The 72,089-nt window shown below is 40.8% G+C and overlaps 1 long non-coding RNA gene across 1 annotated transcript; it reads left to right on the forward strand.

The window, feature by feature from the left end:
* The first annotated feature begins 47,800 nt into the window (after positions 1 to 47,800).
* Positions 47,801 to 52,427, forward strand: LOC125008263. Its single transcript, XR_007112865.1, has 4 exons — positions 47,801 to 48,302; positions 48,380 to 48,553; positions 51,115 to 51,435; positions 52,070 to 52,427. It is a non-coding gene; the product is annotated as an uncharacterized LOC125008263 (long non-coding RNA).
* Positions 52,428 to 72,089: the final 19,662 nt, after the last annotated feature.

The raw sequence follows: 72,089 nt of genomic DNA on the forward strand, positions 1-72,089 counted from the left end.
ATGGAACCAATCAATTTTCAGTTTTTAATGGCTGTTTCAGGATTTGTTTAGTATTTTGTCTGTGACACTTGAAGATCGAATATTGATTCTTAATGAAATATTGCACAAATGCATCAGGTGTCTGAAAACTTTTTTCCACAGCTGTATTTTATTAAACCACCTGTGATTTAAGCTGTGATTTTGTTGTGTGAATAACACAGTTACGGGTCTTACTTTAACGTACTTACTGAAAGTGAGAGCCCTTCTCTTTTCAAGCTTGCCAAGGTAAAAACTGCTTATAGAGAAGAAGACGACAATTTTTAAGAGAAGCTGAAGAGGACATAGATCGATGCTGTATATGTTTGGATAAATGCACTACAATAAAAGGAAGGAATATCCAGTGACAATTCTTACTCATCATAGTCTCAGAAATCTTGTGAACTATGACAGATGTAACACTGTCTACTGTACATGAACTAAGGTGACTATCATGTACTTTCAATTTAGGCCAAATCAGAAGATATAGTTTCGCTCAAGGAGGATATATGTGACAGGGACAACAGTTTGCGAACAGTGACAAAAAAAAAAAAAAAAAAAAAAACACTCTTCAGTTTCACCAACTCAAAATAGTTCAGCTAACGACTGAATTTATATTTCTTTATCAACCCCCAGAAATCAACCTACTTAACAACCTCAGTTGTAACCAACAACCCAACAGTTTCACAGCATGTAAAAAAAAGAAATAATACTGTTCAAAGTGCAAATAAAATCGGAAAAATTGGGCCCAAAATAATAAACCAACAAAGTTCAGTAAAGTCAACAGTCCAAATTAGTCAGTGTCCTCAGTGCGTTCGTATTCAATGTAGGTATGTGTGGCAGTCCTTCAATGAATGGTTGTGTATTAGTTTATGTATCTGTTCATCTACCCGGGTAGTGTGATTTTGTTTCTCATCTGTATGATGTGATAGATGTGCTCCAGATGCGCGATGAAGCTTCCTCCACGTATGTAAGCCGGCGTACTGCTCCACGTCCCTCTGGTCCGAGCTCTGGCTCCCCATCACAATCAACTCATACAAAAAAAACAACCTGCATAGAGCAGCAGTTTTGTTTTTTAAAAATATGTGGTTAATCTCTTTATCTCTCTTTATACATTTATCTCTTTATATCTTTTATCTGCGCAGTATCTATTCTCTCTCTTTTTTATTACCTTAAAGCAACGAACGTGAACCATTCACATTGACAATGTGTCATATGCATCTTTGCATATTGCATTTTTTTTTTTAGCTTTTCCCACCGCATGGTGTACAAATTATGAATTAAATCACATTCAAATCATGTTTGAGAATGATTAATTGAATTACTGTCTCTCAATAACTCAAAAATGCACACGGCTGCGTGTTTTAGCTCATAAGATCAGCTCGTTTAACTATATAGCAGTAACTAAACATATATGAATAGTTTGATTAACACAGACAATTTTCCACAAAAATACCATGAGATACATCCTCAATTCACACACATACATTCATCGATCTCCGGTTGGTTTTAAACAAAGTCTCCAAAGCATAACAATACATAACAAAGATCAAATAAAATAAGTGAGCAATTAGCCATCATCGACAGCTGCTAGCATACTATGCTAAGCGCTAATGGTTACTCACCGGAGTTTTTCTTCTCACAAAACACGATACCACAGTGCTGTCCAGCACCCAAAAACCTCCTCACGGATGCGGATACCTTCCGGAACAATTCACTCAAAAATGAAATAAAGTTTTAATCACTTTTCATCGAGTTATTAACATTAACATGGTCTCTCTAAGCCGTAGTGCATCTGCTCTCGTCGGCATCGGTTTCAAGTGAAAAAAAAAACAACCCAGCAGAACAAACACGCGAGTAGTGCTTATGTGAGTGAAATTGCGCACCCTGCTGGTGAAAACAAGAAACTACAACAACCAAAAACTCATTCAGACTGTATTGCTCAACATAGTTAAACTGGAAATATTGGGGATTACTCTGTGTGTGTAACTAAAGGGTGTTACACAAGTATACGTTGACTATGCCTAGACTTAGAGACTATAATTTAGAACAGGAAGATGTCACATTAATGAGGTGTGTTACAGTAAGTTTACCAACTCCAGAGGATGGTGAACTACGTGATGGCGTTCATGAAGCAGAGAAATGCTCAAGGCTAAAGTCAGTGTGAGGCAGACTGGGGACCCATCCGGCCAAGTGTCCTGTTACCGTGTGGGAGGATAAGTTGAGTGCTGGTTATGAGGTGGTAAAAGTCCAGGGAACAGGATTTGTTGTTGAGAAAGCGGAAGTGGTCTTGTCTTCGATACAGATTCTGCATGGGCTCATAATGTGTGTCATTTGTTTGGATCAGTGGGGAAAAAATCGAGGGTTTAAGAAAACAGATTGTTCTCCAATACAGCATCACACTCAGATAATGAAACTTCTCCATGCTATGATGGAACCTAAAGAAATAGCAATAGCGAAATGTACAGCACATAAGAAGGATGTGTCAAGAGTCACTCAGGGTAATAAAGCAGTTTGTGAAGCTGCAATAATAGTGACAGGAGCAGGGGGGGGGGGGGGGGGGGGGGGGGAGGGTTAGAAGGAAAGAGTATGGATTTTGGGGCACCATATTTGTGAGTGAATCGTTTGTCAACTTAGCAGGAAGGATGCTCAGTCAGTTTTCAAGTTTCTGCAGGTTTCTGTAGGTTTTTGTAAGTTTCTGTGCAGGGAGGTCATAAGCAGATGGGACTTCCTGATATCGAATATCATCAGATAACGGGAAGGAGTTTGTGAATAAAATTGTGAAATTGATTTGACCAAAATTGGGGACTGAAGTTGGTCTCAATGGGGTCTAAATTGGATAGTAGGTTTTGACGTGCTTTTAATGTTTGCAAAGATACTGCTGTGCTGTCTTTTCTCCTCCTAGAAGGATATTGAAGGAAGATCATTGCGAGAAGCTGGATGTTCGGGGATCTGAAGGTTCTGGAGAGAATCAGGCACCAGACTATGGATGACAAGAGGGGACTGAAGGACCCTGAACAAGGACACTGTGATGAAGCCTTGCAGTGCCAGTGGGAAAAGAAGTGGGAAAGAATTACAGTGCAACATATTTTTGTCTTGTCAATATTGAAAGTTTGTTGCAATGTATATCATTGATATGTATTTGTTAAGAAAGTGAATGTATTGGAACCTCAGCTGTTTTTTTCCCTTTCTTTTTCGGGGTGTTTAGGGAGAGTGATGTTAGGTAGGGAGAGATCCAATGGAGGATCCGATGGGTTTCCTGTCTAGATTGAAAGATGGACACTTTAAGAAAGATGACTGCCTGAGGTTTTCGCTCTCACAGTCCATGAATGTGTTGTATTGTCAAGGGTTGTGCTGTAACTGGCACTGTAGGAAGAACATATCTTTATGTTATAACAATGAATATGTTTGTGTTGTTTTTTGATGGTCGAGACTATGAGCCTCGGAGGGGGGAATGTAATATATTATCTTATTGTTTTTCTCTTCTCTGCCCCTTTCCTAGATGTAAGGAGATAAGTTTTCTTTGTTTGTGAATGGGGATGAGAACCATATATAAGGTGACTGTGGGAGCTGAACGAGAGAGGGGATTCGACAATTGGCCAGAAGCTCTCTCAGATTCGGCAAGAGTTTTTGACATTGTTCATTCTTGTAATAAACCTTTTTAAATGCAAGATAAGACTTGTCAGCGGTGATCACTTCTTTCTTCAGCACACTTCAGCACATCAATATACAACAGGTTCTCAAAGTTTTGCAAGCTGGGCCTCCCTAAAGATGGTTCAATGCAGCTGGGCTCCCCGCATGACATGCCTGCATCAGTGATGAAGTCTGCAGGGCTGGGGGACATGTCGCAGTTCCCTCAACTGATGCAGCAATGCCAGAGGTCAAGTTTTTTATGTGAAGGTGTCCACTCTATTTGTGAGGAGCAAAACATGAGTTTCGCGGCCTTGCAATGTTGAGGCAGCAGCAACAGCGATCAAATGTAAACATCGATAATTAAGTGTAATAAACTTCATCACCAGAGTCTCTCTCATTAACACACCTGTCTGACCAAAACAGCCCCTCTCATCCACACAGACACACCTGTGTTCACCAAGCTACAGGTTTCACAGCAGCTCATTACACCACACCACTGTTTAACGGAGATCTGACATGAAATAACGGAGGGAAAAAAATTCTTACCTTCACTCTGGTGTCCAAAACAGTCAGCATTATCAGTCATTCAGCTCCAACAGGTTAATAATCGACTCTGCTGATGAAGTTTATACAGTTAATACTAATGTTTACATCAGATCGCTGCTCTGTGTATGTGTGCGTGCATTTATTCCTTTACTAAAATATGTTAGATTCATGCTAATATGTATTTAAATAAATTTAAATTTGTGGGGGAAAATTAAAATAATATCTATTAAAAAAATTCTAATCAACCAAAGATTTTGCGAACCCCCCTGTAGTACCTCCGCAAATCCCCTAAGGGTTGTATACTCTGTGTTGAAGACCTATGGTGTACAGTATGTAATGTGTATGGCCACTAAATGTAACAACAGGAGGAACTGAAACATGGGTCTATATTATGATTTATTTTAACATTTATTTTTCTTTTGAGGCCGAATGACTCCACACACAATGCTGATAAAGCTTTTAGTCCAACTCTAAATGAAGAATCCTTCGCTCTCTTTCGTCATGTCAGAAGGTTCACATGATGTCTGTAAAAGGAAAGTCAAGTTGTTACCACTGAATTTCCTGCTCTCAGCACACAAAACCATTATGATAGTGCTATTTCTTACAGACCTCTGCGGCTAACACAGCTCACTGCAGAGTAAGGGACACTTGTAGTGTGATAATTAGATAAACTTTCTAAAGCTGCAGACTGACTCAACAGAGGCTGAACTGAGAGGAGACATGAAAGTTGTGTTTGGACTGTTGTTGATGCTACTTGGAGTCTCTCATGGTGAGATGTTTTTTCTATCTCTACTTTTTTGTTCTTTTTTTCCTCTACTGAAAACCAGCAGTGGTTGTTTTTGTCTTTGATAAATTCAGATTCTGTTAAATACATCCAAAGATATATATTTTTTAAGACATATTTTAATATTTTTTTAAAAGAAAATACATGATATGAAATATGAATAAAAGATTGTAGCCATATATTTATCTAATAATTATAGACGTTTTTTGTGTAGTCACAAGATCGATTAATTGTGTTTGTCAGTCAGCTGTGAACAGTGTTCCAAAGATCAAAAGATCAAAAGATCCAGTTTAATGGTCGACTATAACTTTGTTGAATAGATAAAGGTTTTTTAGTATCTGTCTTGTCAACCATGTTGTTAGTGGTGTCAGGTTGATTTAATGTTGAAAATACTGTGAGGTTTCTTTTTTTGGTGAGTTAAGTTATGTTCACTTCCTTGTTGTTGCCTCTCTGTGTTCAGTGTTTGTAAAACCTCTTATTGTGAAGATGATCAGTAAAAGGAGACTGTTCAGTGTAGGATGCATGCTGATGTCTTAGAAATGTACAGTAGCTGTCAGTGTCACAATGAGGGATATTTCCTTCTCTTCCACTCAGTCCATCACACATGAAGGCCCACTTGTTGTACTGAAGACTAAAAGAGGTAGAAAACTCGCATCAGTTCCTCTTCTCATTATCACAAAGATACAACACTGCTCAGTGACACCTTCTTTCACACAATTTTCACACTGTGAGGCCAATCGTTAACAAGACACCTTCTGTTGAGAGAAACAGGACTAAAGACATAAGAAAATGGAAGGTCTTCCTATATTTATTTTTTTTAACAGCTGTAATGTGGTGTTTTTAACGTTCATAACCACATTTATAGAGAACATTAGTGAGACAACAGCAAGGGTTGTTCCAGTGTTTTCTGTTCTTGTCAAAGTCCACTTTACTGTAATGCTCATGTTTTCCACACGATCACATATGAGTTTTATCACTGAGCTCATAGTTAGTGTTGGGTTGGACTGGACTGCATCATGTTCCTCTTTGACTATGAACTCAGTAATTAACACTGTACATGAATTTACACACATCAGATCATGTCACCAAAATGTCAACATCATGATCTTCAGAGATGTTGTGGCAGTGCTGCTGTTGTGTTACTAGATTTATGTTTGACACAGATGAGACAATAGACACATGACTGTAGTTAAAATGAAAAACTGAGCAATAAGTTTGTTTTGATTCTCCACATACAGGATTTAAAAGGTTGATCAGTAATAGGAGACATTTTAAAATGTTTCTAGCTTGATACACCTTCATGATGGTGTCTTAGAAATATCAGCTGTGAGTCTCAGAAGGAGGATGTTTCATTTAGTCCATCACACAGAAAAAAACACTGAGGCTAAAAAAGGAAGAAAGTTGATACTGCTTCCCTTTCTTTTTTCTTCACATAACGAGAAGTTAGAAACAACCTTGTGCACATTTCACACACTCTCCTCTGAGGCTGATCACTACCACAACACACTGCTTTCTGTTGAGAGCAGGGTACATAGGTTTGACTTTGGGAGGAATTAGATAAAGTTTGAAAGCTGCTGAGTGACTGAACAGAGTGTGAAGAGAGAGGAGACATGGAAGCTGTGGTTGGACTGATGCTGATGATACTTGGAGTCTCTCATGGTGAGATATTGACGTGGTACTTTATTCAGGTTTCTAAAGATGGTTTAGTGGATGAGTGAAATGTTAAACTTCTTGTTAACTGGTTCTGAAAGGAGGTTTGAAAGTCTCACACGTTTATCAAACAGTTTGATTGAGGACAATGAAGATGACATGATAGTCTTTTATACACACGGCTTTAGTTTGTAACTTTCCACAAAGTGAAGACAGCTTGTCTCCCAAAATATCTACAGAGAAAAGATTAAGATTGATGCTTTGTGTCTTTGGGGTTGTGACACAGACATGGTCTCAGTGAATTCTTTCTAGTTTGGAGAAAGTCACAACTGAGAGATTTACACTTTGGAGGAAGGACAATAAACAATAGTCATGTATCAGAGACCAACTAAGGATGATAAATTATATTTGTGTAACTCTGCTGTTACATTGTGGTTCATGTGGCCTTGAGCCTCTGTAACTTTGTTGAGTAAACCTGATGAACAAAACCAGTGACAGATATAATGCCTTATATGTCCTTGTTACAACACTTCCTTGTAGCTACATACTGCCTACCCACTCTGAGTGACATATTCACATCTCTTAGTTTTACTGGCTGCACTACTGCTTCAAATGATTCTACATTATTAATCATTTTATTCACATTTATTCATAAAATGAACCAACAGATAATTTGGTGGGTTTAACTCAGTTTGACACACACAGGTCTGTAATTACTGGTTGATTTCAACTAATGTAAAAACTCTGTTTAACAGATTAATGTTGTTAAATGAATCACAGCAGTTTTCCAGCCACTGACCTGTGAAATGCTCAGCAGCAGAAATACATGTTTGATTGATTGTTTAGTCTGAGAGAGAAAAACACACTAAGTCTGTTTTAGGTCAATGCATGTGACTGAAATATTGGAAACAATTATGCTTCATAGTGGTAGAAATGAAATACTCTCAATGTTTTAATTCACAGGTGGAGAAACTTACTGTGATGGCAGACAGAGTGGAGCTCAGTGTTATGGAGCTTTGGGAGGAACTGTGGTCATCAGACTGATGGACAACGCCTTAGAAATATATAGATGTGATGTGAAAAATGGATCATCAGTAATATTAAGATGGATAAACAAAATGATTGTAACTAATGTGATAAAAGACAGATCTGTCTTTAATCCCAGTGATGGAACATTTAGGATCAATGACCTGAGCAGGAATGACAGTGGTCAATATGATCTGATAATCTTTGACTCAAATGGAAAAGAATTACAAGAACAGACTCTACAGTTGTTTATTGAAGGTAAAATATTTTTTTCTACTCCTGAGAAATTAAGTCATATTGACAGATCAAAATCTCAAATTGTATTGATTTGTGTACAAACAAATTTATCTTACATTCACTTACCAGTTTTTAGGTTCACTAGTGAAAACAAATATAACAGTCCTGAACTGAATCCTCCTTCATTACTGTTACAGTCAGAGTCTAAATAATATACTTTATATTCTGCATGTTTCTGTATTTATTTATTAAGAGATAATTACCTTGTTATCAAAAGTCATCTGTGTGTGTTTCTCTCAGCTCCGGTGTCCTCTGTCCATCTGGTCTCTGAGTGTCTGTCCCATGGAGAGAAGAGGGTGTCTTGCTCCTCTGATGGAGGGGACAGTCCTCAGTACACCTGGACTCTGGATGGACACTCAGTGACAGACGCTGAGCTCCTCCCTGGAAATAATGAGACTAACGTCATCACTCTGAGACAAGACGTCTCAGGACATCTGGTCTGTTCAGTCAGGAATCACATCAGTAATGTCTCCAGAGGAGAGAGGATCTCTACCTGTGGTGAGTGACAACATGATGAGAAATAACTTGGTAATCATGTTGGTGTCATAACATCAGTCATAAATGATCTTTGTTTGTTCATAGGCTTCATATTCATCAATTGCACCTTACCTAATGGGATACACATATCAGAGTGGGTGTTTGAGGCCGATAACACACTGTGTATTAACCCAACTACTGCCCCTCCCACTAGTTTGGGTAAGTAGACTACCATAGTGTCAAATAAACCCTCCAATCAAACTTTGATCAATGATGAACTGTGGTACATTAGTAAATTAAACTTAACTAACTAAATGAAATAAAAACTCTCCTGTCACAGCTTCACCCTGACATGTGACTTTTGTGTCTCTGAACAGGTCACATGTCCATCATATGTGCGTTGAAAGCAGCTGTGATTATTGGGATAATTGGGATTCTCGTCTTTTTTGCCTGGAAGAAAAAGAGACAAGGAAAAGCTGAAGGCTCAATTGTCCCACAAACACTGGAATCTCCAGAAAACTCTGTCATGATGGTTGAAATGAGAGGTTCTGCACCTTAAAACAACAACTAGCGACACATTTCATCTGATTTGTGTCTTTATTGGTGTAAAGAAATAGGGTTTAGAGTGAAACTCTGCTCCTGTTTCTATTTTTCATGTGACTCTGATGACAGCTTAGCATCTTTCTATGAATCCTCTTAAATATTTCTCAGTGTTTTCTTCGTGTTTATCACTCAACGCTCTGATGGAATAAAGGTTATGTCATTAATTCAACAGTGATCACAGCTGGAGCTTGTTCCTTGGACTAACAGGGGGTGTTGAGTAGTGGGGAGAGAAGCAGCTCTGGGACCATGAGGCCACAGGTTCAGATCCCCCTATGTCCATGGTACCTCAGCTGTGTCCATGACTGAGGACATGACCAAGTCCACTGCTCCAGGTGTACACACTGCTGTGTGAATGAATGACTGGATTAAATGAGACAAACTATTTCCCCATGAGGGATGAATGAAATAAAACACATTTCTCTGTTGTACAGGTTCTAGATTAAGATATGTATGTTTTTGAAAGGGTAACCTCACATTTTAAGTTTTGTTAAAGCACAATTTGTGTTTTACATCAATATAAATATATGAACTGGCTCTATTTATTTTTCAACTTGGAAATCATAATGTTGCGTAAATAACAGATTAATAACAACAGATTTATGTTCCTATCATCTGATTACTGCCATAAACTGTATAATATTGTTCAAAGTTTTAAAATAAAAAAACAAATAAAAAAATGTGTTGCTGTTGCCTGTGTCTGTGTGAGTTTCCTCCCACCTCCAAAAACATGCTTGTTAGGCTGATTGGTGACTCTAAATTGCTCCCAATGGCACCCCTGCGACCCTAGTGAGGATTAAGCAGTAGCAGATGAGGTGAGATCTTTCTTTGTAGGTGTCTATTTACTGTGACAGAGATCAGAGAGAAATTTAAAAGATGTTTCTTGTTCTGTTGTCATCAGAAACCTACTGAGAATATTAATAGACTACACACATCTCAAGTTATTTTGACAGACTCATTACATCTCACATTTAAATATATAAAGATCAATCAAGTCTCATCAAGTTATTTCTCAACATTTGGTTTGATTCCTCTCGCTGCCAGAAGAGGGAGACAAAAGATCATCACTGTGACTTGAAGGAAGTAAGAGCTTCTCACAAATGATCACCATTAACTGTCTACAGGATGATCACTGATACTCACATTTACACTGACATTAATCAGTAGTTTTGTAGTCGTCGATACCACACATAGTGGTTGTTGCTGTTAGTGTGGAGTAACACACTTGGAGGTTGTTGAAGTAGGTGGTGATCAGGCTCTGGATGAATGGTGGGATGTGGAAAAGTTCAGTGTGTACCAGATGAGCTGGTGGGGAACAGACCCATAGGCTTTAGCCAGATCCAGACAGACTTGTTGGGTTTGGTTGTCTGAATCTGTTCCCAGATCATCAGGCAGTGCTCCAGCAGCACTCATGCATCCCCAAACCAGGTTACTGCCTCCACCATTTTTGACAGTAGGTACTGTACATGCTGGAGACACTGCTTGGCCTGGCCTTCTGTGTACCCTCACATTAGCAGGAGGATGATAAAGCCTAATCAACCACAGAATCTTTTTCTATTTCCCATCTGTCCAGTTCTTGTGTGCTTGGGCCCAACGACGCTGGGTAAACCTCAGTCTCTCATTGATCAGGGGCTTCTTGACAGCCTTACAGGACCTTAAGACATGATCTAAAAGTCAACCATGTACAGTGCAGGTGGAACACAGGGCACCAGTTTGGTTTGACCACTGTTGTTGGAGCTCTTGTGATGTCGTTCAGCGGTTTTTGGGAAATCAGGATGTGGTAATTTCTTGCTGAAGAAACCCTTGGACGCTCCCAGATCAGTTCATCTGTATTTCTGTGAGTGTATCCAACTGCTGAAGGACTGCATTTGCACTTCCTGCTGATCTGGAAGCAGCTGAACCCTTCCTGGCTGAGAATCTGTATCTTCAGGCGTGTTTCCTGCATTAGTTTCCTTATTTTAGCCAATTTTGTCTCTGAAAAACTTTCAAATGTACTGGCTTTATATGAAGCACGGCAGCAGAAAAATGTGTCTTATAATAAAAAGCACGTCCTTCATTAGTGGATCACTGGTACCAAAATGACCCAATATTCAAACCTTCTCTGTATTTTTATGGAACTAATCAATTTTAAGTTTTTAATGGCTGTTTCAGGATTTGTTTAGTATTTTGTCTGTGACTGTACTAAAAAAAAATTACACTTGAAGATCTAAGAGTGATTCTTAATAAAATATTGCACAAATGCATCAGGTGTCTGAAAACTTTTTTCCACAGCTGTATTTTATTAAACCACCTGTGATTTAAGCTGTGATTTTGTTGTGTGAATAACACAGTTACGGGTCTTACTTTAACGTACTTACTGAAAGTGAGAGCCCTTCTCTTTTCAAGCTTGCCAAGATAAAAACTGCTTATAGAGAAGAAGAAGACGACAATTTTTAAGAGAAGCTGAAGAGGACATAGATCGATGCTGTATATGTTTGGATAAATGCACTACAATAAAAGGAAGGAATATCCAGTGACAATTCTTACTCATCATAGTCTCAGAAATCTTGTGAACTATGACAGATGTAACACTGTCTCCTTTACATGAACTAAGGTGACTATCATGTACTTTCAATTTAGGCCAAATCAGAAGATATAGTTTCGCTCAAGGAGGATATATGTGACAGGGACAACAGTTTGCGAACAGTGACAAAAAAAACAAACAAAAAAAAAACACTCTTCAGTTTCACCAACTCAAAAAAGTTCAGCTAACGACTGAATTTATATTTCTTTATCAACCCCCAGAAATCAACCTACTTAACAACCTCAGTTGTAACCAACAACCCAACAGCTTCACAGCATGTAAAAAAAAAAGAAATAATACTGTTCAAAGTGCAAATAAAATAGGAAAAAATGGGCCCAAAATAATAAACCAACAAAGTTCAGTAAAGTCAACAGTCCAAATTAGTCAGTGTCCTCAGTGCGTTCGTATTCAATGTAGGTATGTGTGGCAGTCCTTCAATGAATGGTTGTGTATTAGTTTATGTATCTGTTCATCTACCCGGGTAGTGTGATTTTGTTTCTCATCTGTATGATGTGATAGATGTGCTCCAGATGCGCGATGAAGCTTCCTCCACGTATGTAAGCCGGCGTACTGCTCCACGTCCCTCTGGTCCGAGCTCTGGCTCGCCATCACAATCAACTCATACAAAAAAAACAACCTGCATAGAGCAGCATTTTTTTTTTGTTTTTTGTTTTTTTTAAATATGTGGTTAATCTCTTTAGCTCTCTTTATACATTTATCTCTTTATATCTTTTATCTGCGCAGTATCTATTCTGTCTTTTTTTATCTTAAAGCAACGAACGTGAACCATTCACATTGACAATGTGTCATATGCATCTTTGCATATTGCATTTTTTTTTAGCTTTTCCCACCGCATGGTGTACAAATTATGAATTAAATCACATTCAAATCATGTTTGAGAATGATTAATTGAATTACTGTCTCTCAATAACTCAAAAATGCACACGGCTGCGTGTTTTAGCTCATAAGATCAGCTCTTTAACTATATAGCAGTAACTAGCATATATGAATAGTTTGATTAACACAGACAATTTTCCACAAAAATACCATGAGATACATCCTCAATTCACACACATACATTCATCGGTCTCCGATTGGTTTTAAACAAAGTCTCCAAAGCATAACAATACATAACAAAGATCAAATAAAATAAGTGAGCAATTAGCCATCATCGACAGCTGCTAGCATACTATGCTAAGCGCTAATGGTTACTCACCGGAGTTTTTCTTCTCACAAAACACGATAACACAGTGCTGTCCAGCACCCAAAAACCTCCTCACGGGTGTGGATACCTTCCGGAACAATTTACTCAAAAATGAAATAAAGTTTTAATCACTTTTCATCGAGTTATTAACATTAACATGCTCTCTCTAAGCCGTAGTGCATCTGCTCTCGTCGGCATCGGTTTCAAGTGAAAAAAAAAACAACCCAGTATAACAGGGTCAAATATACAGTACTGTACAGTATACAGTATTATAATTACACAAAATCCGTTTCACTTTAAATTGTTCTTACCTGACATGTTTGTCCTCCTAAGTTGTTATGTGGAACCTTTAAAACTGAGCTACTGTACCCCTACGTTTATTTTCAGGAGTTCCCCCCCCCATAAATGTGTCTCCCGCCTTTACCTCTCCCCTTTTCCTGTTGTGCTCTGGAGAGGTAAAGCGACACAGTAGTCACGGAGATTTATGTGTTTTAGCTATGTGCTAAAGCTATACTGTTAAAGTTCGCTCGCTAGCTTAAAGCTAACATATTTCTGTCCTTTAATGCGTGTAGGAGCTCATGTTGTTCGTGACTGATGGGAGGATTTTGTTTTCATTTATACTTTCGTCAGAAAATAAACGGAGACTGCCTCCTCCAAAGAAATCCTGGTCTGGGCCCATTAATCCTCATCACACAACGCAGAGGTAAAAACTAGCCGGTTACACTTGGTGCCGTGACGACCCGTTGCATCTCCGATCAGCGCTCGTCTGATCCCCGGGGTACACCTGCAGACACCGGTCTCCTCTCTCCCGCTCCTCCCGCTCTGTGGCCGCGGGAACTGCGCTCGCTCCCGAGTGCGCGTACGCGCGAGGTGCGTTGGGCGATTAAAGGGTTAAAGAGACGCTCGTGCACTGGTTTGAAGAGCGTGTGTATATATACGTAATTTTTTTCTTTTCTCTTCTGATTTTATTACTTTTTGGTTTTTGGTTATGCTGGTGATCTGTGGTCAGCCGGTGCATTAAAGTGATACTTTGGTTTTTGAAGAAAAAAAAAAAAGGAAAAACTGAATAAAAAAAAAAATACACAGTACTATTTATGGGAATAAGAGGACATAAGATCCTAATGAAGACAGTTTAATTAATATTCTTTATTTGTAAAGTATTCTATGGGCTTATTTGGTTTACATCGGTGTTGCAATGTTTTCCTGTCATCCCATATAAGTGGTCATGCACATAAGATTTTTGTTGCCTTGTGGGGTTTTTATGCTCCTTGTTTAGAATATACCATGCTATGCTCATACTGTTGAATTGTACATAGCCGTTTATAGTGTGTTTTCAGCTTAAGGTAGTATTATTATCATTATTTTTTTTTACTTTTGAGGCTTATAACATGGCTGGTCGTGGGCGAGATGTCACCTTTGGGGTGGGGAGGGGCCAACAGATTTCTTCAGTGTGTTATGGCAGGGGTAGGCCTATGTCCCCCAGTGTTCTCAACTACACAGTTGATCTGTCAGTTGTTGACCCACCATTAGTCCCCACTGCTACTTCCACGCCAATTACCCAGTCAGACCAGAAGCCTGTACAGGTCATCTCTATTGAGACTTTTGGGAACATGATAACAGATTTGGCTAAACAGATTGGAGATAATATCTCAGCCAGCCTTAGCACTATGCACCAGCCCAGTGTCGTCCAGCCTCAATCCCCTACGAATCAGTCATCCAGTCATGCTGATTTGTCACAGTTGAAGGTCGTTGTGCAGTCTGACGCCAAGGCCCCGCCTTTCTTCAGGGGTGATCATGCTGATGCATTCTCTGTTCATGAATGGGAGGACATGATGAAATGTTACCTGAATAGGGTTAAATGTGACACTCATGCTGAAATGTTTGACCTGATAATGTCGAGACTGACAGGCAAAGCTAGGGACGTGGTGAAGGTGTCGCTCCGCAGCCGCCCTGAACTGAGTACACCTGACCTGCCCACGGCTGTGTTTGACGTATTGAAAGGTAACTTCAGTGAGCTGCAATACTCCAACTTACCCATGAAAGACTTCTATAGCACAATTCCCCATGCTGATGAGAGTGCTATGGACTACTGGATTCGCCTTAACAAGTCCATCGATGCTGCTGATGACTGCCTCCGGAGGCGAGGCAGGTCTGTAGAGGACCCCAGTGCTGAGGTGGTCATGATGTTCATTAATCACTGCCCCGATCCCAGTCTTGCCATGTCATTCCAGTTGAAGGCACCTGAGCGGTGGACCACAGCTGAGGTTCAGGAGCGTCTGGATAGTCACATGAGAACTGTGAGAAAGACAGCAGCCCAGTCCCGACACACGGTGGGTTTTTCAGCTTACAGTCAGAGCCCTGTGACTGATTCCTTTCAACCTTTCAATTCCGGTGTGTCTCAAGCTGCCTCAGTAGCATGCCAGCCAAAGTCCTTTCATGCCTCTCTGCCTGCTCCTTCCCTGGCCCGCAGTCACCCTCGGCCAGATAACGTGTTGGTGGGTTCACACATGCCTGCTTCCTCGTCCCTACTTCCTCCTGCAGTCTCTGATGCAGCTCCTGCTGCCACTGACCCACCAGCTACTGACCCTGGTGTTCAACAGATCGTGGCTATGTTTGACAAAGTTCTGTCCCTGTGCAACGCTTCCCTTGCGACCAGTCAAAGTCCAGGGAACCGTCAGCCATTCAACCGCCAGCCAGTCAACCGCCAGCCAGTCCACCATCAAGCTGGCCGGCCCCGCCACCAGCAGGGTTCTGAGCCCACTACATGCAGAGTTTGTGGTTCCAGGGACCACTCAACTCATGCACACTGTAGACTCTATAGATTGTGCCTCAACTGTTTCAGTCCTGGTCATATAAGACATGAGTGTCCGCAGGCCTCCCGTTCCTCAGCCATGCCACCCCCTTCTCCCTCCAATGCTGATTTAAACTAGCCCGCCCATGTAGTGAGAGGGGTAACATGGGCACTACTGGTGAAACCCTCAGTGAAGAACAGGATTTGCAGTCAACCTATGTGAACTGCTGTGATAATCTTCCTGATGACAAAACAGTGATTGTTGTTGGTTCACAGAGAGTAGCAGGAGCTAATGACCTGTTTTATGTTCCAGTATCCATTGGGGGCCAGTCTACATTGAAAGGGATGCTTGATTCAGGGAGCATGTCATGCACGCTCAGTGTGGAGGCGGAGTCCAAGCTTAAAGCCGCTGGTGTTCTCCCGAGTCCTCAGCCTGTGCCCGAGAGGGTAGTCCTTGTTGGCTGTGGTGGCCTTACGACACAACCCAGATGTATCTTTGACCTCAGCATTGAAATTTATGGATCCAAATTCATTGTACCGACTTTCCTTGTTCCAGGGCAGAGAGATGAGCTTATCATTGGAAGCAATGTTATCAGGCCCATGATACAGAGGATGAAGTCTGATGAGAAATATTGGGAACTCATCTGTTCCAACACTTCTGACCCCGAGTGTGAGCAGTTTCTCCAGCTGCTCAGTTGCATAACCCGTTGGTCTGGTCCTGACCTACCTGACAAGGTTGGCACTGTTAGGCTACGTCAGGCTGTCACCCTTGCACCACAGCAGGAGTATCTGGTGTGGGGGAAGCTCCCAAGTAGTTCTCCTGTGTCACCTGGGAGCGCTATCATCGCAGAGCCTACCTCTTCCCGTTCCGCCCCCAAAAAACATCATTATTGGACGGGTTGTGGCACCCATGTGGGGAGATCGTTGGGTCCCTATGAAGATCCTCAACCCAACTAAGAGACCTGTGACACTGCGCCGCAATGCAATAGTGGCAGATGTCTTTCCTTGTGTTGCTGTGGAGGATCTTCCCATCTCTCAGGGTGTGAGCAGGCCACAAGCTGATCAGGCAGCTGACCCTATCCCCAACTCGGATCCCTCCTCTGCCCCCTCTCAACGGCTTAAGGACTGTGGATTGGCAGATATCAACCTTGAAGGCTGTGAGGTGTCCGATGACTGGAAACAGCGGCTGGCTGATCTTGTGATCACCTATCAGGATGTCTTCTCCAAGGACAAACTGGACTGTGGGGAGGCAAAGGAGTTTGTCCATCGTATTCACCTTACTGATGATCGCCCCTTCCGGTTACCCTATCGACGTGTCCCTCCAGCTCACTACCATAAACTAAGAGAGGTGCTGTCTGAGATGGAGTTGAAAGGTATCATCAGTAAGTCAGTCAGTGAATATGCTTCGCCGCTGGTCCTGGTCTGGAAGAAGTCAGGAGACCTGAGGATCTGCACTGACTTTCGCTGGCTTAATGCCAAGACTGTCAAGGATGCCCACCCGCTGCCCCACCAAGCCGACTGCCTTGCCGCCCTTGGTGGAAACGCCTTTTTCAGCACCATGGATCTCACATCTGGGTTCTATAACATCCCCCTCCATGAGTCTGACAGGCGGTACACGGCCTTTACCATACCCTTAGGCCTGTACGAGTACAACAGGCTTCCCCAAGGCCTGTGCAACAGTCCCGCATCCTTTATGCGGATGATGATGAGTGTTTTCGGCGACTTGAACTTCTCCAGTCTCCTCTGTTATCTGGATGACCTACTTGTCTTTGCTCCATCTGAAGAGGAACACCTGAAACAACTGGAGACAGTCTTCTCACGTCTCAGAACCAACAACCTGTAGTTGGCACAGAAGAAGTGCCACTTTCTTCAAAAGTCTGTGAGGTTTCTTGGCCACATGGTGGACAGCAGCGGTGTCGCAGTTGACCAGGAGAAAGTGAAGGTCATCTCGGCTTTCAGCAAGGGGGACCTCATGAATGATGACGACTGCACTCAACGGAAGGTCAAATCTTTCCTTGGCATGGTGTTGTATTATCAACATTTCATTCCTGGCTGCTCTTCCATCGCAAAGCCGCTCTACACCTTGACAGCAGGACAGAAGAGGAGAGCTAAAGGCTCTTTTGGTCGGCGGAGAGCTGGCACCTTCCGAGAACTGACTCCTCAGGATTGGACTCCTGCCTGTGAGAAGGCGTTTGAAGATCTGAAAAGCGCACTCCTCAATAGTGTGGTGCTGGCACATCCAGACTTTGATAGGCCTTTCATCCTCTCCACCGATGCTTCCCTTGATGGTCTGGGTGCTGTGCTGTCCCAGGTGCCGGCTGGTGATGAGAAAGCAAGACCCATCGCTTTTGCAAGCAAATCTCTCAGTCGCAGTCAAGCCAACTATCCCGCTCACAGGCTAGAGTTCTTGGCTCTTAAGTGGGCAGTTTGTGATAAATTCAGCCACTGGCTCAAGGGCCACAAATTCACTGTCTGGTCAGACAACAATCCTCTCACGTACATCTTGACCAAGCCGAAGCTTGATGCCTGTGAGCAGCGTTGGGTCTCTAAACTGGCTCCATATTCCTTCGAGATCAAACACATTCCCGGCAGATTGAATGTGGTGGCGGATGCTCTCAGTAGGGACCCCTTTGTGAGGCCTTTGAGGGAGCGGTTGCTGTGTGAACCTTACTCTGGGCTGCTGAACCAGGCCTCTAATGTCAATGATGGATCTGTGCAGGACACCTTCCGCCTCACCTGCCAGCCACAGTCACTGGGAGGTCCCTCTACCTCTGCTGCAATTGATTGTTCCCTCTCTGAAGATGATGTCTCCTCTCTTCTCTCCTCTCTGGATGAGTGGGACTCTCCTCCTAGGCAGCGTGCAACCTCTCTTGCTGACCACCTCACCACCTTGGAACCTCCTGGCCAGGACATGTTGCCTTCCCTGTCCCTCACTGACCTTCAGTTACACCAGCAACAGGACCCAGTCATCTCAAGAGTTGCTCACTATGTCGACAGGAAACGCAGGCCCTCCATACGTGAACGCTGCAATGAGAGTCAGCCAACTCTGAGACTCCTTAAGCAGTGGGATAAACTGACACTCCTGAACAACATCCTCTATAGAGTCACAAAGGACTCCTTGACCAAACAGAAGAGGTTTCAGTTTGTTGTACCTGAGACCTTAAAGGCAGATGCATTGTCTGGTGTTCATGATCAGGCTGGTCATCAAGGTCAGCCCCGCACACTTTCTCTGGCTCGCCAGCGTTTCTTCTGGTATGATATGGAGAAGGATGTCCGCAATCATGTAAAGAGCTGCCACAGATGTGTCCTCAGCAAGACTCCTGAGCCTTCTGCAAGAGCCCCACTGGAGAGCATTAAGACCTCCGCTCCTCTGGAACTTGTGTGTGTAGACTTCTGGTCAGCTGAAGACAGTAACAACAAGTCTGTGGATGTTCTTGTGATCACTGATCACTTCACAAAGCTGGCACATGCTTTTCCCTGTCAAGACCAGACCGCCAAGAGGGTAGCCAAGAAGCTGTGGGACAGCTTTTTCTGTATTTATGGCTTCCCTCAGCGCCTCCATTCCGACCAGGGGGCAAATTTTGAAAGTGAGCTGATTGCTGAGCTCTTGAAGCTTTCAGGAGTTGACAAATCCCACCTCGCCATATCATCCTATGGGTAATGGAGGTACAGAGAGATTTAACCGCACCCTAGGCAACATGTTGAGATCTCTGCCCCTTCGATCCAAACAAAAATGGCCACAGATGATCCAGACTATGACCTTCGTATACAACTGCACTGTTCATGAGACCACCGGGTTCGCACCTTTCTATCTGATGTTTGGGAGGGTCCTTAGACTGCCGGTTGACCTCCTCTTCAAGAACGTGCTACATGATGTGACTGTGTGTGACTACGATGCCTACGTGAAATCTCTTATGGAAGACCTGCATTGTGCCATGGAACTGGCTCAGAAGAACTGCACAGCTGAGCAAAGACATCAGCGTGACCAGTACAACAAACGGGTCAAAGGTCAGGCGCTGTCTCTCGGTGACCAGGTGCTGCTGGCAAACAAAGGTGTCAGGGGAAAATGTAAGCTTTCCGACAAGTGGGTGCCTGTTGTTTACACCGTGGTGGCCTCGAAACCTGCACTGCATATCTACAAGATCAGGGATCAGGAGGGAAATGAACGTGTTGTTCACCGGAACCTACTGCTCCAAGTCAACTTCCTGCCCCTGGATGTAGCCTTGGATGGTAAAGCTGCTCCTGTGACCATGCCTGCCTCTAGCGTGACCAATGCCCCTCCTACATCTGACAAGGCTGGGATGTCTGGATTGGAAACTGCAGCTGCAACAGGTGAGCCATCCATTGCTGGTTCCCTCTCAGGTGTTGACAACTGGGATGATGGCCGCACCGCCTCATGGGTCCGTTAGCAGTCCTCCATTGATGAGTCCCTTGATTCAGACTGGCCACCACTCCCTCTGAGGTGCCCTCCCCTGCTTCTGATGCTCCTGTCACCGCTGTGGATTCCCCAACATCTGTCCCTCCTCCCCCACTGCAACCATCACCTGCCCTTCCAATCTACCTCAGGCATCAGATGTAGATAGCCGACTTACCTCACGATTTGGCAGAGTCATTAGGCCAGTGTGTCGTTTGATTGAGTCCATGACACAACTTGAGTCCATTCTAGGGGTTGAGCCAAGCTCCCATGCTGTTATTCATGTGTGAGATTTATGGGTCAGAGTGACTTACTACATGTGTTCCTTTTTGGGGTGTGTTCTTAGGCCACTCTCTATGTCGTGGTAGTACTATGCTGCTGTGTAAAACTGTTTTTTTTTTCCCCTCTTGTCTCATTTACACACATTGTTTGGCCTGAGTATGTGTGGTGTATAAGGCACCTCACGTTGTCTATTGAGTATTATGAGCTCTTGCTAGGCGCCAGGCAGATCTCTAATTCTCTTATCCTTTAGATAGGAAGCTCATTTTGCTGGTTCATTTGGTTATATTGTGTGTGTGTTTTCTCAATGGCCAGTGTGTTTGTAAATGTGGTTTGTTTTGCAACCCAGAATTTTGTGTAATTCTAGGAGGGTAAATGTAACAGGGTCAAATATACAGTACTGTACAGTATACAGTATTATAATTACACAAAATCCGTTTCACTTTAAATTGTTCTTACCTGACATGTTTGTCCTCCTAAGTTGTTATGTGGAACCTTTAAAACTGAGCTACTGTACCCCTACGTTTATTTTCAGGGGTTCCCTCCCCTATAAATGTGTCTCCCGCCTTTACCTCTCCCCTTTTCCTGTTGTGCTCTGGAGAGGTAAAGCGACACAGTAGTCACAGAGATTTATGTGTTTTAGCTATGTGCTAAAGCTATACTGTTAAAGTTCGCTCGCTAGCTTAAAGCTAACATATTTCTGTCCTTTAATGCGTGTAGGAGCTCATGTTGTTCGTGACTGATGGGAGGATTTTGTTTTCATTTATACTTTCGTCAGAAAATAAACGGAGACTGCCTCCTCCAAAGAAATCCTGGTCTGGGCCCATTAATCCTCATCACACAACGCAGAGGTAAAAACTAGCCGGTTACACCAGCAGAACAAAAACGGCAGCAAAGAGCGCGTAGTGCTTATGTGAGTGAAATTGCGCACCCTGCTGGTGAAAACAAGAAACTACAACAACCAAAAACCCATTCAGACTGTATTGCTCAACATAGTTAAACTGGAAATATTATGGATTACTCTGTGTGTGTAACTAAAGGGTGTTACACAAGTATACGTTGACTATGCCTAGACTTAGAGACTATAATTTAGAACAGGAAGATGTCACATTAATGAGGTGTGTTACAGTAAATTCAGCTGAGAGTTTACCAACTCCAGAGGATGGTGAACTACGTGATGGCGTTCATGAAGCAGAGAAATGCTCAAGGCTAAAGTCAGTGTGAGGCAGACTGGGAACTCATCAGTCCAGTGTCCTGTTACCGTGTGGGAGGATAAGTTGAGTGCTGGTTATGAGGTGGTAAAAGTCCAGGGAACAGGATTTGTTGTTGAGAAAGCGAAGGTGGTACCACAGCCTGCATCAGCTGCATTGGTGGGGTTAACTGAAGCTTGTCTTCTATTCAGATTCTGCATAGGCTCATAATGTGTGTTATTTGTTTGGATCAGTGGGTAAAAATCGAGGGTTTAAGAAAACAGATGGTTCTCCAATACAGCATCACACTCAGATAATGAAACTTCTCCATGCTATGATGGAACCTAAAGAAATAGCAATAGCTAAATGTGCAGCACATAAGAAGGATGTGTCAAGAGTCACTCAGGGTAATAAAGCGGCTGATGAAGCTGCAATAGCAGTGACAGGAGCTGAAAAGTTGAGTAAAATTGTCTTGGTCACACATGAAGTAGTTTTGGAGGATAAGATTACATTGAAAGATGTGATCTTAATGCAGGAAGCCGCTTCTGAGGTGGACAAGCAGTTGAGGGTAGATTGAGCTGCAACACAGGATTCTACTACTGCCACTTGTCGCAGTTCCCTCAACTGATGCAGCAATGCCAGAGGTCAAGTTTTTTGTGTGAAGGTGTCCACTCTATCTGTGAGGAGCAAAACATGAGTTTCGCAGCCTTGGAAAGACATGTCGAGGCAGCAGCAGCAGTGATCAAATGTAAACATCGGTATTAAGTGTAATAAACTTCATCACCAGAGTCTCTCTCATTAACACCTGTCTGACCAAAACAGCCCCTCTCATCCACACAGACACACCTGTGTTCACCAAGCTACAGGTTTCACAGCAGTTCATTACACCACACCACCGTTTAACGGAGATCTGCTGATGAAGTTCATACAGTTAATACTGATGTTTACATCAGATCGCTGCTCTGTGTGTTTGCGTGCTGACTGATTGCCAGTGGTCGGTCGAAGCAGGACACTTGTCCTGCTTGCTTGGTCGTTTGAGTGGCTGGGGCACAATAGTAGGCGCTCTGTGTGAAACAGTGCACTGTTGAGACAGCTCCCGTATGAGTGGAATGCTGATTGAAAGGTAACATCTTCCATTTATTCCTTTACTAAAATATGTTGGATTCATGCTAATATGTATTTAAATAAATTTAAATTTGTGGGGGAAAATTTAAATAATATATATATAAAAACTTCAAATCAACCAAAGATTTTGCGAACTCCCTTGCAGTACCTCCACAAATCCCCTAGGGGTTGCATACTCTGTGTTGAAGACCTATGGTGTACAGTATGTAATGTGTATGGCCACTAAATGTAACTACAGGAAGAACTTAAACATAGGATTATATTATGATTTATTTTAACATTTATTTTTCTTTTGAGGCCAAATGACTCCACACATAATGCTGATAAAGCTTTTAGTCCAACTCTAAATGAAGAATCCTTCGCTCTCATTCATCATGTCAGAAGGCTCAGATGATGTCTGTAAAAGGAAAGTCAAGTTGTTACCACTGAATTTCCTGTTCTCAGCATACAAAACCATTATGATAGAGCTATAGAGCTGCAGACTGACTCAACAGAGGCTGAACTGAGAGGAGACATGAAAGTTGTGTTTGGACTGTTGTTGATTCTACTTGGAGTCTCTCATGGTGAGATGTTTTTTCTATCTCTACTTTTTTGTTCTTTTTCTCTACTGAAAACCAGCACTTGTTGTTTTTGTCTTTGATTAACTCAGATTCTGTTAAATACATCCACAGATTTATATATATTAAGACACTGCCAGATTCTAAGATTGAGCATGAATCTTTTCTCAAAGAAAATATATGATATGAAATATTTATGAAAAATTCTAGCCATATATTTATCTAATATTTATTTAGAGTTTTTGTGTATTAACAAGATCGATTATTTGTGTTTGTCAGTCAGCTGTGAACAGTGTTCCTCACAATACTGTGTTTCTTCAATGTAAATGTTTATTTGCGAGTACTGGAATATGGATCTGTTTTTGGGTTGTTAATAATTTAAATCAAATGCTTCATAATTTTATACACTAGTTGAGTTTGATTGTGTTGTACGAGACCAACTTCCTGTCTGCATACTGTCATTGGTTCTGTTGTGGATAGGCCACAGGACTGTAAGGACTGCAGTTGAGTTTATTCCTTTGCCCATGTGCAGTCATGAAGATTTCCTTTCCTGGCCTGTGTCAGTAATGGATCAGCCTTAGGTCCAACTGTGGGACCTCTATCTATGGTTAAAAATTGTACATTTCATGACTGCTGAAGATTAACTTGACTTTGAATAAAACATCTTGGCTCCTATTAGCAGGTCAGAGGTTTCCCTCTACTGGTTCATAAAGGCTGTGCTGTTGACTTCATATCTTGACACGAGTTAAAAACATTTTTATGTGGCCGTCCCGACATAGAAAAAGGAAAAAAAACAAATAAAAAGATACATAAAAACACAAAGAAAGAGAAGATCATTTCAAAGAGTTGAAATGATGATATATTTCCAGTTGACAGCTTTCCATTGTGATAGAAATGGAGACTTTATATCTGTTTCCTCACAGTAAAAAATATTTAGTCTACATGTTGACTATCAAAAGATCCAGTTTAATGGTCGACTATAACTTTGTTGGATGGATAAATGTTTTTTGTAGTATCTGTCTTGTCAACCATGTTGTTAGTGGTGTCAGGTTGTTTGGATGTTGAAAATACTGTGAGGTTTCTTTTTTTGATGAGTTATGTTCACTTCCTTTTTGTTGCCTCTCTGTGTTCAGTGTTTGTAAAACCTCTTCTTGTGAAGGTGATCAGTAAAAGGAGACGTTTCAGACTGTTCAGTGTAGGATGTATGCTGATGTCTTAGAAATGTTAGCTGTCAGTGTCACAATGAGGGATATTGCCTTCTCTTCCACTTCACACATAAAAGCCCACTTTTTGTATTGAAGACTAAAAGAGGTAGAAGATTTATGTTTGACACAGATGAGACAATAGACACATGACTGTAGTTAAAAGTACAATTAAACTGAGTAATAATAACAACTCAGTTTGATACACCTTCATGATGGTGTCTTAGAAATATCAGGTGTCAGTCTCAGAAGGAGAATGTTTCATTTAGTTCATCACACAGAAAAACACACTTGTTGAATTGAGGCTAAAAAAGGAAGAAAGTTGATACTGCTTCCCTTCTTTTTTCTTCATATAACGAGAAGCTAGAAACAACGTTGTGCACATTTCACACACTCTCCTCTGAGGCTGATCACTACCACAACACACTGCTTTCTGTTGAGAGCAGGGTACATAGGTTTGACTTTGGGAGGAATTAGATAAAGTTTGAAAGCTGCTGAGTGACTGAACAGAGTGTGAAGAGAGAGGAGACATGGAAGCTGTGGTTGGACTGATGCTGATGATACTTGGAGTCTCTCATGGTGAGATATTGACGTGGTACTTTATTCAGGTTTCTAAAGATGGTTTAGTGGATGAGTGAAATGTTAAACTTCTTGTTAACTGGTTCTGAAAGGAGGTTTGAAAGTCTCACACGTTTATTAAACAGTTTGATTGAGGACAATGAAGATGACATGATAGTCTTTTATACACACGGCTTTAGTTTGTAACTTTCCACAAAGTGAAGACAGCTTGTCTCCCAAAATATCTACAGAGAAAAGATTAAGATTGATGCTTTGTGTCTTTGGGGTTGTGACACAGACATGGTCTCAGTGAATTCTTTCTAGTTTGGAGAAAGTCACAACTGAGAGATTTACACTTTGGAGGAAGGACAATAAACAATAGTCATATATCAGAGACCAACTAAGGATGATAAATTATATTTGTGTAACTCTGCTGTTGCATGGTGCTTCATGTGGCCTTGAGCCTCTGTAACTTTGTTGAGTAAACCTGAAGAACAAAACCAGTGACAGATATAATGCCTTATATGTCCTTGTTCCAACACTTCCTTGTAGCTACATACTGCCTACCCACTCTGAGTGACTGTTACGTCCGACCTAGGGGAACCGAATGTAACATGGAAAGGACGCCCCCCTCTCTCTCCCCCTCCCAAGGAAGACCATACAACAGAGCTGCAGACCAACAAATAATTATTTATTTAATCAACAATGGTAGTGATAGGCTTCAGGGTGAGCATGGCCCAAAACAACAAACAAAAAAAACACTGTGCCCCAAGCTGACTTACCTAATCAAAAATAAAGGAAATCAAAATACAGGTTTCTAACCTGACTCCCTATAAAAATAAACAGGAGAAAAAAGGTCCCAACCAAAAGAGCTACTCACCCTTACTACTACCTGGTCTGCTAACAAATACAAATTGCCAAATCACACACAAATGCCTGGTTCAGTTGGGAGGAGGGTCAAGAGGAGAGGAAGAACTCCAAAACGACGGCCATTTTATAGGGTTTCCTCCCGCCCATTCACCCATTGCCAGCCAGCACCTGGAGACCAACAGAGGTGGCACCACCCTCAGGCAGGGAGGAACAGCACATGGAAAAGGGAAAAAAAAAAACAGCACAGACAAGTCATACATCCAAAAACAAATATTACACAATGACCCTGGGTCATAACACCCCCCCATCTAAGAACAAACATTTCCTCCCCACAGGACATGTTTGATGCACTAAGTCCTGGACAGCGCATCGGCCATGACATTGTCTAACCCCTTTTTATACCGAATGTTTACATTAAAGTCCTGGAGCAACAAGGACCAGCGCATGAGGCACTGATTGCTATTCTGCATCCTATTGAGGAACACGAGCGGATTGTGGTCAGAGAAAACAACGGTTGGCTCAGCATTAGACCCAAGGTACACTTCAAAGTGTTGCAACGCTAACAGTAAGGCTAAAGCCTCTTTTTCGATCGTGCTGTAGTGCAGTTGGTGCTTTTTGAGCTTTTTGGAAAGTAGGATATGGGATGGTCAATGCCACGCCCATCTTCCTGGAAAAGCACTGCACCGACGCCAAGTGCACTGGCATCCACCTCCAGTTTGAAGGGATGCCCGAAATCTGGGGCGGCAAGTACAGGCGCACTACAGAGGAGAGCTTCAGCGGCCTCAAAAGAAAACTGACATTCCTCTGACCACTGGAAGGGAACTTTGGGGCTCGCTAAACTTGTCAGTGGAGCCACTACATCTGAGAAGTTTTTACAAAACCCACGGTAATATCCAGCCATACCCAGAAAACGCCGGAGCTCACGGCGCGTTCGGGGGGCTGGAAAATCTACGATGGCCTGCACCTTGGCAGTCACGGGACAGACACATCCTTGTCCGACTATCTTACCTAGATAGGTAAGAACAGCCTTCCCAAACTCACATTTGGCCAGATTGAGAGTTAAGGAAGCTTTACACAAAACGTTCAAAAATCTCCGAAAGGGTTTTCACATGTTCAGTCCAGTTGGATGAATAGGCCACAATGTCATCCAAATAAACCTCACAGTTTCTCACCCCGCAAAGAACTGTGCTCATGAGCCTCTGGAAAGTGGCTGGGGCGTTTCTCAGACCAAAGGGCATAACAGTGTACTGTAAGAAAATGGTCGGGGGGTGACAAACGCACTTATCTCAGAGGCGCGTGGGCTCAGGGGGACCTGCCAATATCCTTTTAGAAGATCTAACTTACTGACATATTTAGCTGAACCCACCCGATCGACGCAGTCCTCCATGCGAGGAAGTGGAAAGGAGTCTGGTTTAGTCACGGCATTTACCTTACGGAAATCATTACAGAAACGGGGAGTTTGGTCAGATTTAGGAACCAGGAGCGAGGGAGAGCTCCATGGACTAGTACTCGGCACAGCAAAACCATTTTCAACAAGGTATGATGCTTCTTGTCGCATGATGGCACGTTTTGCTGGAGGCACCCTGTAGGTGTGCTGTTTTATCGGGGGGTGATCTCCCACATCAATATCATGACATAACACCGTAGTTTGAGTGGGGATGTCGCCAAATAGGGTTGGGTAACTTTTTACCAGTTTGCCAATATCAGATCTGGCAGAGTCAGACAGGTGCGCCAAATGGGTCTCTAGATTTGACAGGATTTCGGAGTTTCTCAGGCGCGCGCAGGCAAAGGAGCTGTGTCTGTCACTTAGCCCGTCATCACAGGGATCGTATGGAGGCTGTGCAACAGACACTGCGGCAACAGGCGTAACCATGGGAGGTGGAACACTCTTCTCACGGTCAACATAAGACTTCAGCATGTTAATGTGGCACACGCGAGTCTTCTTTCTGCGATCGGGAGTGTGGATTACATAATCGGTCTCGCTGAGCTTCCGGTCAACCACATATGGACCACAGAACTTTGCCTGTAGACCAGAACCAGCAAGAGGTAGGAGAAACTAGTACGCGCTCACCAGGGGCGAAGGTCCGCGCAACAGACTTTGGTCAAAACGCGTTTTCATTTTGGACTGAGCAGTGGAGAGTGAATCACGGGCCAAATCACAAGCGTGATGCAATCTCTCCCTAAAGGAACTAACGTAGTCAAGGATGTTTTCACTTGAACTAGTTTTGTTTGAGAGAACTTTCTCTCGCAACAGACGGAGAGGGCCGCGCACGGTGTGGCCAAACACCAAATCGGCTGGGCTAAAAACCTAACGCTTCCTGCAACGTTTCCCTCACAGCGAACAACAACAGGGGCAGTCCCTCATCCCACTCACGATTGTTCTCGGTACAATATTTGCGGAGCATAGCTTTCAGAGTTTGATGAAAGCGCTCTAACGCACCCTGACTTTCAGGATGATAGGCGCTGGAAGTGTGGTGTTTCACGTTTAGCTCTGACATGACCTGGGCGAAAATTTTTGACATGAAATTCGATCCCTGGTCACTTTGGATGCGCCTTGGAAGGCCGAATGTGGAAAAAAACTTGACGAGCGCTTTTACATGGCGCGCGCTTTTAAGGGGCGCAACGGGACACCCTCAGGGTAACGGGTCGCGGCACCATCACAGTGAGGATGTACTGATTTCCAGACTTTGTTTTTGGCAGAGGACCCACGCAGTCCACGATGACATGTTCGAATGGCTCTCCAACACTAGGGATTGGCTTTAATGGAGCTACAGGGATTACTTGATTGGGTTTTCCTGAGACCTGACATGTGTGGCATGAACGGCAAAACTTCGCAACATCTGACTTAAGCCCTGGCCAAAGAAATAACGGAGGATACGGTTGTAGGTTTTTCTGATACCTAAATGACCGGACATGCTATGGTCATGAGCCAACCTAGCACCTGGGAACGAAACTGCTGTGGCACTACAACCTGAGTCACAGACTCATATGCTGGACCAGGATGAGGGGACCAGCGGCGCATCAGAAACTCCATCAGCTATCAGGTAGGACCCAGACTTATCACATTTTGGATCTGTTGCAGGAGAGAAACATGGAGACAAAGTGGGATCAGTTTTCTGTGCTTTGATTAGTTGTTCTCTGTCTATTTGAAAGTGTGAGAGTTTCAACATCTGGCTGGAGCTCAACAACAACATTCTCTTTAGCATCTGAGAGAGAATCTGTGGGGTCAGAGGACATAAAAGAGTCACTGAGATCCACCAAGTCTCCATGTTTCGGGCCTGAGCACGGGTTACAACACACACAGGAAATAAAGGAGGTGAACCGGGTGCAGCAGAGCTGGAAACGCACAAATCTGTTACTGGGTTTTCAGTTACCTCTGGGGATGGAAAAACCTTACCACCTGCCAAATCATTGCCAAGGATCAGATCAATACCAACTATTGGCAGCTGGGGTCTCACAGCGACTTTGAATTTGCCTGACACAATCTTGGAGGTGAGCTGAATGATATGCAATGGGGAGCAGCACTTAGCTTAACCCCCCATGCTATGATGTCAGAACCATAGTATGACTGAGCTGAAAAGGGAAGAATGCCTTCACACATAAGGGACTGTTTTGCACCGGTGTCCCGAAGGATAGTGATAGGGAACTGGTTTATCTACTCCCTCAAGAGAAACAGACCCTTGAGTTACAAATGGTTTGAAATCCTCATCAATTCCATCTACTACATCCCATTGTTGCTGGTGATGTGGCTTGGTGTGTATGAAACTGATAGGGGATGGTGATTTGACATTCTTAGATTGGTCTTTTCTTCGAAGAGTGGGACAGACCGCAATGAGGTGACCCTGCTCATGGCAGTAGAAACACTCTCGTCTCTCAGTGTCACCAGAAGCAGCAGTGGCGTTACGACGGGAGTTTTTGAGTGGTCTAGGGCTCCGGCCACTGGGGACTGGTTCACGGCACACTGGGGGAAGAAAAAACACTTTTGTGTGTTAACAAAAATTCATCAGCAAGCACAGCAGCATCAGTGAGTGAGGTGACTTTTTGCTCATTCATGATAAATGACAATTTTCTCAGGTAACCGGTTTTTAAATTCCTCCAGCAAAATGAGCTCCCTCAAATGATCAAAAGTAGTTACCTTACTGGCCTGACACCACTTGTCAAACAGAGCACTCTTCTCCCTCGCAAACTCAACATGTGTCTGGTTGGCAGTTTTTCCACAGTTCCTGAATTTTTGTCTATATGCCTTGGTACCAATTCATAGGCTCTAAGGACAGTGGCTTTCACTGAGTCATAATTGAGGCTGTCTTCAATAGACAAGGAGTTGCACACTTCCTGTGCTTTCCCAACTAGCTTACACTGAAGTAGCAGAGGCCACACACTCTTTGGCCAATGTAGTGTAGCAGCGATGCGTTCAAATGCACTAAAATATGAATCGACTTCAGATTCCCTGAATGGAGGAACTAGTGCAATGTGCCTGCTCACATCAAAGCTGTCATGGGGACTGGGCGTGGTGTCTGCGTGGGTACAGGGCTGGCAGTTACAGCAGTTCCCCGCTCTAACTCCAGAGCCCTTACTCTAAGGTGCATAGTCTCCACCTCCAGCTCCCGCTGTCTCAACTCAACCTCCTTTATATGCAGGGTGAGCCTCAGCTCCTCTGCATTCATGCCAGCTTGGGCCTGGGCGGTTGGGAGTGGGGCAGAAACACCTGCAAGATCACCTGGCTCAGCTCCGACCATGGGAGCTGGCCCGCCGATTAATCCCCTCTCACTCAGCTTCACATAGAGTAGATCATGTATCTCCTCCTTCTTTGCACCAGTTGGCACATGCACCTCAAACGAACTGGCAATAAGGCCCAAATCAGCCTTTTTACACCTTCTTAAAACCTCTGCGGTTGGATTAGCCACAAACTCCTCCAATTTGAACTCCATTCCACTTACACATCTGCCCCCACCACAAAAGAAAACTGCCAAACAGACAAGCAGAGACCACGAGAGAGAAAAGGTCAATTCACTTTACACAACGAAACAGAGAAAGAACGACGAGCCCCCATTCATGTTACGTCCGACCTAGGGGAACCGAATGTAACATGGAAAGGACGCCCCCCTCTCTCTCCCACTCCCAAGGAAGACCATACAACAGAGCTGCAGACCAACAAATAATTATTTATTTAATCAACAATGGTAGTGATAGGCTTCAGGGTGAGCATGGCCCAAAACAACAAACAAAAAAAAACACTGTGCCCCCAAGCTGACTTACCTAATCAAAAATAAAGGAAATCAAAATACAGGTTTGTAACCTGACTCCCTATAAAAATAAACAGGAGAAAAAAGGTCCCAACCAAAAAGAGCTACTCACCCTTACTACTACCTGGTCTGCTAACAAATACAAATTGCCAAATCACACACAAATGCCTGGTTCAGTTGGGAGGAGGGTCAAGAGGAGAGGAAGAACTCCAAAACGACGGCCATTTTATAGGGTTTCCTCCCGCCCCTTCACCAATTGCCAGCCAGCACCTGGAGACCAACAGAGGTGGCACCACCCTCAGGCAGGGAGGAACAGCACATGGAAAAGGGAAAAAAAAAAACAGCACAGACAAGTCATACATCCAAAAACAAATATTACACAATGACCCTGGGTCATAACAGTGACATATTCACATCTCTTAGTTTTATTGGCTGCACTACTGCTTCAAATTATTCTACATTATTAATCATTTTATTCACATTTATTCATAAAATGAACCAACAGATAATTTGGTGGGTTTAACTCAGTTTGACACACACAGGTCTGTAATTACTGGTTGAATTCAACTATTGTAAAAACTCTGTTTAACAGATTAATGTTGTTAAATGAATCACAGCAGTTTTCCAGCCACTGACCTGTGAAATGCTCAGCAGCAGAAATACATGTTTGATTGACTGTTTAGTCTGAGAGAGAAAAATCCACTAAGTCTGTTTTAGGTCAATACATGTGACTAAAAAATATGGCAACAATTATGCTTCATAGTGGTAGAAATGAAATACTCTCAATGTTTTAATTCACAGGTGGAGAAAATTACTGTGATGGCAGACAGAGTGGAGCTCAGTGTTATGGAGCTTTGGGAGGAACTGTGGTCATCAGACTGATGGACAACGGCTCAGAAATACATAGATGTGATGTGAAAAAGGGATCATCAGTAATATTAAGATGGAGAAACAAAATTATCATAACTAATTTGATAAAAGACAGATATGTCTTTAGTCCCAGTGATGGAACATTTAGGATCAATGACCTGAGCAGGAGTGACAGTGGTCAATATAATCTGATAATCTTTAACTCAAATGGAAAAGAATTACAAGAACAGACTCTACAGTTGTTTGTTGAAGGTAAAATACTTTTTTTCTACTCCTGAGAAATTAAGTCATATTTACAGATCTAAATGTCAATTTGAATTGATTTGTTTACAAACAAAGATATCTTGCACTCACTTACCAGTTTTTAGGTTCACTAGTGAAAACAAATATAACAGTCCTGAACTGAATCCTCCTTCATTACTGTTACAGTCAAAGTCTTAATAATATACTTTATATTCTGCATGTTTCTGTATAATTACTGGATTTCTGGATAATTACCTTGTTATCAAAAGACATCTGTGTGTGTTTCTCTCAGCTCCAGTGTCCTCTGTCCATCTGGTCTCTGAGTGTCTGTCCCATGGAGAGAAGAGGGTGTCCTGCTCCTCTGATGGAGGGGACAGTCCTCAGTACAGCTGGACTCTGGATGGACACTCAGTGACAGACGCTGAGTTCCTCCCTGGGAAATAATGAGACTAACGTCATCACTCTGAAAACAAGACGTCTCAGGACATCTGGTCTGTTCAGTCAGGAATCACATCAGTAGTGTTCCAGAGGAGAGAGGATCTCTACCTGTGGTGAAGTGACAACATGATGAGAAATAACTTAGTAATCATGTTGGGTCATAACATCAGTCAATAAATGATCTTTGTGTGTTCATAGGCTTCATATTCATCAACTGCACCTTACCTAATGGGACACCAAAATATCAGAGTGGGTGTTTGAAGCCAATAACACAACTGTGTATCAACCCAACTACTGCCCCTACAACTGCTCCAACTACTGCCCCTACCACTGCTCCAACTACTGCCCCTCCCACTAGTTTGGGTAAGTAAACTACCATAGTGTCAAATATAACCCTACATCAAACTGTCATCAGTGATGAACTATGGTACATTCGTAAATTAAACTTTACTAACTAAATAAAATCAAAACTCTCCTGTCACAGCTTCACCCTGACATGTGACGTTTGTTTCTCTGAAACAGGTCACATGTCATCATATCTGCGGTGACAGTAGCTGTGATAATTCTCTTGGTAATTGGGATTCTCGTCGTTTTTGCCTGGAAGAAAAAAAGACGAGGAAAAGCTGAAGGCTCAGTTGTCCCACAAAACACTGAAGCTCTCAGAGAACTCTGTCATGATGGTGAAATGAGAGATTCTGCACCTTAAAAAACAACTAGCGACACATTTCATCTGATTTGTCTTCATTGGGTGTAAGAAAATAGGTTTAGAGTGAAACTCTGCTCCTGTTTCTATTCTTCATGAGACCTAAATGACAGCTTAGCATCTTTCTATGAATCCTCTTAAATATTTCTCAGTGTTTTCTTCATTTTTTATCACTGAACACTCTGATGGAATAAAGGTTACATCAGTATATCAACAGTGATCACAGCTCACATGTTGCACATCCTCCATTTGGCAAGTGGAAGATGTCGCTAAATCTTGTTGTGTCTGAAAGATAAAAAGTAATAAACACATAATTTTTTCAGAGCTTCTGATCCTGGAAATGAATGAAAATGCACGAACACATTCACACATTACAAGAGATACCTCTCCATGCCTGAAAGTTAGGAATGAAAGGCCTAGGTACACCACACACACCCATCCCAAGTTTTTAATGCACCTCCTATACCTCCTATACCACCTTTTTAATTGCCCTTTGTCTTAATGCACCATACCACATCCAGGGTCACTGGGTCACGGTGTAGGGGCTTTTCTTCCTCATCAGGACTGAGGAAGCACAGTAATAGGGACACTGTCACTTTTCATTATCCATTGGCACGGCATTGGGGGGCCTGGTCTCTCCGCTAGCAGGGGGATCTTGGGCTGGCAGTCTGTGCCCCACGGCGGTTGGTAGGGGTATCTACCTAGGTTCTCTGGTGTCCTCTTGGCCTGGCTTTGTCTCCTGGTGCTGTGTGGCGACGGGTTCGTGGCGGCTCCCTTGGGTACCCAGTTGTTCCGGTATCGACTGGTTCGAGGTGGTGGCTTGGTGCTCCCCTCTCCCTATGATGGGGGGCTGGGGTGTCTACCTGGCGAGTGGGGTTCCTCTTCCTGTGGTTCTCCTGGCCTGGGTGCGCCAGGGGCATGGGGCCGGCACCTTGGCCCCCCTGCTCGGATGGCCCGTCTCTGTTGGCGCTGGGCCGGTGCCGTCTGTGGGGGCTTTGCTGGGCTCCTGGGAGAGTCTCTTGGCTGGAGAGGTTGTCCATGGTCTGCCCTGCGGGCGGGGGGTGGGGTCTTTGGGGGGGTGTTGGCGGCGGTGGGTGGACGGCTGCGGTGGCTGGGGGGTGTGGGGGTATGGGGGGCTGCTCTGGCCCGCACCTGCTTGTGCTCGCTTGGTCGGCCTGGGGGTGTTGGTCGTCGCTCGCCATCTGCGCTGGGTGTGGCTTGCCACGTGGCTACAGTGGTTCTCTGGTCCTGTCACCCATGCGCCCAACACTGGGGTGGAGGTTCTCGGGCACTGGGGTTTCTGACCTGACTCTGGGCCCTGGTAATGGTCTCACTCATATTTAGGGAATGCCCACATGCATGTGTGTTGTCACCTGCCACCCGTGCTGGATCACATCAAGAAGAATTGATGAGTCCCGGCTATTAAGGGCTGGATTATTGTTTTCACTCTATCACTACGTGCCCTATGGCAGACTTCTATCCTTCCATTGGGACACCCTTACCCCCCTGGACTCTCTCATCTCACCAGAGATGACTGTACCAGTCATACTTGAGTGAGGTGACTTGGGAAGCACAGAAAACCTACACTCCATAGTTCCTACTAGCACACATGCCTCTCCTCCACTGTCCATCCTTCTACATCTTTTCTGTCATTTTTTCTCCCCTCTATTCACTGAGGTGTAGCAACTGCCCTCCCTGCCACCAAGGTCACTACACTCATAAAGATCAACAGGACAGTCCTCAGGGAGGGCTGGTGATGGTCACAATCACGCATGAAGTAATAAAGCTTTCAGCTGAAAGAATATAACTGCATCAACCTCATATAAAGTTGGACACCCTGTGGTGTTCAACTATGCAGACAAATGAATACAAATAAAAAAATAAAAAAAAGGAATGAAAGGCCGACAATAAGAACACATTCCCAAGAAGGAAAGAACTTGTTTCTTTTGTGATGGGTTTAGTAGTGGCAACAATGGCCTCAACGCGTTCTTGAGACAACATTTTTTCCACTGGGGTGTCAGAAGATGCCCCCCCCCAAAAACACTTCCTGGTTGAAGTTTGCACAAGGGGCTTTATGGCCTTCTGCAGCGAGATGGCTCCACAAGCTGCACAGAGTGGAGGCAATGACATTTGACCAACTAAAGGGAAGTCTGTATGTGTTAGTTGATTTAAGGAATAGAGGAGCTGTGGTTTGGTGGGGGAAGGAGAGTAGTCGCATACTTGTGTGACTTTCTTCATGAACTCGCCCACACTTTCCACCTGCGTAGGTTTTGTTAGAGAAACATGAGGTAGAGAGCCAGAGACATGATAGAATTTCTGCTGTGTGTCTGTGAGTGTGACAGAGTAAGCACAATAATCATCAAGCAATCATTTATGAAACAAAAACAAATGTTTGTAGACAGTGATTATCACCATCCATGAACAGGAAACGGGAACTGAGGCATCTTTCTTTTACAGCATGTCCACTGTGTTTAAGATGGCAGTTCTTCAGCTCATATTACAGAATGTTGTGGCACCTGAGTCCACCAAAAAGGTGATATTTTTCCCAACAATAGTTGGCATTTTCTTATAAGCATCATTATTAAGCATCATTATTTAATGTTACATAAGTTCTCTCGGGAGTGAGGAGGCTCTGTTCTAACTAAAGAGATCTTTCCTGAATAAACCAAGCTGTGTATCAGTTGCAAGCGGCTCATTCTTTGTGGTGAGCATTGTGTATGTGTGTCAGTTGTCAGACCAGATCTCAGTCAGAGTGAGGAGACTGGAGCCGTCACTTTTGCCGGTTTCCTAAGTTCGGGCAATCTCTGGTCCAGTGTAGTCCTGTCCACATCTGTAGCATCGGTCACTTGGCCAGTCCATCTTTCTCTGCCTCTTCCTCGTCCCCTGCCACAGACACGCCCTTGATAGTGTCTTTTCCCCAAATGTGAACAGCTGCCCTGCGAATTGTGCCATTGTGAGGTTTGCATTGTATGTGGTGAACGTCCAACTCATCTTGCATTCTGTGGGAGCTCTGACAGGATGGGATAATGTCCCGATGTTTGGGTGTAGGTGTGTGTATTGGCGGTTTATCTTTACCTTTCACTTCAATTCTCTGCCTGATTTCACATTTATCCATCCACAATTTCCACACATCCATTGTCATCTCAAACTCTTGTAGTTTCCTTCCATTCACTCTGCTTTTACTTTTCATCTATATCTTTCTCTATACTCTCTTGCAATTTTTCAACTGATTCTCGCTCAGACTGCCTTCACTTGGGAAACCACGTTCATTACTCCACTTAGACATACATTTCACAGATTTGTTACCATATTTCTTTTTCATTGCTTGTCATATAGGAAACTGACAGTTTTCATCTGGAGATCGACCTCTGCTGCCGTTGGACCCCATTTTTTCGAACTGGACTTTAAGGCGAACTCGATCTGTGGATGTTTTGACATGAAATAAAAGTTCTTTCTTACCAATCAGTGTTGAGGGTTCTTTTTGTTCAGATACCGAGGTGACAGCCGTCTCCGATGTCCGGTCCACTCCACGCATCTTTTCCATGAACTTTCCACATTTGAGTCTTACTTCTTCTTAGACAGGAGGTGAGAAGATCAAGAGGAAGTGTAACTGAAGTCAAATTAGACAACTAAAGGTCTTCAGTCTGCACATAGAAGATACAACGTAACATCACACTTATTATGAACTTTCTATGAACTTCTGCTGAACTAATTTCAGCTTGTTATGAACTCACATAGGCTAAAAGGTCACTTAAGTAAAAACAGACAGAGAGAGAAGTAAGAATTAAATGTAATCACATAGCGCTGATGCCTCCCAGCGAGAAGGTCCGGGTTCGTGTCCAGCTCAGGCCCTTCTGGATGAAGTTTGTGTGTTCTCCCTGTGTCTGCGTGGGTTTTCACCAGGTACTCTGGCTCCCACCTCCAAATGTTCATGCTTGTTAGGCTAATCTGTGACCCTAAATTGACAGTGCAAATAAATGGTTGTTTGTCTCTGTGATAGGCTGATGCCCTGTCCAAGGTGTACCACGCCTCTCATCCAATGTCAGCTGGGATAGGCTCCAACAACCCCTGTGACCCTAGTGAGGATTAAGTAGTATGGAAAATGAGATGAGATGAGATATTCTTGATGTAATGTTACCGACCACCAGACCCTGAGTTGTCATCCTCTTATCTGAAGATGATGACTGACAACATCTGAATGTGTGTAACATTAAACATTTACTGTTTATTTGTTTCTGGATAATGCAAAGGAGCTTTTCTCGAAGATAAACAGGGAGGAACAAATGGCTGCAGACTATTGGTGCTCTTATTTCACACATGCATTTTTGTCAAAGCACAGTTTGCGTTTTACATCAATATAAATATATTAACTGGCTCAAAATTTATTTTTCAACTTATAAATCATTATGTTGCGTAAATACCAGATTAATAACAACAGATGTATGTTCCTATCATCTGATTACTGTCATAAACTGTATAATATTGTTAAAAGCTTTAAAATAAGTTGCTGTTACCTGTGTCTGTGTGAGTTTCCTCCCACCTCCAAAAACATGCTAGTTAGCATCAAGATTAAGTGGTAGCAGATGAGATGAGATCTTTCTTTGTAGGTGTCTATTTACTGTGACAGAGATCAGAGTGAAATTTAATAGATGTTTCTTTTTCTGTTGTCATCAGAAACCTACTAAGAATATTAATAGACTACACACATCTCAAGTTATTTTGACAGACTCATCTCATCTCACATTCAAATATAAACAGAGCGGTAACACTTTCTATGAAGGTTGTATTTATAATGCCCTATGAAAGCATTCATAATGTTTTATAAGGTGTCTATAAAGCATTGTAATGCTCATTTATTACCATCTATACGTATTCACAAATCATAACCAACTTCATGTTGCATTATGACAATTGTTATGAATGATTATAATTTTAATCTGAATAGTGCATCATAAATATGTCAATATCTGCCTAGTCACTTGTTCATTTTATGATGCATCATAACTACTTTGCTTTGCTAAATGTGTATAATGATGCATCATGAGTTTTGACTTCTACTATAGTCCTTTATATCTGTAGCTATAAGTATATGTAATAAAGTTATAATAATGTATTCATCTCCCTACAGCACACAGTTATAAACAGCTATGCAATATCATAAGAGCTATTTGTCAGCTCTAAGTAAAGTGACAAGAATATGACATTATTAACAGATATAAGTTACTATCTTTGTAACTTCTCTTGTTATAATTATCTTTGTTTATTCATAGGCTTCATATTCATCAACTGTGTCAGGCCGGGACTCGAAGCAGAACTCAGGACTCAGTATGCAGAGATGACAAAGGGGCTTTAATTGGAATGCTCAGAGATCCCTCACAGAGGGACAAACAAATGGCCACAAAAATTCCTGGACGTAAATCTAATCAGTGAAAACAAAAACTCTCCAAAAGGAGGAAATACAAATCGAAGAAACAAATCACAAAATAAACACAAAACACTCCGAATGGAGGAAAACCTCAGAACTGAGGAAATAACTAAGAAAAGACTAAACAAACAAAACTCTCTCTCCGAGAGGATTCACAGGCTTACTTGGAAATACTTTGGTTGAAAACATGAAGCAAGGCACGAGAACAGGTTGACGACGACAACACTCTGGCACAAGACAAGGCGAACACAGACTACTTAAACACATGGAGGGAAATAGGGGACAGGTGGACACAATCAGGAATCAGGGAAGACAATCAGACTTGTGACACATGAGGAAGGGCAAGTGGCCTGAAACGAGAGGAGCGTTACTTTTCAAAATAAAACAGGAAATGACAGGACAGAACAACCCCAAGACAAGACGCCCTCACCACGGTGTGACAAACTGCACCTTACCTAATGGGACACACATATCAGAGTGGGTGTTTGAAACCGATAACACACTGTGTATTAACCCAACTACTGCCCCTCCCACTAGTTTGGGTAAGTAGACTACCATAGTGACAGATAAACCCTCCAATCAAACTTTGATCAGTGATGAACTGTGGTACATTAGGAAATTAACATTTACTAACTAAATAAAATAAAAACTCTCCTGTCACAGCTTCACCCTGACATGTGACGTTTGTGTCTCTGAACAGGTCACTTGTCAATCATATCTGCGTTGACAGTAGCTGTGATAATTCTCTTGTTAATTGGGATTCTCGTCGTTTTTGCCTGGAAGAAAAAAAGATGAGAAAAGCTGAAGGCTCAGCTGTCCCACAAACACTGGAACCTCCAGAGAACTCTGTCATGATGGTTGAAATGAGAGGTTCTGCACCTTAAAACAACAACTAGCAACACATTTCATCTGATTTGTCTTCATTGGTGTAAAGAAATAGGGTTTAGAGTGAAACTCTGCTCCTGTTTCTATTCTTCATGAGACTCTGATGACAGCTTAGCATCTTTCTATGAATCCTCTTAAATATTTCTCAGTGTTTTCTTCATGTTTATCACTCAACGCTCTGATGGAATAAAGGTTATGTCATTAATTCAACAGTGATCACAGCTGGAGCTTTGGCAATGATTTCAACTCAGAAATCATTGTGTTGTGTACAGATTTTTGTTCCTATCATCTGATTACAGTCATAAACTGCATAATATTGTTCAAAGCTTGAAAATAAAGGAAATGAAAATGTGTTACTGTGTTGTTCTGTGGTCAGTAAACCTCTATGTTCATCAAGGGAAATACACAATCTATAAATAGAATTACTGCTGTTTGCAAACAGTGAAGACTTGTCTGAAAGAGACATACCCAGAAACCACACCAGATACATTTATATGTCCACATTTTCCAACAGATCAGTGTTTCTGATCAAGTTGTAAGAGTTTTTCGTGTAGGTGTCTATTTACTGTGACAGAGATCAGAGTGAAATTTAAAAGATGTTTCTTGTTCTGTTGTCATCAGAAACCTACTGAGAATATTAATAGACTACACACATGTCAACTTATTTTGACAGACTCATTACATCTCACATTTAAATATATAAAGATCAATCAAGTCTCATCAAGTTATTTGTCAACATTTGGTTTGATTCCTCTCGCTGCCAGAAGAGGGAGACAAAAGATCATCACTGTGACTTGAAGGAAGTAAGAGCTTCTCACAAATGATCACCATTAACTGTCTACAGGATGATCACTGATACTCACATTTACACTGACATTAATCAGTAGTTTTGTAGTCGTCTATACTGTAACAGAGGAGACTGAGATCATAAAATACCTTAACATGGACTTCCTGGTTGATGCTGAGATGTTGCCTAAGGTGATTCCTCAATTTAAACCCACAACCTGTGCCTTAGATCCCATCTCCACATCCTTAAAAAAAAAAAAAAAAAAAAAAAATCAGTTCATGGCTTTTTAGACGAAGATTTGCTCAATATTGTAACTGTTCTCTTCAGTCGGGTGTTTTCCCAACTTCTCTTAAAACTGCAATTGTCAGACCCCTTCTGAAGAGACACAATTTAGATCCATCAGTTCTTAGTAATTTCACACCTGTAAGTAAGATTTTAGAAAAGCTTGTTTTTAATCAGCTGAATGATTTTTAAACTATCATGATATTTTATTTTATATTTATATTTTATTATATTTATTTTATTTACTTTTTCTACTTTAACCGACACAACACACTGAGATGACCTGAAATGCTGCTGTGAAGAGAACTGGGGAGATGGAACAACCCATTGCTATTTCCTATTGCTGTTGATACCACACATTGTGGTTGTTGCTGTTAGTGTGGAGTAACACACTTGGAGGTTGTTGAAGTAGGTGGTTATCAGGCTCTGGATGAATGGTGGGATGTTGAAAAGTTCAGTGTGTACCAGATGAGCTGGTGGGGAACAGACCCATAGGCTTTAGCCAGATCCAGACAGACTTGTTGGGTTTGGTTGTCTGAATCTGTTCCCAGATCATCAGGGAGTGCTCCAGCAGCACTCATGCATCCCCAAACCAGGATACTGCCTCCACCATTTTTGACAGTAGGTACTGTACATGCTGGAGACACTGCTTGGCCTGGCCTTCTGTGTACCCTCACATTAGCAGGAGGATGATAAAGCCTAATCAACCACAGAATCTTTTTCCATTTCCTATCTGTCCAGTTCTTGTGTGTCTCAGCCCAATGACACTGGGCTAACCTCAGTCGCTCATTGATCAGGGGCTTCTTGACAGCCTTACAGGACCTTAAGACATGATCTAAAAGTCAACCATGTACAGTGCAGGTGGAACACGGGCACCAGTTTGGTTTGACCACTTTTGTTGGAGCTCTTGTGATGTCGTTCAGGGGTTTTCGGGAAATCAGGATGTGGTAATTTCTTGCTGAAGAAACCCTTGGATGCCCAGCATCCAGCAGCAGAAAAATGTGTCTTATAATAAAAAGCACGTCCTTCATTAGTGGATCACTGGTACCAAAATGACCCAATATTCAAACCTTCTCTGTATTTTTATGGAACCAATCAATTTTAAGTTTTTAATGGCTGTTTCGGGATTTGTTTGTCTGTGACTGTACTAAAAAAAATTGCACTTGAAGATCCAATATTGATTCTTAATAAAATATTACACAAATGCATGTGTCTGAAAACTTTTCTCCACAGCTGTATTTTATCAAACCACCTGTGATTTAATTTGACAAAGAACATACATGACCCGTGTCCCGCCCAGACTCTGGTTTTCAGAGGAGGGTGAGGATGAATGTTTACAGTCCAAACTGTAAACTGTCTTTTACAGGAGACGATGTCCTTCTACCTCGTCCTTACTGCACTTGTAACCTTTTCTCTGGCTTTGGGTAAGTTCCTGATTAATAAGAAATCACTTTGCATTGTTAACACATGCCTTTATTATTATCTTATTTTTATTAAACCAATAAAGTCAGTTGTTGAGTTTTTAAGATGTGCTGATGTCCTGGTTAAGCTAATCAACTACAGGCTGTCCAACCATGAGAGTAGTGGATTTAAATCACCACTAATGCAATAAATTAGGGGACTGTAACTTTTTTTTTTTTTTCCCATTTGTCTGCATTTGTCTGCATAGTTGAACACCACAGGGTGTCAACATTATATGAGGTTGATGCAGTTATATTCTTGCAGCTGAAAGCTTTATTACTTCAGTGCGTGAGTGTGACCATCACCAGCCCTCCCTGAGAACTGTCCTGTTGATCTTTATTGAGTGTAGTGACCTTGTGTGGCAGGGAGGGCAGTGCTACACCTCAGTGGATAGAGGGGGAGAACAAAGGACAGAAAAGATGTCGAAGGATGGACAGTGGAGGAGAGGCATGTGGTGCTAGTAGGAACTAGTGGAGTGTAGGGTTCTGTGCTTCCCAAGTCACCTCACTCACGTATGACTGGGTACAGTCATCTCTGGAGAGATGAGAGAGTCCAGGGGGGTAAGGGTGTCCCAATGGAAGGAGAGAAGTCTGCCATAGGGCACGTAGTGATAGAGTGAAAACAATAATCCAGCCCTTAATAGCCGGGACTCATCAATTCTTCTTGATGTGATCCAGCACGGGCTGGCAGGTGACAACACACATGCATGTGGGCATTCCCTAAATATGAATGAGACCATTACCAGGGCCCAGAGTCAGGTCAGAAACCCCAGCGCCCGAGAACCTCCACCCCACCCCAGTGTGGGGCGCATGGGTGACAGGACCAGAGAACCACCGTAGCCACGGGGCAAGCCACACCCCAGCGCAGATGGTGAGCGACGACCAACACCCCCAGACCGACCAAGCGAGCACAAGCCGGTGCAGGCCAGAGCAGCCCCCCCATACCCCCCACACCCCCCAGCCACCGCAGCCTGTCCACCCACCGCCGCCAACACCCCCCCCAAAGACCAAACCCCCCGCCCGCAGGGCAGCCATGGACACCTCTCCAGCCAAGAGGACGCCCCCAGGAGCCCAGGAAAAGCCCCCGCAGACGGGCACCGGCCCAGCGCCCAACCACGGACTGGCCATCCGAGCAGGGGGGCCAAGGTGCCGGCCCCATGCCCTGGCGCACCCAGGCCAGGGAGACCACAGGAAGAGGGAACCTCCCCCCCGCCAGGTAGACACCCCAGCCCCCCATCATAGGGAGAGGGGGAGCACCAAGCCACCACCCGAACCAGTCGATACCGGAACAACCGGGTACCCAAGGGAGCCGCCACAAACCCGTGTCCACGCAGCACCCGGAGACAAAGCCCGGCCAAGAGGACACCAGAGAACCTAGGTAGGTACCCCTACCAACCGCCGTGGGGCCACAGACCGCCAGCCCAAGATGCCCCTGCTAGAGGAGGACCAGGCCCCCCAAGCCGTGCCAAATGATAATAAAAAGTGACAGTGTCCCTATTACTGTGCTTCCTCAGTCCCTGATGAGGAAGCAAGCCCCTACACCGTGACTCTGTGACCCTGGATGTGGTGTGGTGCATTAAGACAGGGGGCAAACAGGAGGGTCGGGTGGGTCAGAGGACTGCAGCACACTACTGTCCTGCAGCCTGCCCTGACCCTGACTGATCCTGGGTGGACCCCTAAGGTGAGGTGCATTAAAAACATGGGATGGGTGTGGTGTGGTGTACCTAGCCTTGGTTGTAATGAGCGACATAGTGTATAGTGGAGTGTGAGGTGAGTGCAATTTAGGAGGCAGGCAAGTGAGGGCCAAGTTCCCCTCGCAGCAGGGCCGAGGCGCAACAGCAGCCCATGGGACCCACAGACGGGGCGAGGGCCCCCAGGACTCAGGAAGTCCCCTGACCAGACCCCACCCCCAGCCTAGCACAGCAACCAGGATGTGACAGACCCCAGGAAACCCCGAAGCACCAACACCGACCAGCAGAGCAATGGCATCGCCTATCCCCCCATCCGCCCCCCGGGGTGGCAGGGGTGCCCCCAAGGCGGACGGAGACCCCACCCACCGCAGCCCCCCCAGCCCCAGTACGACAGAGCGACCGGACACGCTCAGGGTGGTATTCAGGCAGCCCACCGCACCCTCAGGCTCTGACCCCAAGGCGCCGGGCGTGGCCCTGACCGCCGGGGCCCCCCGGATCCCAGGAAGGCCCCCCTGACCAGCGAGGGCCCAGCCACCAGCGGAAGGGAGGAGGGGCCGGAGGAGGAGCCGGGCGAAGGGAGGAGGGCGCCGCCGAGGGGAGGGAGAGGAGGGGACAGGGAGCCCACCAGCCCAGACCGCCACGGCCCACCCAGGAGATCCAGGGAGGGTCGGCCACCGATACACCACGACCGCAGGATAGTGAGCAAGCGCCGAAGCCACAGGGAACCCCAGGCAAGTCTCCAGCGCCACCCCACGTGGGGGAGAGGGAGGCCAGCCGGGTAAACCGCTCAGGGCTGGAAGTCAACCCAGGGGTGAGAAGGAGTAGGGCACCCCTAATGCATGCTCAAGGTATTGTGGTCCGGGGATCCTCCTTAGTGAACCTGGATGAAGAGGGCAATAAAATCTTTTCCATAACGACAGTCATCACTGTAAGAGAGATATTATTATAGCATTACAGTAAGTGGAACAGAAGTGGCAAAAGCTAGCAGGCAAAGTCAAGATGTAAATTAAGGTTGAGGGAGTCGCAGAATACAGACCATTTTTTGGCAAACAGAGTCAATTGATTTTTTCGGGTAGCAGATATTTTCTCCAATGATATATAATCGGAGAGAAGGTTCAACCACTGGGAAATGTTTAGTGACTGTTTGTTCTTCCAGTTCATTAGGATTGTTTTCTTGGCGATGGTGAGAGCTACAAGGACGGATTGTGATAGATGGTGAGGAAGACTAATTGTTTCCAGGTCACCAATGAGGCACAAGTTAGGGGTTAATGGGATTCTGCAGTCCAAAATTAAGGCGAGTTTCTGTGTTACAAGTGACCAGAAGTGCTGTACCGGAGAACAGAGCCAGAGAGCGTGGAAATAAAAATCTGAATAGTTTTGGGTGCATTGCGTACATTTGTCGGATTGGGAGAAGCCCATTCTATACATCTTGTATGGAGTTGTGTGTGATCTGTGGAGTATTTTAAACTGGATCAGCTGTAAATTCGAGTTTTTTGTTATTTTAAATATATTTTGGAAGATCTGAGTCCAGAAATCAAAGTCTGTAGACAGGGAAAGATCGGCTTCCCATTTTGATATTGGTACATGTATTGAATGTGTGGTTGATAGCAGCTTATATATTAAAGAGAGGGTTTTCTTCTTTTTCGGTATGAGTTTTTTAATGTTGGTGACGAATTGTGGTGGCTGTATGCAGTTCTGGAGCACTGGGATTTTCTTTCTGATTGTCTTGGTCACCTGTAGGTATTGGAGGAAGTTTCCATTTCTTATTTCGAACGTATCAAGTAAATCTATGTGATTCATAAGTAAGTTCCCCTGGAAGAGGTGATGGAGGTGGGTTATTCCTTTATGCTTCCAAGTGCTGAGGTGAAGAGGGACTTTGTTATTCACAAAGTCAGGGTTGTGCCAAATTGGGGAGAACCCACAGGGTTCCAGCAGGGATCCTGTGGTCTCTAGACTCTTCCACCAAGCCAACAGGGTGGGCGGCAATAATGGGGTTTTAGAAGCAGTTATGACGTTTAAGGGTGATTGTAATGAAGGGCAGGTCCGAAATGCATATGTTGTGGCAGTCGGCCTGTTCTATTTCTAACCACGAATTGTAATCTGCCTCTGGGTTTATCCATTTGGTGATGTATCGTAGCTGATTTGCCAGGTAGTAGTTTGTAAAGTTCGGTGCATCAAGTCCTCCTTCTGATTTATTTTTGTGAAGGGGGTGAGGCTAATTTTTGTCTGTTTGTTTTTTGAGTAAAATTTGGTGACTGCAGAATCTAGGTTCTGAAACCATTTTGCTGTGGGTTTGAATGGGATCATGGAAAATAAGTAATTAATTTGTGGCAAAATTTTCATTTTAACTGTTGCTATGCGTCCCATCAGAGAGATAGGAAGATTGGTCCAGCGCTTCAGGTCATCACAGATTTTATCCAGGAGTGGATCCAAGTTTAGTTACACTAACTCTGACAATTTAGGTGAGATGTTTATGCCCAGGTATTTGATATTTCCTATGGAAAAGGGCAGTTGGGGTTTATGGTCTGCAGGATCCCATGCTTTGTCCGTTATTGGTAGTATTGTTGATTTGGACTAGTTGATTGAGTAGTCAGAGAGGGCTGAAAATTTTGAAATACAATTATAAGCTTCCTGTAATGATCTCTGAGGTTGTTGCAAGTAAAGTAAAACATCGTCAGCATATAGATTGATCTTATGTTCAGAGATGGATGAGTGGATACCCTGGATACTGGAGTTCTGACGTATTGCTGATGCGAGCGGTTCAATAAATATAGCAAACAGTAGGGGAGACGGGGGCATCCTTGTCTGGTTCCCCTCTGTAAGGTGAAGCTTTGTGATGTGATACCATTGGTGGTGACTGTGGCCTTAGGTGAATTATACAGTGCAACAACCCAGTGGATAAATGACTCTCCAAAGCTGAAATTTTGAAGGGTGGCAAAGAGGAAAGCCCAGTTAACTTTATCATAGGCTTTCTCAGCGTCCAGTGATAAAACAATGGCTTCTGTATTTCTACGCTGGGACATGCTGATCAGGTTAAGGAGCCGTCTAACGTTATTTGTAGATTGTCGGCCTATGATGAAACCTGTTTGGTCATTGAGAATTATTGATGAAATTACTTTCTCTAGTCTAGATGCTAGTGCTTTGGAAATAATTTTGATATCTGTATTAATCAATGACAGAGGGCGATAGCTGGAAGGGAGTGTTGGGTCTTTATCTGGTTTTAAAAGTAATTTAATTGCAGCAGTATTCATTTGGGATCTTATGCAACCTGTGTTTTTGATTTCTGTAAGTCCTTAGGAACAAGGGGGCCAGATCTGATTATTCCCTTTTTTTATCACAGTGTTGGTGTTAGCATCCTACTCTAATTAGCCAACAGCTAAATTATTAGCAGGTTTAAGTATAAATATATTGAGAAGTCACTAATAATGGTTTCTCAGTCAATAAATAAATCAATAAAGGTTGTCACTTGATTTCAGGCTCCCGATTTCCTCAATAGAAAATAAAAACATTCGAATTAAAAATCAGGAACTCGATTTGTCCCCTTTAGTGCTAATCACTCTTTATTTATTTTATCTTATTTATTTTTCACTTAAATCCTGGAATCTGCAGTGTTGCAATTCACTGATTCACTTTTTTTTGAGGAAAATCATACATTATGCAGTCATTTAACACAAATGAAGATCAGTACAGAATAGAATGAAATATAATGAAATTCTTTGTCTTGACAAATTTCTATTGCAAGCTCTGTAACTAGGATTATTACTGTCTTAAATATCACTTTTATGCAAACATACACACACGCATATATGACCATAAATATTATTTTCTCTTTTTCATTTGTTTTGTTTTGTCTGTCCATGTCGCAGCACCGTCACTGTTTTGTCATTGTCACTGTCTCATTGCACAATAAAGACAAAAGAAATATACTTATACATATGTCAGAAGTAAATACGATCAATACCAGATAAATTGTGCAATGAAGTGTTTTTTTATTGAAAGCATCGAGAGTTAGCAGAGTTGGTCATTTCTAACAATGCACTCGTCACTTTTAACACTGCTGAATTAAAGCTTGAAAAAGACAAATCAGTTCAAACTTGACACGTTTCAATGATTCGTTGATATACCTTGAGGAGGTTGTCATTGCTGTGCAGCCAGTAACTCCCTTTATACATCTGACTGTAAACTCTACCCATAGAAAACTGAACTGTAACTTTCTCAGTGAGGTGGAGAAGTCCACTAATTATGTTATTTATACTCGACCTGCAGGTTGGGACTTATTAGGTGAGTCGACATGAATATTTCATCTTTCACCTACAGAACTAGTCACCGCAGAGGTCGCTCACTTTCCTTTTCACACTGACAGGTGAAAGAGAAAAAGTCCAGACGGTGTGCATCGGGAAGGAATTTAGTCTGCCAGTGGACTCCACATCGAGGATTGTGACTTTCACGCCAAGCCCCGATGGGCCGAGACGTGTCCTGCTGGATAAGACCACTGTGAGTGGAAGCGTGTCCATGCTTGTTGTTGTGTTTGGATGTTGCGCTGCCTAAACCTGTTAACTGTTCGTCTGCAGGTGAAGGATCCACGGTTCAAGTGGACCAGAGATAAATCGTTGGTCCTAAAAGAAGTGACTCACAGTGATCAGGGGCTTTATGTCAGTGGCAGTAAAGGCCTCAGCAAAGCATCACAAATGAGGACACTCACTGGAGCAACGACTGCCTGAAGTCACGTTTCCTCCAGTTTGAATGTGAGTATTGTCTGATTCAGGGGTTCTCAAAGTTCTGCAAGCTGGGCCTCCCTAAAGGTGGTTGGAAAGACATGTAGAGGCAGCAGCAGCAGCGATCAAATGTAAACATCAGTATTAAGTGTAATAAACTTCATCACCAGAGTCTCTCTCATTAAGATACCTGTCTGACCAAAACAGCCCCTTTCATCCACACAGACACACCTGTGTTCACCAAGCAACAGGTTTCACAGCAGTTCATTACACCACACCACTGTTTAACGGAGATCTGCTGATGAACTTTTTACAGTTAATACTGATGTTTACATCAGATCGCTGCTCTGTGTGTGTGTGCGTACTGACTGATTGCCAGCGGTCGGTGGAAGCAGGACACTTGTCCTGCTTGCTTGGTCGTTTGAGTGGCTGGGGCACAATAGTAGGCGCTCTGTGTGAAACAGTGCACTGTTGAGACAGCTTCCGTATGAGTGGAATGCTGATTGAAAGATAAAATCTTCCATTTATTCCTTTACTAAAATATGTTGGATTCATGCTAATATGTATTTAAATGAATTTAAATTTGTGGCAGAAAATTAAAATAATATATATATATGTAAAATTCTAATCAACCAAAGATTTTGCGAACCCCCCTGCAGTACCTCCGCAAATCCCCTAGGGGTTGCATACTCTGTGTTGAAGACCTATGGTGTACAGTATGTAATGTGTATGGCCACTAAATGTAACCACAGGAAGAACTGAAACATGGGTCTATATTATGATTTATTTTAAGGTTTATTCAAATTAACATCCTTTTCTTTTGAAGCCAAATGACTCCACACACAATGCTGATTGAGTTTTTAGTCCAGCTCTAAATGAAGAATCCTTCGCTCTCTTTCGTCATGTCAGAAGGTTCAGATGATGTCTGTAAAAGGAAAGTCAAGTTATTACCACTGAATTTCCTGCTCTCAGCACACAAAACCATTATGATAGTGCTATTTCTTACAGACCTCTGCGGCTAACACAGCACACTGGAGAGTAAGGGACACTTGTAGTGTGATAATTAGATAAACTTTCTAAAGCTGCAGACTGACTCAACAGAGGCTGAACTGAGAGGAGACATGAAAGTTGTGTTTGGACTGTTGTTGACGCTACTTGGAGTCTCTCATGGTGAGATGTTTTTTTCTATCTTTACTTTTTTGTTCTTTTTTTCTCTACTGAAAACCAGCACTGGTTGTTTTTGTCTTTGATAAATTCAGATTCTGTTAAATACATCCACAAATATATATATTTTCACATAGTCACAAGATCGATTATTTGTGTTTGTCAGTCAGCTGTGAACAGTGTTCCTCACAATACTGTGTTTCTTCAATGTAAATATTTAATTGCGAGTACTGGAATATGGATGTGTCTTTGGGTTGTTAATAATTTAAATCAAATGTTTCATAATTTTGATTGTGTTGCATGAGACCAACTTCCTGTCTGCATACTGTCATTGGTTCTGTTGTGGATAGGCCACAGGACTGTAAGGACTGCAGTTGAGTTTATTCCTTTGCCCATGTGCAGTCATGAAGATTTCCTTTCCTGACCTGTGTCAGTAATGGGTCAGCCTTAGGTCCAACTGTGGGACCTCTATCCATGGTTCAACATTGTACATTTCATGACTGCTGAAGATGAACTTGACTTTGAATAAAACATCTTGGCTCCTATTAGCAGGTCAGAGGTTTCCCTCTACTGGTTCATAAATGCTGTGCTGTTGACTTCATGTTGACACGAGTTAAAAACATTTTCATGTGGCTGTCCAGAAATGGAAAAAGGAAAAAACAAATAAAAAGAACAAAGAAAGAGAAGAGAAGATCATTTTAAAGAGTTGAAATGATTATATATTTCCAGTTGACAGCTTTCCATTGTGATAGAAATGGAGACTTTATATCTGTTTCCTCATGATAAAAAATATTCAGTCTACATGTTGACAATCAAAAGATCCAGTTTAATGGTCGACTATAACTTTGTTGAATGGATGAATGTTTTTCTTAGTATCTGTCTTGTCAACCGTGTTGTTAGTGGTGTCAGGTTGTTTGGATGTTTAAAATACTGTGAGGTTTCTTTTTTTGTTTAGTTAAGTTATGTTCACTTCCTTGTTGTTGCCCCCTTGTGTTCAGTGTTTGTAAAACCTCTTCTTGTGAAGATGATCAGTAAAAGGAGACTGTTCAGTGTAGGATGTATGCTGATGTCTTAGAAATGATTCTACGTTATTAATCATTTTATTCACATTTATTCATAAAATGAACCAACAGATAATTTGGTGGGTTTAACTCAGTTTGACACACACAGGCCTGTAATTACTGGTTGAATTCAACTAATGTAAAAACTCTGTTTAACAGATTAATGTTGTTAAATGAATCACAGCAGTTTTCCAGCCACTGACCTGTGAAATGCTCAGCAGCAGAAATACATGTTTGATTGACTGTTTAGTCTGAGACAGAAAAACCCACTAAGTCTGTTTTAGGTCAATGCATGTGACTGAAATATTGCAACAATTATGCTTCATAGTGGTAGAAATGAAATACTCTCAATGTTTTAATTCACAGGTGGAGAAACTTACTGTGATGGCAGACAGAGTGGAGCTCAGTGTTGTGGAGCTTTGGGAGGAACTGTGGTCATCAGACTGATGGACAACGCCTTAGAAACATATAGATGTTATGTGAAAAAGGGAACATCAGTAATATTAACATGGAAAAACAAAATTATTGTAACTAATGTGATAAAAGACAGATCTGTCTTTAATCTCAGTGATGGAACATTTAGGATCAATGAACTGAGCAGGAATGACAGTGGTCAATATGATCTGATAATCTTTGACTCAAATGGATCAAAATTACCAGAACAGACTCTACAGTTGTTTATTGAAGGTAAAATACTTTTTTTTCTACTCCTGGGAAATTAAGTCATATTGACAGATCAAAATCTCAAATTGTATATATTTGTGTACAAACAAAGATATCTTACATCCACTTACCAGTTTTTAGGTTCACTAGTGAAAACAAATATAACAGTCCTGAACTGAATCCTCCTTCATTACTGTTACAGTCAGAGTCTAAATAATATACTTTATATTCTGCATGTTTCTGTATTTATTTATTAAGAGATAATTATCTTGTTATCAAAAGTCATGTGTGTGTGTTTCTCTCAGCTCCGGTGTCCTCTGTCCATCTGGTCTCTGAGTGTCTGTCCCATGGAGACAAGTGGGTGTCCTGCTCCTCTGGTGGAGGGGACAGTCCTCAGTACAGCTGGACTCTGGATGGACACTCAGTGACAGATTCTGAGCTCCTCTCTGGAAATAACGAGACTAACGTCATCACTCTGAAACAAGACGTCTCAGGACATCTGGTCTGTTCAGTCAGGAATCACATCAGTAATGTCTCCAGAGGAGAGAGGATCTCTGCCTGTGGTGAGTGACAACATGATGAGAAATAACTTGGTAATCATGTTGGTGTCTCCTGTCACAGCTTCACCCTGACATGTGACGTTTGTGTCTCTGAACAGGTCACATGTCCATCATATGTGCGTTGAAAGCAGCTGTGATAATTCTCTTGTTAATTGGGATTCTCGTCTGTTTTGCCTGGAAGAAAAAGAGACAAGGAAAAGCTGAAGGCTCAGCTGTCCCACAAACACTGGAACCTCCAGAAAAGACTGTCATGATGGTTGAAATGAGAGGTTCTGCACCTTAAAACAACAACTAGCGACACATTTCATCCGCGCTAGGTTCCTTATTTTACCCGTTTTTGTCTCTGAAGAACTTTCAAATGTACTGGCTTTACATGAAGCACGGCAGCAGAAAAATGTGTCTTATGATAAAAAGCACGTCCTTCATTAGTGGATCACTGGTACCAAAATGACCCAATATTCAATCTTTCTCTGTATTTTTATGGAACTAATCAATTTTCAGTTTTTAATGGCTGTTTCAGGATTTGTTTAGTATTTTATCTGTGACTGTACTAAAAAAATTGCACTTGAAGATCCAAGAGTGATTCTTAATAAAAATATTACACAAATGCATGTGTCTGAAAACTTTTTTCCACAGCTGTATTTTATTGAACCACCTGTGATTTAATTTGACAAAGAACATACAAACAATCCTTTAAATGTTTAACCCAGTTCAGCGTCGTATCATTTCATCCCATATTCTATTAAGTATTGGGTTTAATCTTGGCGCAAAGCCCGTCACGAACGCCTATAAAACGTAGCTCAGTGCTTTTATACGCAGGAGCTGGGCAAAACAAGCAAACACGTGACGCACTTTGCGTAGTGGCCGCCGAGAATACAGACTCTCTGCAGAGGACGTCGGTGTGCGTCCTCCTCGTCCACATAAACATTGAGAAATATCCAGCGGTGGCCTCGGGTTTCCTGCAGGTGAGCTCAGACTGGATGCTGCACAGACTGTGCGATGGATTGTTGGTTATCAATGAAAGGCGCTTTACATCCCTGTAAATGCTGTCCCGAGTCTGAGGAGCGCGCTGGACACCTGAGTGGACATGGCTTCAAACAGCAGACATGACATGGTTAGATAGTGCCGCTGATGCTGTTTCGGGCGTGAACTGGATTTGCCTCTGCACATGCATGACCACATTTCGTCGTTGGCCTCTCTCTTTCGTAGCGTCCTGATTGACCCGTGTCCCGCCCGGACTCTGGTTTTCAGAGGAGGGTGGGGATGAATGTTTACAGTCCAAACTGCTGTCTTTTACAGGAGACGATGTCCTTCTACCTCCTCCTCACTGCACTCGTAACCCTTCCTCTGGCTTTGGGCAAGTTCCTGATTAATAAGAAATTAGTTTGCATTGTTAACACATGCCTCAATTAATTGTTCACTTTTTTTTTATCACATAGTGTTGGTGTTAGCATCCTACTCTAATTAGCCAACAGCTAAATTATTAGCAGGTTTAAGTCCCTCAATAGAAAATAAAAACATTTGAAATAAAAACCAGGAACTCGATTTGTCCCCTTCAGTGCTATTCACTGTTTATTTATTTTATCTTATTTGTTTTTCACTTAAATCTTTGAATCTGGAGTGTTGCAAAAATCATACATTACACAGTCATTTAACACAAATGAAGATCAGAACAGAATAGAATGAAATATAATGAAATTCTTTGTCTTGACAAATTTCCATTGCAAGCTCTGTAACTAGGATTATTACTGTCTTAAATATCACTTTTATTATCACCATCTGTGCAACAATGCAACTAATACGCGTGCAAACATACACACACGCATATATGACCATAAATATTATTTCCTCTTTTTTCATTAGTTTTTTTTGTCTGTCCATGTCGCAGCACCCTCACTGTTTTGTCATTGTCACTGTCTCATTGCACAATAAAGAAAAGAGAAATATACTAACCGAGTCATAGTAAATCCGATCAATACCCAACAAATTGGTGCAATGAAGTGTTTTATATTTGAAAGTATCGATAGATATCAGAGTTTGGTCATTTCTTCTAACAATAGCACTCGTCACATTTAAAACACTGCAGATTTAAAGCTTGAAAAAACAAAACAGTTCAAACTTGACACTTCAGTGATTCGTTGATATACCTTGAAAGTTGTCATTGCTGTGCAGCCAGTACTCCCTTTATATACATCTGACCTGTAAACCTACCCATAGAATACTGAACTGTCAACTTTCTCAAGTGAGGGTGGAGAAGTCCCACTAACTATGTATAATTTACTCCGAGACCTGCAGTTTGGACTTATTAGGTGAGTCGACATGAATATTCATCTTATCAACCTACAGAACTAGATCACCGCAGAGGCTCGCTCACTTACCCTTTAACACTACACTGACAGGTGAAAGAAAAAAGTCCAGACGGTGTGCATCGGGAAGGAATTTAGTCTGCCAGTGACTCCACGTTGATGATTGTGACTTTCACACGCCAAGCCCCGATGGGCCAGACATGCCTGCTGGATAAGACCACTGTGAGTGGAAGCTTGTCCAGGCTTTGTTGTTGTTGTTTTGATGTTGCGCTGCCAAAACCTGTTTAACTGTTCCCTGAGTGAGGATCCACGGTTCAAGTGGACCAGAGATAAAACGTTGGTCCTGAAAGAAGTGGACTCACAGTGATCAGGGGCTTTATTCCAGTGGCAGTAAATGCCCAGCCAAAAGCATCACAAACGAGGACACTCAACTGAAGCAATGACTGCCTGAATCACATTTCCCTCCATTGAATGTGAGTATCGTCCTGATTCAGGGTTTCTCTAAGGGGTTTCTTGCAAGCTGGGCCTCCCTAAAGGTGTTTGGAAAGACATGTAGAGCGAGGCAGCAGCAGCAGCGATCAAATGTAAAACATCGTATTAAGTGTAATAAACTTCATCACCCAATCTCCTCATTAACACCCTGGGTCTGACCAAAACAGCCCCTCTCATCCACACAGACACACCTGAGTTCACCAAGCAACAGTTTCTCACAGCAGCTCATTACAACCCCACCTACTTGTTTAAACGGAGATCTCTGATGAAGTTTTTACAGTTAAATACTGAATGTTTACAACAGATCGCTGCTCTGTGTGTGTGTGCGTGCTGACTGATTGCCAGTGGTCGGGTCGAAGCAGGACACTTGGTCCTGCTTGCTTTGGTTTCGTTTGAGTGGCTGGGGCAACAATAGTAGGTCTCTGTGAGAAACAGTGCACTTTAGAGGACAGCACCCTTATGAGTGGAATGCAGATTGAAAGATAAAATCTTTTACCCATTTATATTTCCTTTACTAAAATATGTGGACATTCAATGCTTAATATTATTTAAATGATTTAAATTTGTGGGAGAAAATTAAAATAATATCAATATAAAAAATTCTAAACAACCAAAGATTTTGCGAACCCCCTGCAGTACCAACCGCAAATCCCCTAGGGTTTGTACACTCTGTGTTGAATACCAATGTGTGTAATGAGTGTAGCCACTAAATGTAACCGCAGGAAGAACTGAAACATGTCTATATTAAGGATTTCCTGCTTCACAGCACACAAAAACATTACAATAGTGCCAGTTTTTGGACACAGGTCCTCTGTGTAACAAGCTCACGGCAGATTAAGGGGACACTTGTACTGATTATTAGATAAACTTCTAAATCAATCTGCATACTGACTCAACAGAGGCGAACGAGGAGGAGACATGAAAGTTGTTTTGGACTGTTGTTGATCTACTTTTGAGTCACTCATGATGGAGGTTTTTTCTATCTCTCGCCTGTTTTGTCTTCTTTTTCTCTACAGAAAACCAGCAGTGGTCGATTTTTTGTCTTCGATAAATTCAAGGTTCTGGTTAAATACACCACAGATATATTTTCACATAGTCACAATATCGATTAATTTGTGTTTGGTCAGTCATCTGTGAACAGTGTTGCTCACTTCACAAACTGTGTAATTCTCTTCCAAGTAAATAATTTTATTCAAGTACTGGAATATGGAATTGTCATTGGGTTGTTATAATTTAAATCCAATGTTTCATAATTTTGATTATTGTTGCACGAGACCAACTTCCTGTCTGCATCTGTCAATTGTTCTGGTTGTGGATAGGCCACAGGAACTGTAAGGCCTGCAGTTGAGTTTATTCCTTTAAAATTATTATTATTATAAAATTATTTAAATTATAAAATTAAATAAGTTAAAATATATTAAATTAAATTAAAAAAATACCTTTAAAAAAAATATATTAAAAATATTAAAAAAACAAAATATTAAAATAATTAAATAAAATAAAAAAATATAAAAAATAATAAAAAAAAATAAATTAAAAAAAAGAATTATAAATATAAAAATATAAAAAAAATTAAAGTAAATTACATAAAAATTAAATTAAAATAAAAAATAAATTATTAAAAAAATTAAATTAAAAAAGTAAAAAATAATATAATAATATAATAAATTTAATTAAAATATATAAAAATAAATATTAAAAAAAAAAAATTAAATATTATAATAAAAAATAATTAATTACTTAAATAAATGTATTAAAAACTTTAAAAAAAATAATAACAAAATAATAAAACAATAAAATAAAAAAAAAATAAAAATAAAAAAAATATAATAAAATAAAAAATATTAATTTTAAATAGACGCATTATTAATAATATTAAAAAATTAAATAATAATAAAATATAAAACTTTAAATTAAATAAAAAAATTAAAAATTATTAAAATTAAAATAAAAAAATTTAAAACTTAATAATAATATAAAATAAAAATTTAAAAAAAATTTTAAATTAATAAAATAAAATTAAATTTTTAAATAACTTTACTAATATAATAAATAAAATTATTAATTAATTAAAATAATTAATAAATTTAAAAAAAATTCTTACAATATTTAAAATTAATTAATATTTATTTTATTAAAATAAATTAAATTAAAAAACTTTAAAAAAAATAATATTATAAAAATTAAAAATTAAAATATATAAAATTTAAAAAAAAAATTAAAAAAATATTAATTATAAAAAACAAAAATATTAAAATAAAATAAATTAAAAAAAATATTAAAAAAAAAAAATAATTAAAAAAAAAAATATAAATTATATAACTTTAAAAAAAATTTTTATTATAAATTAAAAAAAAAAAATTATACTTATAATTTAAAATTTAATAATAACATAAATTATAAATAAATTTTTAAAAAATTATTTAAATTAATATAATTATTAATTAAAATTAATATCCTTTAAAAAAATTTATTAATTAAAATTAATAAAATATATATTTATTATAAAAAAATTTACATTAAAATATTATTAAAAATATATATTTATTATATTAAAAATAAATAAAATTAAATAATTTTAAATTATTATAATAATACTTAAAAAAATAAAAAAACAAATATAATTAAAATTTATTATATATATATAAAATATAAAATTAATTATATAAAATAAATTTTAAGAAAAAAAAAAATTATTATTAAAAAAAAAATTATAATAAAATAATTATACTTTAAAATAAAAAAATAATTAATATAATTAAAAAAAAAAAATAAAAAAAAACAATAAAATAAAATAAAAATATACAAAAAATTAAAATTAAAAATTTAAATAAATAAAAAATTATATATATTTAATTACAATAAATAAAAAAATAATTATAAAATTAAAAAAAAATTATAAAAAAAATATTAATATTAATTATATAATATTAAAAATAAAAAAAAACAAAAACTTTAACAAATAATTATATAAAATAATTATTAAATTTAATAAATATAATTAATTAAAAAAAAAAACCTTTCAAATATTATTAAAAAAAAAAAAAAAAAAATAAAATTAATAATAAAATTAAAAATAATTAAATTAATTTAAAAAATTAAAAATATATTAAAAAATAAATAATTAAAAATAAAAAAATAACTAAATTTATATTAATAATTAAAAAATTAAATTAATATTATTATTAAATATTATAATATTAGAAAATAATAAACATATATAAAAATAAAATAATATATTAATAAAAATAAATAAAATTTTATAATTATATAAAAATAATAAAAAAAAATATTTTAAATTATTAAAACTAAAAAATATAAATAATAAATTATTAAATATTTTAAAAAAATTTTAAATAAATTATAATTAAAATTAAAAATATAATAAATATTAATTAAAAAAAAAGAAACATTAATTAAAAAAATAACCTTTAATTAATAATATAAATAATTATTAATTAAAAAATAAATAAAAAAAATACAAAATAAATTTTAATTATTTTTATAAATAATACACAAAAAAAAAAAATAAAAATATTAATTAAATAAATATATAAATAAATTTTATAATTAAAAAAAAAAAATAATTAAATATTAATTAAAAAAAAAAAAAATTAATAATTTTATCAAAAATTAAATTTTTTATAAAAAAAGAAATTTAAACTTTAATTAAATAAATATAATAAAACAAATTAAATTAATATATTAATAAAAAAAAAATTTAGTAAAAAAAATAATTTAAATTTAAATTATTAACTTAAATTAATTTAAAAATAAATTTTATAATATAAAATAAAAAAAAATAATTAATTATTTAATAATATTAAAAATTAAATACTATTTTAAAAAATAAAAAAAATTATTAATTAAAAAATAATTAAAAAATATAATTAAAAAAAAAACTTTAATAAATAAATTAATATATAAAAAATAAAAAATTATTATATTTAAATTTAAAAAATAAAATTAAAAAAAAATATATTTAATATAATAAAATTAAAATTAAAAAAAATTATATTATATAAATTAATTAAAAATAAAAAAAAAAACTTTTATAAAAATTTTAAAAACCCATGTGCAGCATAAGATTCCTTTCCCTGGCCTGTGGTCAGTAATGGTCAGCCTTAAAAGGTCCAACAGTGGGACCTCTATCCATGGTTTCAACATTGTACATTCATGACTGCAGAAGATTAACTTCACTTTGAATAAAACATCTTGGCTCCTATTAGCAGGTCAAGGTTTTACCTCTTACTGGTTTAATAAAGGCTGTGCTGTTGACTTCATATCTTGACACGAGTTTTTTCAATGTGCCGTCCAGAAAAAAAAAGGTAAAAAACTAATAAAAAGAATCAAAGAAAAGAGAAGAGAAGATCACTTCTAAGAGTTTGAAAATGGATTACATATTCCAGTTTGACCAGCTTCCATGTTTGTCGAAATGGAGACTTTATATCGTTTTCCTCCTATAAAAATATTCAGTCCTACAATGATTGACTAACAAAAGATCCAGTTTAAATGGTCCGACTATAACTTTGTTTGAATGGATAAATGTTTTTCTTATATCTGTCTTGTCAACCATGTTTGTTAGTGTGTCAGTTGTTTTGATGTCGAAAATACTGTGAGGTTTTCGTTTTTTTGGTGAGTTAAGTTATGTTCACTTCCTTGTTGTTTGCCTCTCTGGTTCAGTGTATTGTAAAACCGCTTATTGTGAAAGGTAACCAGTAAAAAATGTTTCAGACTGTTTAAGAGTGGATGTAGCTGATGTCTTAGAAATGATCTACATTAATAATCATTTTATTCGACTACTTGTTCATAAAATGAAACGAACAGATAATTTGGTGGGTTCAACCCTCAGTTTTGATCACACACAGCTGTAATTAAACTGCTTTGAATACAACTAATGTAAAAACTCTGTTTAAACAGATTAAAAAAAATGTTGTTAAATGAATCACAGCATTTTTCCAGCCACTGACCTTGAATATGCTTCAGCAGCAGAAAATAACATGTTTTGATTGATTGTTTAACTGAGAAAGAAAAAAAAAAAAAAACAAAAAAAAACACAAAAAAAAAAAAAAAAAAAAAAAAAAAAAAAAAAAAAAAAAAAAAAAAAAAAAAAAAAAAAAAAAAAAAAAAAAAAAAAAAAAAAAAAAAAAAAAAAAAAAAAAAAAACATAAAAAAAAAAAAAAAAAAAAAAAAAAAAAAAAAAAAAATAAAAAAAAAAAACAAAAAAAAACACCACTAGAAGTGTCTGTTTTAGGTCAGGCATGTGACTGAAATATTGCAAACAATTTATGCTACATAGTGGTAGAAATCCGGCAAGAGAAAATTAACTCTCAATGTTTTAATTCCACAGGTGGAGAAATTACTGTGATGGCAGACAGAGATTGTAGCACAGTTTTAGGACTTTGGGAGGAACAGTGGTCATCAGACTGATGGTAACGACTTAGAAATATTTAGAGATGTAATGTGAGAAAGGACCATCGTAATATTAAGATGGAGAAACAAACGATTGTAACTAATGTGATAAAAGACAGATCTGTATTAAATCTCAGTAATGAACAAGTTATGATCAATGACCAGAGCAGAATAGACAGTGGTCAATAAGAATCTGATAACTTTACTCAAAGGAAAAAGATTAACAAGAACAACTCAACAGTTGTTATATTTGAAGGTAAAATACCTTTTTTCTACTCCTGGGAATTAAGTCATCTTTGACAGATCTATAAATGTCAAATTGTATTGAATTGTGTACACTCAAAAGATATCTACACTCACCTTACAAGTTTTTAGGTTCAATAGGCGAAAACAAATATAACAGTCCTTAACTGAATCCTCCTTCATTACTGATACAGACAGAGTCAAAATAATATGACTTTATATTCCTGCATGTTCTGTATTTATTTATTAAGAGATAATTACTTTGTTATCAAAAGTCATCTGTGTGTGTTTCTCTCAGCTCCTGTGTCCTCTGGTCCTATTCGGTCTCTGCTGAGTGTCTGACCCAGGAGAGAAGAGGGTGTCCTGCTCCTCATGATGGAGGGGACAGTCCTCAGATACAGCTGGACTCCTGATGGACACTCAGTGACAGACGCAAGCTCCTCTCTGGAATAATGAGAGACTTATCGTCATCACTCTGAAACAAGTCGTCTCAGAAATCTGGTCGTTCAGGTCAGAATCACATCAGTAGTGGTCTCCAGAGGAGAGAGGATCTCTACCTGTGGTGAGTGACAACAGAGAGAAATGAACTTTGTAAAGCATGTTGGAGTATAACATCAGTCATAACTGATCTTGTTTGTTCATAGGCTTCATATTCATTAACTGCACCTTACCTAATGGGACACACATATCAGAGTGGGTGTTTGAAGACAATAACACACTGTGTATTAACCCAACTACTGTCCCAACTACAGTCCCAACAACTGCCCCAACCACTGCCCCTCCCACTAGTTTGGGTAAGTAGACTACCATAGTGTCAAATAACTCCTCCAATCAAACTCTTATCAGTGATGTACTGTGGTACATTAGGAAATTAACATTTACTAACAAAATAAAATAAAAACTCTGTCCAGCTTCACCCTGACATGTACGTATGTGTCTCTGAACAAGCAGGTCACTTGACATCATATCTGCTTGACAGTAATCTGTGATAATTCCTCTTGTTAAATGGAATTCTCGTCGTTTTTTTGCCTGGAAAAAAAAAGACGGAAGGAAAAGCTTGAAGGCTCAGCTGTCCCCACAAACACTGGAACCCTCCATAAACACTGACATAATGGTTTGAAAATGTAGAGTGCTTCTGCACCTTAAAACAACAACTAGTGACACATTTCATCTGATTTGTCTTCAATTAGAGTAAAGAAATAGGGTTTAGAGGGAAACACTGCTCCTGTTTCTAATCTCATTGAGACTCTACAGCCTTAGCATCTTTCTATGAATCCTCTTAAATATTTCTCAGGTTTTCTTTCCCATTTTTATCACTGAAAACACTCTGATGGAATAAAGGTTACGTCAGTAATTCAACAGTGATCACAGCTCACATGTTGCACATCCTTCCATTTTGGCAAGTGGAAGATGTGCTAAATCTTGTTGTTCTGAAAGATAAAAATAAATAAACACATAATTTGTTTTTTTTTTTTTTTTTTATGTTTTTTTTTTTTTTTTTTTTTGTTTTTTTTTTTTTTTTTTTTTTTATTTTTTTTTTTGTTTTTTTTTTTTTTTTGTTTTTTTTTTTTTATGTTTTTTTTTTTTTTTGTTTTTTTTTTTTTTTTTTTTTTTTTTTTTTGTTTTTCAGTAGCTACTGACCTGGAAATGACTGAAAAAGCACAAACACAAATCCACATTACAAGAGATAACCCCTCCACCTGAAAAAGTTAAGGAATGAAAGGCCTAGGAACAACCACACACACACCCATCCCAAGTTTTTTAAATGCAACCTCACCTTAGGGGGGCCCCACCCATGATCGGTCCATGGTCAGGAGGCAGGCTGCAGGACAGTATGGCTGCAGTCCTCTGACCCACCCCGAACCCCTCCTGTTTGCCCACTGTCTTAATGCCCCACACCACATCCCAGGGACCCCCCCACAGGGTCACGGTGTAGGGGCTTGCTCATTCCTCAACATGACTGAGGAAGCACAGAAAATAGGGACACTGTCACTATTCATTATCCCTTGGCACAGCTTGAGGGGCCTGGTCCTCCTCTAAGCAGGTGGCATCTCTTGTGGCTGGCGGTCTGTGGCCCCACGGCGGTTAGGTAGGGTACCTACCTAGGTTCTCTGGTGTCCTTTGGCCGCACTTTCTCCCTCCCGGGGCATAAGCGTGGACACGGGTTTGTGGTGGCATCCCTGGTACCCGGTTTTGCTTCTGGTATCACTGGTTCGTCCGGGTTGTGGCTGGTGCTTCCCCTCTCCTCCCTTCGATGGGGGTCTGGGGTCTCTCCTGGCGGGTGGGGGCTCCCTCTTCCTGTGGTCTCCCTGGCCTGGGTGCGCCAGGGGCATGGGGCCGGCACCTTGGCCCCCCTTCTCGGATGGCCCGTCTCTAGTTGGGCGCTGGGCCGGTGAGACGGTGGGTGGACGGGCTACGGTGGCTGGGTGGGGGGGTGGGTGGGGGGCTGCTGTGGCCTGCACCGGCTTGTGCTCGCTTGGTCGGTCTGGGGGTGTTGGTCGTCGTTCGCCATCTGCGCTGGGGTGTGGCTTGCCCCGTGGCTATGGTGGTTCTCTGGTCCTGTCACCCATGCCCCCACACTGGTGTGGAGGTTCTCAGGCGCGGGCTTCTGACCTGACCCTGGGCCCTGGTAATGGTCTCACACATAATTTAGGGAATGCCCACATGCATGTGTGGTTTCACCCTGCCAGTGCCGTTGCTGGATCACATCAAGAAGAAAATTATATGAGTCCCGGCTATTAAGGGCTGGAATTATGTTTCAACTCTATCACTACGTGCCCTATGGCATACTTCTAAAGCCTTTCCATGGGACACCCCTTACCCCCCTGGACTCTCTCATCTCTCCAGAGATGACTGTACCCAGTCATACACATTAGAATTACTCTATCATTACAATAAAAAACTTAAGATCCAACATACGACCACATCGCCCAATACCGTTATCGATCGGTGCCAATGTCCGCCCCGCCCCCTACCCTCCCCTCTTTCCAACAACCCCACACAGCCACACCCACCCCAGACAACCCATCTACATCATTTCTGTCCATTGTTTCCCCTCTAAACAGTGAGGTGTATCACTGCCCTCCCTGCCCCACAAAAAGGTCACATAACCCACAATAAAGATCAACAGGACAGTTCTCAGGGAGGGCTTGGTGATGTGTCACACTCCCCGCATCCTGAAGTAAAAAAGCATTCAGCAGCAAGAAATATAACTGCATCAACCTCATATAAAGTTTGACACCCCCAGTTGGTGGTGTTCAAACTATGCAGACAAATAAATACAAATTAAAAAAAAAAAAAAAAAAGGAATTAAAGGGGCCAACAATAAGAACACATTCCCAAGAAGGAAAGAACTTGTTTCTTGTGATGGGTTTAGGAATGGCAACAATGGGCCTCAACGCTTCGGGAGCCAACGATTTTTTCCACTGGGGTGTCAAAGATGATGCCCCCCCCAAAAAAACACACTTCCTGGTTTAGAATAGTATTGCACAAGGAGGCTTTATGGCCTTCTGCAGCGGATGGGCTTGCCACAAGCTGCACAGCGTGGAGGCATGACTATTTGACCAACAAAGGAAGTATTATGTGTTTAGTTATTTAGAATAGAGGAGCTGTGGTCTGGTGGGGGAAGGAGAGTAGTCGCATACTTTTGAGACTTTTCTTCATGAACTTCGCCCCACACTCTTCCAGCCGTGCCGGGGTAGGTATTGTTAGAGAAACATGAAGGTACAGAGTCCCCAGAGACAAGATAGAATTTCTGCTGTGGTCCTGGTTTGACAGAGTAATCACAATAAACATCAAGCAATCATCATGAAACCAAACCTAATGTTTTGTAACCAGCTGATTATCACCATCCATGAACAGGAAACTAGGACAGTGCATCCCACTTTCTTTTACAGCTATGTCCAACGTTTTTACGAGGCAATCTTTCAGCTCATTTTAACTAGAATGTGTGCACCTGATCCACAAAAAGTGATATTTTCCCCCCTTGAACATTTACAACACAATATGTGGCATTTTCTTATAAGCAACCTTATTTAAGGTTACAATAAGTTCTCATCGGGGTGAGGATGCTACTGTTTCTAACTAAGAGAGACCTTTCCTGAACTATAGCAAACTGTTGTATCAGTGGCAAGCGGCTCTTCTTGTGGTGAGCGTTGTTGTGTGTGTATGTGGTGTACAGTGTCAGACCAGATCTCATCAGAGTGAGGAGACTGAAGCTGTCACTTTTGTGCCCGTTTTCCTAAGTTCGGGCAATCCTCTGGGTCCAGTGTTCCGTCCAGTCCACATCTGTAGCATCGGTCATTGTGCCAGTCACTCTTTCTCAGCCTCTTCCCTCGTCCCCAGCCACAGACAACGCCCTTGATAGTGTCCTTATATTTCTCCCCCCCAAAAGTGAACAGCTGCCCTGCGAATTGTGCCATTGTGAGGTTTGCATTGTATGGAGGTGGAACGGTCCAACTCATCTTGCATTCTGTGGAGCTCTGACAGGATGGGATAATGTCCCGATGTGGGTGTAGGTGTGTGTATTGGCGGTTTATCTTTCCCTTTCACTTCAATTCTCTGCCTGATTTCACATTGATCCATCCACAACCTCCACACATCCATTTCATTCTCAAACTCTTGTAGTTTCCTTCCATTCACTCTGCTTTTGCTTTTCATCTATATCTTTCTGTAAACTCTCTTGCAATTTTCTCAACTGATTCCCGCTCAGGCTGCCTTCACTTGGGAAACCACGTTCATTACTCCACTTAGACATACATTGCACAGATTTGTTACCATATTTCTTTTTCATTGCTTGCATATAGGAAACTGGGAGTTTTCATCTGGAGATCGACCTCTGCTGCCGTTGGACCCCATTTTTTCCAACTGGACTTTAAAGCGAACTCGATCTGCGGATGTTTTGACATGAAATAAAAGTTCTTTCTTACCAATCAGTGTTGATGATTCTTTTTGTTCAGATACTGAGGTGACAGCCGTCTCCGATGTCCAGTTCACTCCACACATCTTTTCCATGAACTTTCCACCATTTGAGTCTTACTTCTTCTTAGACAGGAGGTGAGAAGATCAAGAAGAAGTGTGAATCACGGTGTAAATGTTCATGGTGTAGCAGGAATAATCCTGGGTGGCCAACCACTGTCCATGGAGACAACAATCAGCCTGGTATTCCACTTATGACACCAAATTGTGATGGCAATTCTTGTTTTCCTCAATAAAATATCGTTCAAATGATGGCTGTCCAGTCAGTTGTTCTATATGCGAAGCTAGGTTTATTCTTACCCGGGGAGAGCAGCTCTGTGTATGACAGGAAACTCTGACTCTCCTTCGTAGTCACATTCTTTTATAGCAGTGCACAAACATCTTAAAATGATGATTATACAGAACGTGTGAGCACATCTTTTCCATGAACTTTCCACCTCTTGAGTCTTACTTCTTCTTAGACAGGAGGTGAGAAGATCAAGAGGAAGTGTAACTGAAGTCAAATTAAACAACTAAAGGTCTTCAATCTGCACATAGAAGATACAACGTAACATCACACTTATTATGAACTTTCTATGAACTTCTGCTGAACTTATTTCAGCTTGTTATGAACTCACGTAGGCTAAAAGGTCACTTAAGCAAATACCGACAGAGAGGACAGAGAGAGAAGTAAGAATTAAATGTAATCATATAGCGCTGATGCCTCCCAGCGAGAAGGTCCGAGTTCGAGTCCAGCTCAGGCCCTTCTGGATGGAGTTTGCGTGTTCTCCCTGTGTCCACGTGGGTTTTCACCAGGTACTCTGGCTCCCACCTCCAAATGTTCATGCTCGTTAGGCTAATCTGTGACCCTAAATTGACATTGCAAATGGTTGTTTGTCTCTGTGATAAGCTGATGCCCTGTCCAGGGTGTACCACGTCTCTCACCCAATGTCAGCTGGGATAGGCTCCAACAACCCCTGTGACCCTAGTGAGAATTAAGTAGTATGGAAAATGAGATGAGATGAGATATTCTTGATGTAATGTTACCGACCACCAGACCCTAAGTTGTCATCCTATTATCTGAAGATGATGACTGACAACATCTGAATGTGTGTAACATTAAACATTTACTGTTTCGTTGTTTCTGGGTAATGTAAAGGAGCTTTTCTTGAAGATAAACAGGGAGGAACAAATGGCTGCAGACTATTGGTGCTAACAGTCTCTTATTTCACACATCCAGACGAATATATTTGCTGAGTTAAGTTCGACATTATCTTTTGTGTTGTGTTGATATTAAAATAATATCTGACGGCATTGCCAGCGTAGTGGTACCTTGTTGTACATAGGAAAAATTAATAAGGATATTTCTAGCGATCCTGTTTGAAGAAGCAGTTAAATGCCAACCAGGTCTCGCAGTGGATGTATAACTGTCACGAAAATTAATCTATTGTTTGGTGCCTGCCAACATGATTTTTCCCATATTTTCATACTGCTCGAAACGAATTTCAAACTGATGTATTTGAATTGGAAGTTATTTATTTTACAGTTTGACTTGATCTTTTGTGTTGTGTTACCCAAATAATGACCCATCAATCTATTATCTATATTATCCAAGTCTACTATGAAGGAAATGCTTCAAAGACCAAATACAGAGGGTTCACAAGATGCAAACTATTCATAAACTTCAAGAATGGAAAGACCAGATCAGCCTTTGCCATAAAAATATCCAAAAAAGACGGAGCAGTCCTGGGACAGTATTCTGCCTCTGGCTTTGATTATTAATGAGGCAACGATGGACAGAAGTAGTCGATGGATCCTGAAGTGTACAGAGATAAACTGTCAGCTCAAGTTCAGTGAAAATATGCAAAGTTGAATGGAAGGTGCTTCACTGTAATGACCCACAACATACTGCCTGATCTGACAACATTACCTGATCTGACCCTGACACAAATAGACATCACCCTTGATGAACACAAAACTAAAGGAACTGAGACCCATTACACGAAAAGCAACTAAAGTCAGTGGCAGTAAAGACCTCGGCAAAGCATCACAAACGAGAACACTCACTGGAGCAACGACTGCCTGAAGTCAACTTTCCTCCAGTTTGAATGTGAGTATCGTCTGATTAAAGCTGGGCCTATACTTTACCCTCAGCAAACAACAGTTGTGTCAGTGTCCAAACATTTATAAACCGTATATACGCGACAGAGCGACCGGACACGCCCAGGGTGGGTGTTTGAAGCCGATAACACACTGTGTATCAACCCAACTACTGCCCCTCCCACTAGTTTGGGTAAGTAGACTACCATAGTGTCAAATAAACCCTCCAATCAAACTTTGATCAATGATGAACTGTGGTACATTAGTAAATTAAACTTTACTAAGTAAATAAAATAAAAACTCTCCTTTCACAGCTTCACCCTGACATGTGACGTTTGTGTCTCTGAACACATCACATGTCCATCATATGTGCATTGAAAGCAGCTGTGATAATTCTCTTGTCAATTGGGCTTCTCGTCTTTTTTGCCTGGAAGAAAAAGAGACAAGGAAAAGCTGAAGGCTCAGATGTCCCACAAACACTGGAACCTCCAGAGAATTCTGTCATGATGGTTGAAATGAGAGATTCTGCACCTTAAAACAACAACTAGCAACACATTTCATCTGATTTGTCTTTATTGGTGTAAGGAAATAGGGTTTAGAGTGAAACTCTGCTCCTGTTTCTATTCTTCATGAGACTCTGATGACAGCTTAGCATCTTTCTATGAATCCTCTTAAATATTTCTCAGTGTTTTCTTCGTGTTTATCACTCAACGCTCTGATGGAATAAAGGTTATGTCATTAATTCAACAGTGAACACAGCTGGAGCTTTGGCAATGATTTCAACTCAGAAATCATCGTGTTGTGTACAGATTGTTGTTCCTATCATCTGATTACAGTCATAAACTGCATAATATTGTTCAAAGCTTTAAAATAAAGAAAAAGAAAATGTGTTACTGTGTTGTTCTGTGGTCAGTAAACCTCTATGTTCATCAAGGGAAATACACAATCCATTAAAAGAATTACTGCTGTTTGCAAACAGTGAAGACTTGTCTGAAAGAGACATACCCAGAAACCACACCAGATACATTTAAATGTCCACATTTTCAAACATCTCAGTGTTTCTGATCAAGTTGTCAGAGTTTTCTTTGTAGGTGTCTATTTACTGTGACAGAGATCAGAGTGAAATTTAAAAGATGTTTCTTGTTCTGTTGTCATCAGAAACCTACTGAGAATATTAAGACTACACACATGTCAACTTATTTTGACAGACTCATTACATCTCACATTTAAATATATAAAGATCAATCAAGTCTCATCAAGTTATTTGTCAACATTTGGTTTGATTCCTCTCGTTGCCAGAAGAGGGAGACAAAAGATCATCACTGTGACTTGAAGGAAGTAAGAGCTTCTCACAAATGATCACCATTAACTGTCTACAGGATGATCACTGATACTCACATTTACACTGACATTAATCAGTAGTTTTGTAGTCGTCTATACTGTAACAGAGGAGACTGAGATCATAAAATACCTTAACATGGACTTCCTGGTTGATGCTGAGATGTTGACAAAGGTGATTCCTCAACTTAAACCCACAACCTGTGCCTTAGATCCCATCTCCACATCCTTTTTTTAAAATCAGTTCATAGCTTTTTAGATGAAGATTTGCTCAGTATTGTTAACTGTTCTCTTCAGTCGGGTGTTTTCCCAACCTCTCTTAAAACTGCAATTGTCAGACCCCTTCTGAAGAGACACAATTTAGATCAATCAGTTCTTAGTAATTTCACACCTGTATCTAATCTGCCATTTGTAAGTAAGATTTTAGAAAAGCTTGTTTTTAATCAGCTGAATGATTTTTAAACTATCATGATATTTTATTTTATATTTATATTTTATTATATTTATATTTATTTTATTTACTTTTTCTACTTTAACCACAACAACACACTGAGATGACCTGAAAGGCTGCTGTGAAGAGAACTGGGGAGATGGAACAACCCATTGCTATTTCCTATTGCTGTTGATACCACACATAGTGGTTGTTGCTGTTAGTGTGGAGTAACACACTTGGAGGTTGTTGAAGTAGGTGGTTATCAGGCTCTGGATGAATGGTGGGATGTGGAAAAGTTCAGTGTGTACCAGATGAGCTGGTGGGGAACAGACCCATAGGCTTTAGCCAGATCCAGACAGACTTGTTGGGTTTGGTTGTCTGAAGCTGTTCCCAGATCATCAGGCAGTGCTCCAGCAGCACTCATGCATCCCCAAACCAGGATACTGCCTCCACCATTTTTGACAGTAAGTACTGTACATGCTGGAGACAATGCTTGGACTGGCCTTCTGTGTACCCTCACATTAGCAGGAGGATGATAAAGCCGGAAACTGGACTCATCTGACCGCAGAATCTTTTTCCATTTCCTATCTGTCCAGTTCTTATGTGCTTGGGCCCAATGACGCTGGGCTAACCTCAGTCTCTCATTGATCAGGGGCTTCTTGACAGCCTTACAGGACATTAAGCCATGATCTTAAAGTCAACCATATACAGTGCAGGTTTTACATGGGGCACCAGTTTGGTTTGACCACTGTTGTTGGAGCTCTTGTGATGTCTTTCAGCGGTTTTCGGGAAATCAGGATGTGGTAATTTCTTGCTGAAGAAACCCTTGGACGCTCCCAGATCAGTTCATCTGTATTTCTGTGAGTGTATCCAACTGCTGAAGGACTGCATTTGCACTTCCTGGTGATCTGGCGGCAGCTGAACCCTTCCTGGCTGAGAATCTGTATCTTCAGGCCTGTTTCCTGCGTTAGGTTCCTTATTTTAGCCATTTTTGTCTCTGAAGAACTTTCAATTGTACTGGCTTCATATGAAGCACGGCAGCAGAAAAATGTGTCTTATGATAAAAAGCACGTCCTTCATTAATGGATCACTGGTACCAAAATGACCCAATATTCGAACCTTCTCTGTATTTTTATGGAACTAATCAATTTTCAGTTTTTAATGGCTGTTTTAGGATTTGTTTAGTATTTTGTCTGTGACTGTACTAAAAAAAACTTGCACTTGAAGATCTAAGAGTGATTCTTAATGAAATATTCCACAAATGCATCAGGTGTCTGAAAACTTTTTTCCACAGCTGTATTTTATCAAACCACCTGTGATTTAATTTGACAAAGAACATACAAACAATCCTTTTAATGTTTAATCCAGTTCAGCGTCGTATGATTTCATCCCATGTTCTATTAAGTATTGGGTTTAATCTTGGCGCAAAGCCCGTCACGAACGCCTACAAAACGTAGCTCAGTGCTTTTATACGCAGGAGCTGGGCAAAACAAGCAAACACGTGACGCACTTTGCGTAGTGGCCGCCGAGAATACAGACTCTGCAGAGGACGTCGGTGTGCGTCCACCTGGTCCACATAAACATTGAGAAATATCCAGCGGTGGCCTCGGGTTTCCTGCAGGTGAGCTCAGACTGGATGCTGCACAGACTGTGTGATGGATTGTTGGTTATCAATGAAAGGCGCTTTACATCCCTGTAAATGCTGTCCCGAGTCTGAGGAGCGCGCTGGACACCTGAGTGGATATGGCTTCAAACAGCAGACATGACATGGTTAGATAGTGCCGCTGATGCTGTTTCGGGCGTGAACTGGATTCGCCTCTGCACATGCATGACCACATTTCGTCGTTGGCCTCTCCCTTTCGTAGCGTCCTGATTGACCCGTGTCCCGCCCGGACTCTGGTTTTCAGAGGAGGGTGGGGATGAATGTTTACAGTCCAAACTGCTGTCTTTTACAGGAGACGATGTCCTTCTACCTCCTCCTCACTGCACTTGTAACCCTTCCTCTGGCTTTGGGTAAGTTCCTGATTAATAAGAAATTAGTTTGCATTGTTAACACATGCCTTAATTAATTGTTCACTTTTTTTTTTAATCACATAGTGTTGGTGTTAGCATCCTACTCTAATTAGCCAACAGCTAAATTATTAGCAGGTTTAAGTATAAGTATATTCAAAAGTCTCTAATAATGGTTTCTCAGTCAATAAATAAATCAATAAAAGCTGTCACCTGATTTCAGGGTCCCGATTTCCCTCAATAGAAAACAAAACATTTGAAATAAAAACCAGGAAGTCGATTTGTCCCCTTTAGTGCTAATCACTGTTTATTTATTTTATCTTATTTATTTTTCACTTAAATCCTGGAATCTGCAGTGTTGCAATTCACTGATTTATTTTATTTTTATTTTTTTTGAGGAAAATCATACATTACGCAGTCATTTAACACAAATGAAGATCAGTACAGAATAGAATGAAATATAATGAAATTCTTTGTCTTGACAAATTTCCATTGCAAGCTCTGTAACAAGGATTATTACTGTCTTAAATATCACTTTTATTATCACCATCTGTGTAACAATGCAACTAATACACGTGCAAACATACACACACGCATATATGACCATAGATATTGTTATTTCCTCTTTTTTGATTTGTTTTGTTTTGTCTGTCCATGTCGCAGCACCGTCACTGTTTTGTCATTGTCACTGTCTCATTGCACAATAAAGACAAAAGAAATATACTTATACATGTGTCAGAAGTAAATACGATCAATACCAGACAAATTGTGCAATGAAGTGTTTTTTATTGAAAGCATCGAGTTAGCAGAGTTGGTCATTTCTAACAA

The sequence above is a fragment of the Mugil cephalus genome, chromosome 5 (genome assembly GCF_022458985.1).
Source record: "Mugil cephalus isolate CIBA_MC_2020 chromosome 5, CIBA_Mcephalus_1.1, whole genome shotgun sequence".
Classification (NCBI taxonomy): domain Eukaryota; kingdom Metazoa; phylum Chordata; class Actinopteri; order Mugiliformes; family Mugilidae; genus Mugil; species Mugil cephalus.